Raw genomic sequence first — 70975 nt, 5'->3', positions numbered from 1 at the left:
CTAGCACGCGTGAGGCCTGGGTTCTAGTACTGAAAAAGGAAATGCAATGTGAGGAGAGAGGGAGAGGTAGGAAGGGAGGGAGGGAGGGAGGGAGAGAGAGGAAGGAGGAAAGGAAGGAAGGAGAGAGGGAGAGAAGGAGGCAGGGAGGGAGAGAGGGAGAGAGGGAAGGAGGAAAGGAAGGAAGGAGGGAGAGAGGGAGAGAGGGAAAGGGAGAGAGTGAAAGAGGGAAGGAGAGAGGAAAGGAGGGAGGTAGCGAGGGAGGGAGGGAGATCAGCTACTGCAGGATGAAATCTGCCAATTGGCTAACCACACTCCTTTCAGAATGTGTACCCATGGAGGATCCATGACTGTCTTTGTGTTTCTTGGCCGTGGACTCCCTTCCAAAATGATCTGGCCTGGCAGATACAAGGTCTGCCGAGAGGGTGAGCGTGTCAGAAGGCCAGCCAGGGGAGGAGGGTCTAGTACCTCTGCCCTCAGCTGTGCCTTTGTGAGTTCTACTGCTGGCTGGGACCTGCCAGGCAGCCTGTCTCTCTGGTCACCAACACCTCAGCCTGTCAGGAGGAGGTTCACCTCCCTCTGCTCAGTGCAGACACTGTAGCCCCAGGAGTGAGGGAACACAAAGGCCATATCTAGCCCCGGTCTACTGCTGTGTGGCTGTGTCTACAGTCTGGGCTCAGATGACAGAGACAGAATTGAGCTCTGGATGACAGCTGGACTCTGAGCTGTCAGCCTGTCAGCCAGGGAGGGTGGACACACTCCGGCTTGCTGGTTCTGCCTGCAGAGGCCTGACCCTGATGCTGTGCAGAACCTCTATTTATAATTTCCCATGATAACAGGCCCATTCATCCCCTCTGCCAGCCCTAATTGCGCTGGAGCAAGGGATGACAGCTTAATTATGAACCTCACAAAAATTGAACTTGGGCTGTGTCAACAAAGTCCAATTGCTGTCACCCAGGGGTAGCTCTTTGCCCTTCATTGTGGCAAAGGGCAGATGGAAAAAAAAAAAGAGAAAAAGGAAAAACTTGGCCAAGTTCCAGTTCAACAGACTTTATTTTCTGGCTCTAAAGCATCTGAGTTTGGGAGACAGAAGCCCTTTTCTGTTTGCTGGGAGCAGTGGCTGGCTGGTCACTGCCTGGTTGGAGTGGCATGTCGTTTTGGTCCTGGGAGATTTGGGATGTGAGTGTTAAAGGGGCTCTGGGGACTGCTTGTTTGGGATTGAGAACTGGGTGCAATTCAGCCCACAGATGTTTAATTTGGCGAGCAGAGTTTTCTTTTTTAAACTTTAAAAAACTCTGTGGTAAAATCCACATCACACAAAATTAACCATTTTAGAGCCCACAGTTCCCTGCCGTGTCAGCCTGCTGGTGATATTTACAGTCCGGCCACCAGCTGTCTCCCAAGTGTTTTCACCACCTCTGAAGAAACCTCTGGACCCGTTAAGCCCTGATTTCCTGTTCTATCCCCACAAGGCCCTGGCCACGGCACTCTGGATATGTCGCGGATGCAGCCACTGTGGCCCTCAGTGTCTGGCTTGTCCGTCACAATTCTTGTTCCCAAGGCTCTTTCACGCAGTCTCTGTGAGCACTTAATTCCTTTTTTTAATTTTTTTTTCAGCCTGAAAAACAGGAGAGGTTTTGTACTAGCTCCTGGCAGTCTTATTGAGACACAATCTATGGCTGTGTCACGTGGCCCTCTCTGCTTTCTCTTCCTTGTGTACTGCCACCCATTGCATCACCATGACAGAATCAAATGAGTTGTCAACAGTGAGCCCGAAGTTCACACCACACGAGGACGGTGCACCTTTACGAGCTAAGCACCCATGAGTTCCTGCTACCCAACTCTGGGGCATGGGAGTCTGGATGCCCTGGTTAGACAGATGAAGGACTGGAGGCTTCCCAAGCCACTGTGCTTATAAAGGTCACAGACTGACAGTGTCCAGGGAGAACCCACCTCCTCGTTCCCCACCGCGGCTGGCTTTTTCTGCAGGTACTGATAGTAACAATCAGGATTTCTATCTTAAGTGAGGTGTGACCCGTGCTTGTGATAGGTCAGGTCCTGGTGTTTGGTTATCTGTGTTTTAAGGAATCCTTGTGTTTCCCTTGAGAGACACACCAAATTCTTGGATGGTCTTGGTGGGTAGCGTCTGCCCCCTCCTGGGCATGTGCTATATTCTCACAAGCTGAGGATCTGCTGTGTTGCATAGGCACCTAGACCAGGCCCGAGGGACTCCTGTGGAAGAGCCTGCCTGGACTTCCAAGTAGGGAAGGAGAGATTTGAGCACTTTGATGTGGCTGTGCCTGAAATCCTGATGGGTTTCGCTTGCTGCTGGAGATGGCAGCCAAGGCCTGCACTGAGGAGTGGGGTTTACTGAGCTACACACCCAATCCCAGATCTTTCTGTTTTCTAACTCAATATGGCAGTACATTATGATGGGAATGTGTTCTGAGACATGCAGTTAGGCAATTTCATCACCGTGGAAACATGCACTTACACAAACCTAGGTTGTCTAGGTCAGGAAAGGAACATGACCTCTTGATGCCTCTAGGGAGTGTGCAGTAAATCCAAATGGCTGGACTGCTGGGAGCATGGCGTGGTGTAATGCACTCGAAGCCAACAGCAGAGATGGAGCTGTGACGGCCACTTACCAAGCACTGTGTGCGAGCTACAATTGCAGGTGCTTGTCCTTTGCAAGCCTGGCAGCTGGGCAGGGTTGTTTACACCAGTGCAGCTACAAAGTACAGCCGTGCACCAGCTGTGTCACAACAGACATGGCCACAAAGGGTGGTAGGTTTTTCCCTCCTCTACTATATTCCCATGGGACCACCATCACCCTCCTCTACTATATTCCCATGGGACCACCGTCACATATACGGGGTTCTTTTCTAATTTTATGATAAGACACCATGGACAAGGTGACTTATAGAAGGAAGAATGTATTTTGGGCTTTCAGTTTCAGAGGCTGAATCCATATATACTGTGGTGGGAAACACGGTGGCAGACAGGCATGGTGCTAGAGCTGTAGCTGAGAACTTACAGCTGAGATCTAACCATGCAGTAGAGAAAGCTAACCAGGTCTGGCATGGGCTTTTCAAACCTCCACGCCCATTCTCAGTGACACACCTCCTCCAACAAAGCCATACCTCCTAATCCTTCCCAAACAGTTCCACCAACCAGGAACCAAGTATTCTAATATATAAACCCATGGGAGTTATTGTCATTCAAACCACCATAGGTCTGTCACCTGAAAAACAACCATAAATTTTATCTTTTGTCCCCTTAAACTGCATCAACCCCCTGAAGTCTACAAAACACAACTTGCTGCTATCTTGCCGCTTAAGTGCTATGAGGTAGGTAGTCATAGTAACCACTCATTTATGGAGGAGAAGATGGAGATTAGGGAGGTGACTCACATCTTGAGTAGCTGGCCTTGGTTTTTAACAAACATAGACCCCTGTGCGCCTGTGTTTGGAGTACCCAGGAAAGCTGGAAAAGTTGGAATATGTAGGAAAGTTCTCTGAGAATCCCATCACTCACAGATCACCATCCCTGAAGCTGTGAGAGAGTTTAGGGTCCATTCACTTTCATTTTCTGCATTTCTGTTGCCCCTGGCTGAAGTAGAGGACCATTCTTAGCATCTCCCTGAGTTCAGAGTCGTGGGGAGGCCACAGGCTTCAGGCCACTCTGCTACTACCGGGGGTGAGGGTGGGGGTGGGATGGGAGTGCGGAGGAAGCTTCCCTAGAACCTTGTCATGGCTGCAGCAAAGGAAGGCTGCTGTTGGGCGTCCCTTCCACGACGGCTCCTCTTGTTCATGCCACCACTAGGTGGCGCTGTGGAATAGGGAACAGTTCCTCTGGCTGGGCATGAGAGGGGAAACTACACTGAAGGACCCCAGCTATGAACACGCAGCTTGCTTAAAGTGTGGGTATCACTCAGGACGAGTAAGGAGGGTGAGGGCTCTGCAGAGAGAGGATTGAAAGTCTCAAATCAACGAAGGGGTGGTCACGGAGAGCTGAGAGGAAAGGAGGGTGAGGCAGCGAGATAGATGGTGGGAGTTCTGGAGTTGCCTGGGGAGGGAGATGGAGATGAGGGTGAGAGGGGTGGGGGAGGGGGGGTTGAGCCCATATCACAAAGGTAATATGACGGCAACAAAGCTACCTAGAGGTTGGAACCTGAAGAGGAACTGAATTCCCGTTCACAGCCTAAGCATGGAGTCTCAGAGGCTGAGGCAGGAACAGGTTCTGGGGGTAAGCTCAGGGAGATCACTGAAGCAGAAGCGTGTGTGTGTGTGTGTGTGTGTGTGTGTGTGTGTTTTCTATGTTTCTGTTGAGTCCAGCATGTCCTGAAGGCAGTGGTTCTTTCCTCCTGTGATGAATTCTAATGCACTCTGTGAAGAAGCCCAGATTTATAGGGTACCAACCCTGGTTGCTTTACTGTGGACACACAAATAGGGTAATGAACAGGGACCAGTCAGGAAGAATGGTGAACTCTGGTGAGGGAAGGGACAAGCCATGAGCAATCAAAAGTTGCTAAAATTACGCAGTTAGATCTGCAGGCCTGTTTGCTGTTTCTGTCCATCCTGGATCCGTGCGGCCCCACCAACTACTTCCTTGCTTTACTGGGGGTGGGTGGGGAGAGGGGATTGTTCTTTTATCAGCTCCTGCTGCCTCACAATATAAGCAGTCTGACTTCATGCCCTGAGCTCGCCACTTGTCATACTGGGAGCCCTGAACAGCCCTAGTATCATGTCTGAAGACTGGATGGTCCCTGTCTGTGGCGCTGATGAGGATATTAAGAGGGTCTTCACACTCCCCTGGCTCTCTACCCCCTCCCCACATGGCTCACATACCTGTGGAGATAATACAAGATCCCATGTTGTAAGTCTTAGTTGTCCATCAGGGACTGCCATCTTTGCGTCTCTCCCCTCTGCCCAATATATTTTGGGCGGCATTGAGGTGGCCATGTACCTCAGAGCATCATGGGATAGGAACAGGGGCATAGTGGGGTCAAGAGAGAAGGGGAGTCTTGAGCTAGGCCTTCAGAAACAGCCAACCATCACAGGGAAGGCTAGAATCTGAGTACTCTAGACTTTGGGGACAGTCTGAGCAAAGTCTGGGTGGGGATTTCCTGCCTCCTGGTGTAGAGAGGAGAGGCAGAGGAAAGAAGGGCATCAAGGGAGGAGGGGGCGCTTTCCTCAGAAGCCTGGAGAGCTCTGTCAGGGAGGTGCTGGGTGGTCAGGTCAAGCCTGTCTTGGAGCTCAATGTTGGCAGACACCTACCAAGTACAGAGGCTGCCAGGGCAGGCAGTGGACACGGGGGCATCTGCACGGGCAGTAGGTCCAGTTGCCTAGCTCAGAAGGATGCCAGTGTGGGCACCACAGTCTAGAGGCTGCAGTTCCTCTTGCTGTCGAGGTTGCTTAGCTGTCATCGCCTTGGTGTGTCTGAGAGGAGTTTCGAGAGACAACAATGGCTTATTCCATTGATAGATTCAAATTTTGAGAGGTGGAGGAACTGTTGTTGAAGGTGATGCCTGGTGGGAAGACTCAGTCACTGCGTGCAAATGCTTCTAGAGGGCTGTTCCTCGCCCTGGCTCCTTCCTGTTGCTGTCCTACTGCTTCCTGTCCATTATTGGTAAAGGACTCCTTCAATCATGGGCTCTGGTGGCTAAAGCCAACCTTCTCTCCCAGACTTGTTCTTGTCAGATATTCTGCTGTGGTGATGTGCAAGGGGTGAATCCACTCTCTATCTGCCAGGCCCAGCAACTTCAACAGAGAGTATTTGGAAACAAACTGCATCAGCAAGGCGTGTGTGCAACCTTTCCAGCCTTTGTTCCCATCATCCCCTCAACACAGCCTGGCAGCCATCTGCACGGCATCTCAATATCTGATGTGAGTCATCTAGAAGCAGTGTAAAGTGCACAGGAAGTCCTGCAGACGCCTATGCCTACGTCCATTTTATAGAAGGGATGTGAGCATCCCAGGGGTTTGGTAGCTTCAGTTTTCCTGGAATCCATCACACGGATACCAAGACACAACCATGTGTGAATCCAGCCAGGGTTGTCCCCAAACACATGTGCTGAGCATTTCTGTTCTCAGGGAATCTCGCTGCCATGTTGAACAGGAGTCACACTCAGGAAAGACCAGTGCTGTGCTGTCAGGCTGCTGCCATGGTGGACCTGAGGATCTTTCAAGAGCAGTCCCTGGCACTATCCACAATAGCCACATTATAGAAGAAGCCTGCCTAACTAACCATCGATGGGCAGATGAAGAGCAGATTGTAGATACATGGTGGAATTATTTATCCATGAAGAAGAAGGAAATTATATCTTTGTGGGAAAATGGGTAGAACTTGGGGTCATCATGCTAAGCCTATGCCCATGACACAGCCAGACACAGAAGAGCAAGATGGAATGTCTTACCACAAATGTGGAAACAAGAGATTGAAGAAAGATATGTCCTGGATGTAGGAGAGAGAATATTAGGGACCTGCAGGGCCTGGGCCAGGGAACACATGGAGAGGAAGAATGTAGAAAGATGACCAAACATGATTAATGCTCAATGCCTGTATGAAGATGCAAGAGTGCATCCATTAGTTTGCAAAATTAATCTGTATTAATAATTATAACAAAAAGAAATATGATAGGTCAAAGGTCGTAGCATGCGCTCATTCCAGGGTTTCTCAAACTAGCATATCTTGGTTTCAGGATCACTTAAAACTATTGAAGAGCCCAGTGAACTTTGTGTGTGTGTGTGTGTGTGTGTGTGTAAGTATGCTCACAAGTGCATGTATGCATGCTGTGTGTCTTGTGCACATATCTCAAATAGTTACCAGGTTATAAGAGAAGTTAGAATTTCTTTATACATATTGTTACTGATTCATTACATGCTAATTTAATTATAAAAACACACCGATATTAAACATTAGCACAGTATGGCATATGGAGGACGAAGGCTCGTTTGATAATGCACACAACTTGCAAACAGGAGCTGCTGAGATCCATCCCAGCATGCGTGGAAAGAGAAGAGCTGGATGTAGCAGTAAGCCTGTGATCCCATCGATGGGGAGGCAGAGACAGAGGGTCCTGGGGTTCACTGGCAAAGCCAAACTGGCAAGCTCCAGTTTCACTGAGAGACTGAGCAAGACCCTCGACATTGATCTCCTGCCTCCTGATACACACACACACACACACACACACACACACACACACACACACACACAAAGGTATTTAAAGGATTTTTGAAAAAGGAGTTGTCCTTGGTCCAAGTCAGGTGTTTTTGCTGTATCTCTGTGGAGTGCTTTCCCAGGATTCCTGACCCCTTCTGCCCTGCCCTGCTGAGGTGACTGGGCTCAGCCTCTGTCCAGCAGTGGCATAGTTCTGGGCTGCTCAGCTCACTGTCCCACTTGTGTGTGCTGAGGCCATCAAGGCAGTGACTTCAGGAGATGGAGTTTCTGTGAAGATGGTCAAAGCATGGGTGTTCTTAGCTTCTGGACTCTGCCCTGCTTCTGTGCTATGGGTTGGCTGTTCCCTTCAAAACGGATGCTGAAGTAGAATTGCTCCTATACAGTGAAGAAGTGGAGCCTTTGAGAAGTGATGGACTAATAGTGTTTTTGTGGGAGTGGCCCCCTCTGTGCTTCTCACGGGGGTTTTCTCACCACCAGATACCATGCACTAGGTGATGATGTAAGAGGGGAAACTTGAGGCCAGTACCACCTTGGCCTTCCCTGCTCTAGAATTGTGAAAAATAAATCTCATCTTCATAAGTGACTTAGTCTCAGGCGTTCTGTGACAGTAGCAGTGGGACAGAGACAACCAAGTTTTCCTCCCAAGAGGAATCCTAGCAGAGGCTGTCCTGTAGGTGTGTGTGTGTGTGTGTGTGTGTGTGTGTGATATGACTGAGGAGGGACCAATCCCAGCAGACCTCAGTGAAGAGGCACAGTTGAGGGACTGTCAGCTTCCTTACCCTATTCCCAGACTGGCCTCTGACTCTACCTGGCTTTCTTCTATTCTAAGCCTTCCTGAGCTGGCTTCTGTCCTGAATACTGTGAGCTGTACACAGTCCCATCTTTCTGCAGGGCGCAGGCTTGGCCTCCACTCTTGGCACAATGCCTCATGTCCTTACCTCACTGGGACTCCAAGAAAGCCTTCTCCATATCACACGCCTCTCCCAGGTGTCACCATACACCCTACATCCTCAAGACAGCTCTGAGGACTCCCCGCTTTCAGATCTCGTAGGATGGTGCAGGCTGTTCAGTGGCGGCTGCTCTCTGCTCTTTCCTATGTAACCCCAGCCTGACAGTGGGAGCTCCTGGGACCTCTCCCCTGCAAACCAGACACTGTCTGAGAGCCTGTGTCTAAAGAACATAGGGTTAAAGAATCTCAGTCACAGGCTTGGCTAGCTTCAGCAGCGACCTCTCCCAGGTCCCATGGCCTGGATCTCAGGCCCCCTCTTGAGCAGTGGTTCATACTGACTACACACCTTGGGATGGCAGGGAGGGACAGTAGTCCTGTTCGGGCCACCTGGACTGAGAAGAGTTGATGGCAACTGACGTTGTTACTAAAGGCAGATGAAGTGGAAGTAAACTGTCAGATGCTTTCCCACCTCCAGCTGCCCCAACCTGATTTAGTTTCTCCCTTCTCCATTGCCCCACCCACATTTTAAATACCCAAGACCTGTCAACTTTGAGAGGCCTGGTATCTGCTGGAGGCTAATGATAACCATGTCAGAACTAACCTTCATTAATGATTTATTTATTTTTATCTTTTCGGCGTGCGTTGTTATTTTGCCTGCACGTATGTCAGTGTGAGCATGTTAGGTTCCCTGGAAGGGGAGTTATAGACAGTTGTGAGCCACCCTGTTGGTGCTGGGAATTGAACCCAGATCCTTTGGAAGAGCGGCCAGTGCTCGTAACCGCTAACCCATCTCTCCAGCCCACAGAACTAGCATTGAGTTGCATTTTTTGAACTGCAGTCTCCCATGTATTGCCTTTGCTCCTGCAGGAACCTCTGCAGGGAGGTTATTGCAACTCGCCATCAAGGAGAGCCTCAGCTTGAGCTTCCCAGACAGGAGCTTGAGTGCCTTAGCCAGGGTCCTCCTGTGCTCCCTGTGAGTGTTCAGGTGTCCCGTGAGGAGGCCTGGAGGATGCTTCCAAGACAAAGGCAGGGAGAGCAAGGCCAGGGCTTCCCAAAGTCCCAACACTGCTAGTGGCCCACATTTTGTGCCATTCTGCAAGCCTTCTGGAAACAGTGGGAGGGTTTGTCCTGATAGTGTATTTCTGAATTTAAAGTATGTTGTCAATCTTTGGGGAAGATGTGGGGCACTGGGACAGCCCTGCCAGCACCCGAGTTTGCCTGAGATTGCTTCCTGGGACTTTCATGCACTTTGGACTCAACTATTTTCCCACCCTTTCAGTTAGCTTTGTTTCCTTTTGCCCTTTGACCTCTGACCTGGCAGTCCCAGACTCATTCCTGCCTCAATGGTTCTGAGCCCGAGAGAATTCTTGGTGTGGGGTGGCAGCAGCTGGGACAGACCCTTGGGTTCCAGCCTTGGGGCTGGCAGCTGGTGTCTATGTTTCCTGTTGTCTGCCAGTTGCCACAGCAGGATGGATGCAGCACAAACCCTTCTGATCTTTTACCTTTGATGCCTCCTCAAATTTTGTGTATATTGCTCTCCATCATGTTTGGGGACTCATTCCCAGCCCCCAGTGATCGAGGTCTGTGATATGGATTACCCCACTTTGCCGGCACCTCCACCCTGGACGTGGGCCTGGGGCAGTCGCTAGCGGAGAGACTCTTGAGTGGGTGGGTATGTAGTTATGGCATGCTGAGAGAAGACAGACTTCAGGCCTGGGGCGTGGTGTGAGCTTTGATCATGCTCCCTGGTATGTGTGCAACTTAAGACTCAGCAATTGCTTATTTCTGGAACCTTCCACTTAATGTTTCGGGCGGTGGTTGGCTGCAAAGAACTGGAAAATGAGGTGGAAAGCAAAAGGTAAGGGAGGGGGGCCATTGGCAGCCCTCAGGTGGAGCAGAAAGGTAGATCAAGAGGTTGTGGCTGAAAGGAGAAGGAATGGCCAGAGCTTTGCACAGGTACTCTGCGCCAGAACCTTTATTGATCACAGGGTCTCTGTAGCCAGTGATATTTCCAATTGCAAATGGTAAGCTGAGGTTCTCTAAGGGCAATGACCTGCCCAAGCTCCAGAGCTAGTCATAGAGGAGCTGGGTCACCCCTAACTCTATCTCCATACAAGGGCTCCAGTGTTCTTTCCAGCCCAGGCCTCCTGAGTTCGGTTCCAGATCCTCCTATCAGATGCCCCTCCCCCCTGCCTAATCCTGATCATGTGACACAAATGAGGTCAGTGAGAACCTCGGGAGGAAAATCTGTTTTCCCCTGTGAGTGCCAGCAGAAAGGAGGACTGCAGTCAGTCTCCTGGGATGCCACATGACATCCTGGAATGAGGCTGGCACAAAAGGACCTGGAGCCCCACCACAGAAAAGAGGCAACTGAGTCTTCATGGTACTGTCTGAGCCCAGATCCAACTATATCTGAAGCTGGCATTTATGACCTTCTCGGTGGAACAAGCCAGGAGTTTCCCCTTCTTGGCACAAACCAGTTTAGACTGGATGAATGCCACTGGCAACCAAAGTCATTTGATATAATTGCCAGAACTTGTTGTAGTCCCCATTGAGATGATTTTATTAGCTCGTTCCTTTCGGGGTGCCATGTATACACAGGCCTCCCGACTGGCATTGACCCTTAATTTTGTTGTATTATCTCCAGGCTGGTGGGTAGATTTGTTTTGACTTTTGTTTCTTATAACTTTCTAACATATGTATATGCGTTCATATAGACACACATGCACGAAGCTTTTGAGTTCTAGATAATAGTTAGAACCTCCTCATGCCTCTTCTGACCATGTCACGTATGTAGATGGCTTCAGTCTCCCTCCAAACTTTGTAGACTTCCATCTGTTCTTGCACTTGACTTTTGATGCCCTTGAAATACAAGCAAAGGTGAGTGGGCAGAAGCGAGTTTTGGGATTGCTTCCTTTACCTTGGGGTCCCTGTGTAATAGAGCACCGCATGCCAGTGTTGTTAGACAGAGTGTTGTGTCTGGTTTCTGCTCACCTCTGGGAGATGCTCTGAGGTTGCTAAACTGGCTAGCTGCCAAAGACCCAGCCCTTCACCTCTCTCACTCTCCTGTCCCCCACCCCCTTTCTTCCTTTTGGGTTTTGAGACCTGGTTTTACTACATAGCCCAAGGTGATTTCTGGCTCTTGATTCCACTGCTTCAGTTTCATGAGTTCTGGGATTGCCGACCTGTGTGGCTCCAGTACTCTCTGCCCTGTTCTGGGTCCGGGTTAGGTAGCTGGAGACCCCCTCCCCCCCTTCTCTTCCTTAAAGCTAGGTTTGGAAGTCTAGGATTCTACAAAAGGGCTGGCTCGACTTCGGCCTGGGCCTGCAGTGGGATGCCGCACTTGTGTCCTGACCTGCTGTGTGTGGGGTGCAGCACTCGACTCGCTGACCTGTCGAGCTGTGGGATGCTGCACTTGTGTCCTGACCTGCCGTGGGGTGCAGCGCTCACTGTCAGACATGTGACTACTCACATCTTTCATCTTCATTCGCTCTGCGTCAAGCAGCCCTTGCCACCTAATCCCTCCTACTGCTTTGCTCCGTTTATTGCTTGGTTTGTTCTTTTCCAGGGAGGGGGCAATGCGGCAGACTTGTGTCCCCTAGCCAGGCTCAGTGGGATGCATTTCCAACGTGGTTGTGAACAAACTCTCAAGGTGTCGGAAAGGCTCGCTGCAAATTTTTCACTTCAGGAGGTAACAGGACAGGGGCTTTGCTGGAAAGACGACTGCGCATGCGTACGCGGAGCTTGACTCTGGCCCCCAGAGGCTGTGGTGTGGACGTGGTAACTTGGAGTGCCGCTTGGACAGACACAGCTCTCCACCTTCCCAGGGCTAGGTGACCATCCCAGTAAGGGAGAGGGACTTGGGCCCGCCCTGGAGCCTAGATCCAGAGACTGTGTATGAGGCTGTCTCTTGCTCTCTAACTGTGACCCGGGTTGGGCCCTTCTTCCAGAGCAGCTGTGTCTGGATCCTTATCTGGGGAGAGCTTAGATTTGTGTGGGTGTGGTCTCTAGCTTGTGCCTTAACCTGGCCAGTCAGTATTTCATAGCCTCAAGACTCCAACGTGGCGCCTGTGTCTCAGACAAGACCAATGAAGCCTTTGGGAGGTTTGCAAACAGCGATCTGAATGTTGATCATCTCGTGAAGACTTCTGCTCTGGGGTACATCTGTCTATCTGCAGCACTGTTGTCCTGAGGTGACAGGGCCCCGCGGTGAGAGGTAGCTACAACGATCTGCATCTCTATCAGCTGCTCAGCCCCTGGGACCTCTCTCTCCTCTCTGCCTTGTGAGGGTGCAGCAGGTGGAAAGTAGCTCTGGGAACATACCCTAAGTGACAACTTCTGAGCACCTTGTGGATTCCTTGCCTCTTCTTTTATCCTGCTGCCTGGGATGTAGATGTGATAGTTGGAGCCAGAGCAGCATTATTGCTACCTTAGGCAGTGATGGGAGAAGAAGAGATGGAGCCAGCTGCCTCTGAGAGTCCGTGGGGCTGCCTGATGTTGCCAGACTTCTACCCAAGATAGAAATACGTTTCTGTTTTGATGAAGGGATTTTGGTTTGGGGTTTAGTTCTAGAGACATAAATTAGGAGGAATGACATCATACCTTGCACCTGCCTATATCAGTCCTTGCAGACAATGAATGCTGCAGCAGCCTGGCTGGACCCCTGACCTCCAGGTGCTGCTGGCACAGCGGCTGTTCCTCGCCGCTGTTTTCCTCTTGTAGACCTCTGGGCTTCGGCTCTCTGCTCCTCCCTGCTGCATGGGATGAGCTGCTGCTGCTTCTTCTTTTTTTCAGTTTCATCATAATTTTAAAATTTTTATTTAATAATTGTTTATATTTTCTGAGATTATGATTAAAAATTTCCCCACTTCCCTCTCTTCCCCTCAGACCTTTATATATACTCTGTCAACTCTGGCTCTTTTTCAAATTCATAGCCTTTTTCTTTAATTGTTGATATGTATATGTATGTGCATATATGTATCCACATGTTCATATGTACATATATGAATATACAGGTATATATAATTCTACATGTATACATATAATCTTCTCAATCCATATAGTGTTACTTGTATGTATATGTTTTTAGGGCTGACTATTTGGTATTGGATAACCAACAGGGGCATTTTTCCCTGGGGAAGACTATTCCTCCCACGCTGGGCACTCCTTAGTGCCTGGAGTTCTCTGTCTAAGGCTGAGGTCTCGTGCGCTTACCCCTTTCACCTGGGCATGTCTGTTGACACGGTCCTTGTTCAGATCATGCTTAGGCAGCCACGATGGTGAGACTTCATGAGTGTCGTTTCTGATACTTCCAGGAGTTACATTGTAAATGGATCAACTGTGACTGAGCTTCCAGAACTGCATTTTGATTGGCTGTGTTTTTTTGTACCAGTCTCTGACTGCTACAAAGAGAAGTTCCTTGGAGAGGGTAAAATGCTGCAGTGATATGTTATTATAAGGATAAATATTTAGAGTGTTGTTAGGGGTTATGATGATTTAGGAAAGTGGTGGTTGTGGGTCCTCCTCCAAGACTCTTGACTTCACCAGCCCTGGATAATTGCCTAGGTTTCCAGGACCAGGCAAGACTTCCCTCTTGTTGAGCTGGTCTTAAGTTCAGTGAGAGAATTGTTGGTTACAGCCAAGATACTGTTGCCACTGCTCTACCTTTCCAGTTATCATGCCATGCTGGTTGTTGCCCTGTTTCACAAGTGTCACAGCTGGGTAGGACTATGTGCAGGTCTCTTCCCTCCTTTGGAAGTTTGCCTGATGCCTTCTGGTGCTTGGCTTGGGGGAGCCATGAAAGTTATCCTTCAGGAAGGGCCTTCAGGTCAGCTTCAGCTCAGGGGCCTCTGGGCCTTGTTTCTGAAGTGTATGGCATCTTTAGCAACAGGGAGTTAACTTCAACCTCTTGGGGGTGGCAACCTAAGACAACAGTAATCAATAGCCTACTATGTCTCATGGACAGTACTAACCAACAACTCAAGAGAGGGCGTCTCATGCCTGGTGTTGGGGGTATTTGTTAAGTCGTCTATGACTCTTGCAGGGAGCATTGTCTACCTAGATGGTGATGTGTGCTTTTATATAGCAATTTACATGTGTTGCAAGTTGGTTTTTTTTTTTTTTTTTTTTGGTAGATAGTAGTATGGTTCCTTATGACTTTATCAGACATTTTTATTATTTTCTCCTCTCCCCACTTAGATCCCCCTTTTCCCGATTTCCCCCTTCAGATCACTTGTCTCTTGCTATTTCCCCCTCTATTCCTTCTCCCTCTTCCACTCTGAATTTACCCCCTCTGAAGATTTGGAGTTAGGAACCCCAGATGAGAGAGAACATTCAACATCTGTCCTTCTGGGTCCGGGCTATCTCACTCAATATGATCTTTTCAGGTCCCATCACCTGCAAACTGCATGATGCCATTTTCCTTTACAGCTGAATAGCATTCCATAGTTCATATGCACCACGTCTTTATTATGCGTTCATTGGTCGAAGGTCGTTTATGCTTCCATTTCCCAGCTGCTGTGAATAGAGCACACATGAACATGGCTGAGCCATTGTCTGGGGAGTAGGATGTCCTTTGACCATGTTTAGAGAAGTCATACAGTTGGGTCGTGTGGTAGATTTACTTTTGGCTATTTGAGAATTCTCCACACTGATCTCCTGAGTGCTTGAACCACCGAGTGAGGAGTCTCTTTCCCTGAATCCCCGCCAGCCTGTGCTGTAGGTCGTTTTGCTGATCTTTGCCATTCTGACTGGCATAAGATGAAATCTCAAAGTTGTTTCGATTTGCATTTTTCTAATTGCTCAGGACAATGAACATTTTTGAGATATTTCTTGCCCATATTTATTTTTGGTTCTGAGAACTCACTGTTCAGATCCCTGGCCAATTTTTTTGAATGCGTCATTTTTATTTTATTTATTTTTGCTAGTTTTGAGTTCTTTATATAGTCTAGATATTAATCCTCTGACAGATTTAGCTGGCAGAGATTCTCTTCCAGTCTGTGGACTTCCTCTTCACTGGACTGATAGCTTTTTTTTCAGTGGTGTAGAAGCTTTTTAGCTTTATGAAGTCCCAGTTGTTAATTGTTGGCCTTAATTCTTGAGCAAATGAAGTCCTATTCAGAGAGTCTTTTCCTATCCCTATATTGTGCTGGCTAGTTTATGTCAATTTGACACAAGCTAGAGTCCCTGGAGAAATGAGCATCAGTTGAGAAAATTCCTAAGTAGGATTGGTCTATAGTCAAGCCAGTAGGGTATTTGATTAACTAGTGATTGACTCGGGAGGACCCAGCCCATGGTGGGTAGTACCACCCCTGAGCAGGTAATCCTGGGTTCTATAAGAAAGCAGGCTGAACAAGCTATGAGGAGCGAGCCAGAGAGCAGCACCCCTCCATGGCCTCTGCATCAGCTCCTGCCTCCAGGTGCGTGCTGTGCTTGAGGTCCTGTTCTGACGTCCTTCAGTGATGAGTAGAAATAGAGAAATGTAAGCTGAACAAACTCTTCTCTTGCTTTGGTCATGGTGTGTCATCAGAGCAATGGTCTGAAGACATCCTTCCTGTAGGTACTGCGATGTTTCCTCCTAGCAGCTGTAGGGTTTCGTGTTTAGAACTTTGATCCATTTGCAGTTAGGCTTTGTGCAAAGTAACAGACATGGGTTAGTATCACCATACCACTGTCCACACCCAAACTAAGTGCAGACTGCAGGAAGTATGTCAGAGCATGTGGCATATGTGCCTGTGTGTGTTCATATGTATGCTCTGGGTCTAGGGTTCATGCATGTTCAGAGGTCAGAGAGTGTCTTCCTCTATTGCTTCCACCTTATTTTCAGAGACAGGATCTCTCATGGAGACTGCCTTCATCCTCCCCCAGTGCTAAGATTAGGGGTGCCATGCTGCTGTGTCTGGCTTTTTACATGGGTGCTGGGGAATGAACTCAGGTCTTATGCTTGCTGGGCAGGCACTTTAATCACTGAGATCTCTCTCTCTCTCTCTCTCTCTCTCTCTCTCTCTCTCTCTCTCTCTCTGTCTGTCTCTGTCTCTCTGTCTCCCTCCCCCCACTCCCACCCTATACTCTCCTTTGGAATAGAACTTTTGGCTTGGAGACAGGGTCTTACTGTGTGGCCACGGATGTCCTGGGACTCACTGTATAGACAAGAATGTCCTGGAACTTACTGAGATCCCCCTGCCTCTGCCTCCAGGATTGTGCCACCACACCTGGAGACCCTTTGCATTTAATACTGTACCATCTATGGTTTGTATAGTTTTCTTTTCTTCAGAGCTTTACAGGAGAACTAGTTATACTCAGACATACCAATTTAAGATTAGGACATAAGACATCAAGGTCATTGCAGAAGGTTCCCTTGCATTCTTGCCCCTCAGAGATAACTACTCTTTTGACTTCTCTTTCCATAGTTGAGTAGCTGGGTGTTTCCTGTTTCTGAATGTGACATGACTGAACTGTTCTACCTTACATCCCTTCCTCTTACATCCCTTCCTCTTGGCATCTCACACTCACGAGACTCTGAGCTGCCTGCTCCTGTGTCTATCGGTTGTTTGTTCTTTTTCATTGCTGAGTAGTACTCCTTGGGCAGCATACCACAACCAGAGTCTCCATTCATAGATATTTCAGCTGGTTATGGTTTTCATAAAGGTACTGTCTTTGTGAACACTCTCTGTCAGTGTTTTTGTGCAGGCGTGTTACTCTGAGGGGAGTGGGGTGGGGTTGGAGGGCCATGGGATGCATGTGTTTAATTCTGTAGGGAACAGTTTGGAATTTTCAGTGTAGTTGTACCTGGGTGTCACCACAGTGTAGACTTCTAGGAGCCCCTGGGTTGTAGGCATTCGGGATTGTCATTCTTGACTTTCTGTGTCCTGTAAGCTGGGCAGTAGCTATCACAGTGGCCTCTGTTTGCCTTTCCCTGGTGACTATGGGTTTCAGGTCTCCTTATGTATTCATTGGCCATTGGCCATCTTTTGTGAAATGTAAAAGTCTTTTGCTTATTTTGTTTTTTATTTCCGCAAGTTTTCTCTTTAAAACAAATCGTTTTCAATTATTATTTTTTGTTTGACGTGTATGAGTGTTTTGCATGTATGTATGGTGTACATCTACATACGTATACACGGGCATCATGTGTGTGTGGTGCCCACAGAAGAGGGCGTCAGATTCCCTAGGACCGGAGTTCTAGACAGATGTGAGCCACTGTTGGGTACGAGGAACTGAACTAGGGTCCTGTGCAAGAATATCAAGAGCTTTTTAAACATTGATCCATCTTTCCAGTCCCTTCATTAGTTTTCTAGAACTATTTTGATCCTAACTGTCCTATACCCAAACCCCATGGCAGAACTAAAATGGTCACTTGTCATCTCCTCATGTCTCTGGTTCCCCAAGGGGCTGCCTGGATCCTTCTCTCTCTGTCCCGGCTACCATTCTCCTTCCCGGATCCTGACATCTTTCTCTTCAGTTTACTCCTCACTCAGGTTGGAACCTGATCCCAGGGGCTTCCTGTGAAGCGTCTGTGAGAGTCTGCATGGTTGAGAAGCACCTTGATGAACCCTGCCTGACTGGGGAAAGAGGAGCCAGGGGACAGGGAAGGGGGATCAGGCGGGGTCTAAATTGCCTTTCACTTATGATGTGGGAAGGTGTGGTGGTTTGAATATGCTCGGCCCAGGAAGTGGCACTATTAGTAGGTGTGGCCTTGTTGGAGAAAGTGTGTCACTGTGGGTGTGGGCTTTAAGACTGTCGTCTTACCTCTCTGGAAGCCAGTATACTCCTACCGGCATTCAGATAAAGATGTAGAACTCTCAGCTCCTCCCACACCATGACTGCCTGGATGCTGCTATGTTCCCACCTTGATGACAATGGTCTGAACCTCTGAACCTATAAGCCAGCCCCAGTTAAATGTTGTCCTTAAAAGACTTGGTTATGGTGTCTGTTCACAGCAGTAAAACCCTAACTAAACCAGAAGTCTTGGTCCTTTGCCTTCTGGCTTCTAAAGTTTCCATTGAAAATCGGATGCCACACTGGCATCTGTCCCACTGTCCACGTGTATGATGTTCTTTACCCGTTAGAAGCATTCAGGTTTCACTCAGGAGTTTTAGAATTTCCCAAGGGTGGGGATTTTCCATGGCCTGGCCTAGCCCTCCTCCAGGCCTATTCTCCAGTTCAGTGCAATTTCCTAAATAACTTTCTCCCAACCTGCTACAGTCTGTCCCCACCACGTCCCCCACTGGAGAGACCATGGAGAGGCCTGTAGTGTGGCAGTACTGGGAAATGCTAGGGACGGTGGAGGAAGGTCACTGAAGCAATACGCTTGAAGGGTATTGTCGGATCCTGGCTTTTCCTCTTTTGTTGGCCACATGCCACCACCATATCCCATCCACCATTGCCATGAAGCTCCCAGCAAAGGCCTAGAAGCTTCTAAAACTGTGGCCCACACTTGATAACTTTCCTATGCATGAGTTGATTATCAGATTATTTTTTATTCTCTTTGATATGTGTGTGTTGTATGTGCCAGTGTGTGTGTGTGTGTGTATGTGTGTGCGCGTGTGTGTGTTGTGTGTGTGTGTGTGTGCTCGCATGGAGACCAGTGGTTCATGTTGAGTATCTTTTTTCAATTGTTCTCCATTATACAGATTGAGTCAGGCTCTCTCGTTTAACCCAGAGCTAGCCCAGGAAGCAAGTTTGCTCAGGGGCTCTCCTGTCTCCTCTTCCTGAGGACTGTGATCACAGGTGGGCCACACCTTCCCAGTATCTACACGGCTGCTGGTCCTCATTCTTGCCTGTCATTGCTCTTGCTCTGTACCCTCTGAGCCGTAGCTCTCACTCGGTATCTACGAGCGTCTAGTGATGTCTCTCATGTTTACTCCTCCTGGCTGAATCACTGGGAGCCTTGGTTAGGTTTCTAAAAGATTCCATTACATCAATTAAGAAATGAGATTGCCGTGAATGACTTGGATGTACCCATTGTTGTAGATAGCAGACCGCAGAGGCTGGGTTGGTGGGACATGCAGCGTGTGACAGAGATCACAGGGGACTGGGGTGAGCTAGGAGGTGGGCTGGATGTTTTTATTTTTGAAGTAGGAAATCTAGATTTTAAAGGCTTGTACACATCAACAATCAATCTGTTTTTTTTTTCTTTTTTCTTTTTAAATCAACTTGTAAACTGGGAATGGTGCCTTGTGCTTGTAATCTTAGCCCTTGAGAAGGTGTGGCAGAAGAATTGCAATGAGTCTGAGGTTAGTCTGGACTACATAGTGGTCCAGGCCTGTGTGGTAGTGCAGCCTTCTAATTCTGTCATCTGGGATGCAGTGGTTTGAAGGAGAAAGGCCCTCGTGGGCTCTTCTGTTTGAATGTTTGGTTCCCAGTTAGTGGAACTCTTTGAGATGGATTAGAAGGTGTGGCCTTGTTGGAGGAGGTGTGTCACTGGGGATGGGCTTTGAGATCTCAAAAGCCCTCACCAGGTTCAGTGTCTTGCTCTCTCTGCCTCTAACTTGAGGATAAGATGTAAGCTCTCAGTTCCTGCTCCAGAGCCATGCCTGCCTGTGAAGTGGAAACTTAAGAGTTAGATGTTTTGTGTTTTTTTTTTTTCTGGGGCAAGCACGTAAAGGAGTGTTTTGTTAAAGTGGACACAAGTGTAAAGGCTAAGGTAGATTCGTAAAAAAAGTTTTGTTAAAGCAGACACGGGAGAGAAGATGTTCTGCTAAAGCAAACACATGAAGGGACACATGATGAAGGATTCTTTGTTAACAACATGCATGTATTGGTCCACCTTATGTTACATAGTTTAGCTACATTTGTTGGGACTCCATAGAAAGAAACACACCAAAAACCTTTCTGTGGTGTACTGCAATTTCTTGCCACTTCCACAGACTCAGGCTGATTGGATGTAGGTGCTGAGGCAAGGCACATGGAAGACACGTGATGTTTGGAGGGTATAAATAGGACACCAAGGAGTGACAGAGAGGGAGCTTGGCTTCTCGAGTCTTCACTGATCTTTGCCTCCCTAAGAAAGACACAGCTGAAAACTTCTCTTGGTGTTCCTGTTGGTCCCTCCTGTTGACCTGAGCAGAGGCTGAGGCCTGGCTGTCTCTGCTAGGACATGTCACTGCTGTTGCTAACCCGGTTCCACAGAACTAGACTGCTGGTGTATCTATAAAGTGTTTGCCAGTGGATCGAGTTGCTGCAGACTTGCTAACCTGTGAACTAAACTGTCAGTTTCCAGACAACACAGATGGGAGTTGCTCCAAAGTGCCTTTTTAAACAGGTCCACTTCACAACCTCCATTCCCCCATACCCTTTCCTTTCCACTACCTCTGGTGAGTGGTTGGCTACAAGGGAAGTTAATGCATTTAAAAACCATCATTAAAAATAAAGTTAAAAAAATTAACGTTGCACGCTGCTACCATATTCCCTGTCATGATGATCATGGGCTAACTCTCTGAGCCTTAAGCAAGGCCTCAATTAAATGTTTCCTTTATATGTTGCCTTGGTCAGGGTGTCTCTGCACAGCAATAGGATGGAAACTAAGATACTAGAATGTATAGGGAAACATTGTCTCAAAAACTAAAAGAAAAAAAAATCAGGTAAGGCTAAGTGTAGGGCTCTGTGGAAATATTTTTGTGATGCAAGTGTTGACTACTAGGTAGCTATGGGTGCAAGAGGTTCAGATGCTCACAATGGAAGGATGGACGTGAGCTGACAAGTCCCCAGCTGTCCCATCTTTGGGTTCTACTATGTTTTATATGTGGCTTTCCCCTAAAGAGTCTGGAAGTTTGATCCCTCGAGTGGCTACATTAACATGTGGTGGCACCTTTAAGGATGGGAGTGAATGGGAGGCTGGTATTGTTCTATCCTTTTGCATCTGCCTTAACCTGTGACTCTTTACCTGCCATGTGCTCCCAAGGGATGCTACCCACTATGAAGTGGTGCAGTCAGGCCTCTCCCATCCATTGAGGCTTCTAGCCTCCATAACTTGAGCTAACTGAACATCTTTTCTTCACAGGCATTTACACAGGCAAATACACAGGCATTTCATTTTAACAGTGGGGAATGGTGCTTTAGCTGACCACGCTCCCAGGCAGAGGTAGTTCCTCTGATGGGCAGCCCTGCTCCGGAGCTTCCCTTCCTAATGGCTGGGATTTGAGAACTGTGCTGTGGTCCTGAGTGTCCTCTCTTCCTTCTCAGTTTCTCTTTGCAAGTGTCAGGTGACCCCATGCTTGAGGCCCTGCTTATGTACATCTGTTCTCCAGGAGACCCTTCCCAGACTTCCCCCAAGAAATCCCATACATGCTCATTCTCTGTTTTCCTGGGTTAATCTTCAATTCCACTCAGCTGGAATGACCTAGGAGAAAGAGACACACTTCCGGGTGTGCCTATGAAGTCATTTCTAGAGCAGTTTAACGGAAGAGGGAAGACTCACCCTGTACTTTCCTTTGGCTGGGATCCTAGACAGAATAAAGAGTGTAAAGGAGAAAACACTGGCCCAGTTACTCTCTGTCTTTGCTTCATTACTATGGAGGCAATGGGACGAGCCATCTCCTGCTCTTGCGGCCATGACTCTCCATCATCATGGACCAATACCTCTCCCAATATGAACCTAAACCAACCCTTCCTTCCTTATGTTGATTTCCTTATGTTTTTGGTGCAGGAATGGGAACAGCGAGTATTACACGGGGCGGGGGGGCTCTAACCTGGGGCGTGAGGCTCTAACCTTCCAGCTTTGAAGGCCTCTGGCCTGGGAGTAGAAGTATGGAGTCAGTCCTGCCTCTCTCTAAGGATGTCTGTGAAGAGCAGTGGCTGATACAGGAGCTTAGGACATTCAAGACTGTCAGGAAGGGGCCTCAAGGGTGGCCAGCCCCATTCTTTCTTCATAGCTGTGGCCATCATGAGGCAAAGCTTCTGCTGGGTCCTGATAACTAGGAAGGAGTCACAGGTATGACAATGTCACAGGGTTACCTCTATTTTGTCATTAATTAAAAAAAACCCCAGAAACAAAAACAAACAAAAGAGAGATGTGGTCATCAAAATGGCGTCCCTCTTTTGGCACTTGGATGACTTGAAATCTAGAGGCCAAGAGTTTCCTACAGATTCCTGCTTTCTGTCAGCCTGTACGGAACACAGTAGGCAGCTTCGCCCCACCCTGTGGGAGAAGGGGCTGGGTTTAATGGCTGCTCTGTTCCCCTCCTCTCTGCACTGTGTTCTGCACAGGTGAGTTTCCACGGGGCTCCACTCTGGTGGAGGCAGGGATCTAGCAGGACTCTAGTGCTGACCAACTAGATAAGGGGGTGCTGAGATGTTCAGCCTGTGCCTTCCCTACTTTCTCTTCTTCGTTGCTACTCAAGGTCACCTGACTTTGCTTCTTGGAAGGGGACAGATCTGTCCATTTCCTCCCAGCTCAATGGATCTATCACTGTCCTTGTCCTGTGGGGAGAGTGTGGGTCACTTTCTGTTCCTTGTAGTAGTTGCTGGGGACGTGATCATTTTCACATTGTGCAGTGTGGCCTGTGGCCTGGTGGCACTCAGAAATTCTCCATCGGGCATCTGCCATCGGAGGAGAGGCAGGGCTGAGGAGACTTCCGGAGGCTGGGGACCTGCCCAGCCCAGAAGGCTGTCTTGATTTCCTGGTGTTGTTCTTGGTCTAGAAACCTGAGTAGGTTCTCGGGCTTTTTGGAAATTCACCTGATTTCTCTGAGGAAGTATTTGGTCCACGTCTTGGGTTGCATTTCATACCATTGCACCTTCATGAGCTTGCTTTAAAAAAATTACATTTCTCTCTGTTTCAGCTGAGTCACTGTCCTCCTCCTCCTCCTCTTCCTCCTCCTCCTCCTGACACTTCCGGGAGCCAGAAGGAGTCCTGCCCCAAATCCTTGGCTCCTCCAGGCCAGATCTTTTCCAAATGTCAAACTCTTAGGAAACTTGGCTCAGGGTAGAGTGGGTCCTAACCCTAATCTCTTTCCTCCAGTCTTTGCTGGTCTCAGCTTTCCGGTCTTATAGAGATGGCCTGTGGGCTGGACCCTGCCTTGAGGTTTTCAGGGAGGGCCTGGCAGGAAGGCGTCACTCCTAGTAAGGGCTCATGCTCCCTATTGAGCTGCCAAAAATCTCCTTAGTGGCTTGTGAAGTCCCAGCATGGTGGAGCTGCTCTTGACCTGCTTGCTGTCTTAGAGTGGGCCTGAGACTAGCTTAGGGCCCACACTTGTAAGTCCTCAACCTTCACACCCACTTTCAGTGAATTCCCACTGTCTGAACTGCCCCTTCCCTTTGTCCCTTTGGCTACATTGTAGCCAACCTTTGAGAACAGACAGTAGAACAGAAAGCAGACAGTAGGACAGCACGGAAAGGAGGGCCAGCTCATCCAACAGGTGTTCTGAGCTTTAGGCCTCAGTCTTCCAAGATGGCCTCGAGAAATAAGGGCCTCATTTGTTCAAGTTCTGACTTGTTTTTCTGTTTGTTCAGAGGCTTAGCAGGTACAGGGTGAGTGGGGGGCTGGACTGGTCCCCTTGCCCATGACTCTAAAACTAGGTTTCCTAGTAACTTAATGTATCTGATTAGTTACATATTTGTTTATCTATTGTGCATGAGTGTGCATGTATGAATACATGTGGCAGTCTTAGGACAACTTACAAGAGTTAGTTCTCTCCTTCCACTGTGTGAGTCCCAGGGATTGAACTCATGTCATTTGGCTTGGCATTGGGTGCCTTCCCCCACTGGACTATGCCTTCATCCTTTCTATCACATTTGAAAAATTCTAACCCGGCAAGTCAGACCATCACAAAGTCAGTTACTGTGGAAGATGAAAATTTCCCAGAGGCAGCCATGTTCTGAGGGACCTTGGAGGATGAGGTGCCAGGGAAGGGAAGGGAAGGGATGGGAACATGGAGCCACCATCTTGTAGAGGATGCTAGAATCTTAGGACTGAAGCCTCCAGTCTCTCATTGCCCAGGAAATACCAAGGGAAGAGTCTAATCACCCAGGTGAGCTCTTTCCCAGTGTCTGGTTCACATCATGATACACCAGTTAGACTAGCTGTCTTACTGCTAAGGTGGGAGGAACAATTTTAGAGACTTCCTCTGTCATCACAAAACCCCCTGCACCCTGCAGACACTGCTAACCGGGAGCCAAGCAGGTGGTCCCAGTGTTCTTCAGCATAGTTGTTCCTTTTGCATGCCCTCCCCCCCCCACTTAATTTCAGAATCATTAACAATTGATGGACCCTGTGTGTTGGGTAACAGGACCTACTGACGATTCCACTTAGCACCTGTTGAGAAGCTGCCACCCCCCCACCCTGAGTTTCTTGGAGGAACTTTGTTTGTTTTCCCAAGTTGCTGCTCACCCGGTTGCATCTGATGTTCAGTAGTGACTATGTCTAGACCCAAAGGAGCCATGAAGTCTGGGTTCTGTCAAGTGACAGAGTACACGGTGTTGGCATCCATTTCAGGCATGGATTCAAGTTGGCTCTGTGACTTTTCTTCTCTTTGGGAAGTTTCTTCTTCTTCTTCTTCTTCTTCTTCTTCTTCTTCTTCTTTTTGAAGAGTGATAAAACCAAACTGCTTATGCGAGCAGCAACATGGGACTCCAGTCCAAAGCTGCTTCCTCCTCTTCTTCGCTTACAAAAAATAATTTCCATAAAAACTGTTCTCTGGCCAAGCCTTGTCCCCTCCTCAGCAGGGGACGTTCTTTCTTTCTTTCTTTCTTTCTTTCTTTCTTTCTTTCTTTCTCTCTCTCTCTCTCTCTCTCTCTTTCTTTCTTTCTTTCTTTCTTTCTTTCTCTTTTTTTTGTTGACTTCAGCACAAATTCAAATTTCTCTCTCCAGATTTTGGGCTGTGTCTCCATGTCCCTTGGGAAACTTTGTTAAGACCCAGCATATTTGAGGCCTCTCTGCTTTCTTTCTCCCCAAGCCTAATAATCCAGCCATGAGAGTTTGGGGAGGCAGATGCCTGTCTGAATTGATTTGTGTGCATTAAACTCATGCGTTCACACCTGGATGAGAGAGGTGTCAGATGGAGTCACAGGGCAGCTCCAGGTCACCTCAGGAGCTAAGTAGCCTTGTCATTGAGTCTGGGCATAAGTAAGATGTGTTTGTGCTTCCGTTTCTTTATCTGTCAACTGAGGTTTGGAAATGATATTGCTAAGCACCAGGAGAAGCAGGGGCACATAACTGGCCCTGGCATGTTGAGAGCGGCTGTGTTAAGTGGGTAAGTAAGGGAAGTCTGGGTCCTCAGACAGGGCTGGCCGCGGGGTGAATTTGATGAAAGAAATACTCATATTGTGTTCACACCAGCCAGCTGCTCTCCAGGTGCTTTCCTCAATAGCCTGAGAGGGGGGAACACTTATAAAGTCATCCACATACAGGAAAGTGAAGTGGCTACCCCATCTCCCTCATGTCTGACTGTGCCAACCAACCCTTCGGTTCTGCAGGAGTCCAGGTGAGAGCATTCATTTTCTTTTCTGCTCTGTAGCAGAATTCCTCCAAGGCTAGGTACTATAAATACAAGAGTATATTTATTCTTTCCCCAGGCCTTGTGCAAAATAGGAAGCTTATTTATTCATTTGTTCATTCATTCATTTATATTTACAATTATCTAGGTTTGTATGCACCCGTGGAAGCACCCTCCTGCCCCATGTCACAGTGCACACGTGGAGGTCAGAGGGTGGAGGTCAGAGGATAGCTTTCAGGAGTTGGTTCTCTCCTTCCGTGAGGAAGGTCATCAGGTTTGACAGCAAGAGCCTTTTCACTTGCTAAGACAATTCGCTGGCCCAGCTGGGCTTCTCTGGCCTGTCAAGTGGGAACAGGAATGTGGAGTGTGGGCTCAGGTGGGATAATGCTTGCTTGGTGTCCACCAGGGATAGTGTGCACACTGTGGCCACACTGGGGTGAAGGACAGCTCAAGTGTTGCTTTGCAGCGGTAGCCAAGGGCAGGGGAAAGAGCTGGTGAGCGACCCGGCAGGTTGTAAGCCATTGAGTGATTGAGCTGATGGCTGGGGCTGAAGGAAGGTGTGTCCTTGGAAGGTGACAGAAAGTGAACTTTGAGAGCTGTCTGGGCTGAGGACAGCAGAGAATTCCCTTTCCTCTTGGTGGCTCCTGTGGGGCCTTGGCCAGAGTCCCTGGGATGAGGAAGTGCTGAGAGGTGGGTGGGGCTTCATTACCTGGCTTCCCTCCCACAGGCATGCAGTGTGAGCATTGTCAACAGCCCTCCCTTACCTCCCTTCACACCTTACATCCAAGCTGTTCAGGAAGAGCACTGCTCAGGAACGTGTCATTTATCTAAAACCTTTATTAATGCTCGAAGGAAAACAAGGCCACGTGACAGTGTCCGGCCCTGCGGCGGCCTAACTACGTAAAAGAAGCAGACACTGACTTAGCATCCCACGTGGTACTATTCTTCCATAGGAAGTGGATGCCAGCAACATTGCCTCCATGTTGTTTCAGAGATGCCACTGGCTGGGTTCAGAGATCCAGCGTGTGTGTATGTGTGTGAGGACATCTGGGCTGCTGTTTCCTATTCATTCGCCTTTGGGCTGTCAAGGATTTGCTGTCTTTGGCTCTCTCATTTTAGAATAACAGGGCTATTTATTGATACAAAGGAGAGGTGTTCAGATCATCTCGTTAAGATTCGAGGCTCAAAATAAACATTGGATCTTTATTTGGAAACCTGCATCCTTCCTCACAGGAAGGCTCCCGAGTGAATGTGTGTGAAGCCGAGACTCAAGGAGGAGCTGTTTCTAACAGCTGCCCTGCTTATGTTTTAGTCTGTGCAAATGATGCCATCAGGCACACAAGACTTTGAACAGTTTTGAGCAAAAGGGCCTGAGAGATAAATATATTCATTCCACATTTCTAATCACACAAGGAACCATGAAATTATACACACACACACATATATATACTTCTTGCGGGTGACAGACAGGAGGGGGGGAAGGGATGACAGAGGCGTGGAAAATACACATCAGAAATCAGTCAGTGGGTTCAAATGAACAGAGGAAGTGATTTTATGCCTTTGGGGGAAACACTGAGATAATAAATATGAACGATGAATATTTACAGTAGGAACAACAAATAGAACATCAGTAAGTGGACACAAGACACTGACGAACCCAGTCTAGACTTTCGGACAAGCGAGCAGCTGAGTCAGAAACGAAGGAGAATGTTTGTGAGTGATGTAAGAGAAAGAGTCCAGGGGGCACGCAGGCGCGTGGCATGAGAGGGCTACAGTCTACATTTGTTTCCCGTGGTGAAGCCTGACATTCTGGGCCTCCTTCCTTCCGGGCAGAACTGATTAAATGCACACTCTTTCTTCTCTGCCTCCTCACACCTTTCTGGGGGGTTTCCTAGCATATCATCAGCCCACCCCTCCACAAATAACATTTTTTCCCAAAGCATAGCCTATGAGATATTGCGATCCTTCACACAGAGACACCAGCTGAGTTTGGGGAAGTACTTAGAGAAACATGGCTGACTCTGGCCTCAGGGACCTGCCAGGGAGAACTAGGGGAGTTCGGTAAGGAAGAATGCATGCTTTTCACCCTGCTCCCTAGAACAGGGAGCATGCTGTGTACAGTCTGAGGCGTGCTCAGCTGGATGCCTGCTGAAGAGAACCTTAGTGGAACAGAGCCAAACCTTTCCATTTATTTCGTGCTGTGCAAAGCTGGCTAGCGGCAACAGAAACCATGCAGCCTGCCGAACTGAAACTCCCTAATTACTATTTGGCCCTTCGTAGAAAAAGTTGGCTGAGCCTTGCTCTGGAGACCTGGCCCAGGATTCCCTCCACTTCTGCAACTCTGGCTGCCAGAGGAATAACTTCGTCAACTGAAGAGGAAGGGGATCCTGATGTGGAACCTGAACAGTCCCTTCTCTCCCCTTTGACCTCTCTTTTGTCCGACTGCACTTCTCTCCTCGTTGCTAAATTTCCACTTTGGCCATGGAAAGCCCTGTCTCTTAGAGAATAAGCTATTTTGTCCAAGCATGCTGGGAGTGACATTCCCCACAGGCAACGGTTCCCTTAGCCATCTGGATGCCTTCCTCTCTTCTCCCTCTTTATGGCATGCAGAAGCTGAACTCCAACTTGGCTACACCGATTCGACGTACACGTTCATGGACCTTGGCTGAGGGCAAGCTGAGATAGCAAAACTCTAGGGAAAGGCTGTCTGTGGAAAGGAGTCCTTGTCTGTGCATCTCCCTATCGGTATCCGTCTGTTCCGGGGCGGGGAGGGGGACGAGACGCCCACGTGGACAGTGCTGCTTGGACTCTTAAAAAAAAAAAACCCTCACAAAAATTTACCCTCCAGAGATGGGCTGGGGTTGGTCTTCTTCCTCGTCTAAGCTGGTTTTTGTGACCCAGTTGTTTGGTTTGAAAGCCATTTATTTAGATGACAGACACGTAGATGTAGATGTCAATTGATTAAAAAAAAAAAGTAAAATGGAGATCTGAAACAGTGGTCAAAATAAACAAACAGAGGCCACTCCTCAGTGTCCCCCAGACAGAACAATGGCTCAGAAACGACACACAGAAAATGTACCATCCATGTCCCCTCCAGCAGCTCTGAAATGCAAGATCCCATGCGCGACACTAAACTTCCGGTTTGGTATTGCATGGAGCTAAGCCCCTTCATCCTCTCTGCTCTCTCTGCCTTGTCAGCTGCACTTCCCACTCAGCCCTACCCAGGAACCCAGCCGCCTACTCACTGCAGACAGCACTGGGAACTGTGGGGGAGAGCCTGCCACCCACTTGTGGCCCCTCCCATCCTAGGCTGACCTCCCCCCAACAGTACTTTAGCCACCCTCTAGCTCCACAGACCAAAGAGCCAAGATAACAAGGCCTACTCAAGGCAACACTCCCTCCAACGAGCTTACGAAGGTGCCAACCCACCAGGCACCCGAGACCTTGCTGCCCTGGAATCTTCACCTCACCTGTTCACACACCTGCACGAAGTCCACAATTTGCACACATCCTGCGTGTGACATCCCCCCTCTTTAATGTAAATGTTTTGGAATGTCCATAGGTAAGAAAATGGACGGCCTGGAGGAAAGCTTTCACGGCCGGATTTTCACTTCACCTCCGGATGTCGGAATACTCAGACTGTTCGTCTTCCCACTCACTGCTCCCAGAGGGTCCCTGGGCGCTTTGGCCACCCATTCCACCTCGAGCATGGGCATTCGGGTGGCTTTTGCTCCCTCGCTCACCCTTGGCACCTCTGTTGGCTGTCAGGTGGAGGTCTGTGTCCCGGTGGTGAGGCCTGGAGAGCTGGGCCCTGTCTGCCAGGGGCTGGTGCTCAGGGGCTGCAGTGGGAGGTCTCTGTATGTTGGAGGTGCAGAAACTCAGGATAGAACACAGACCTCCCCAGCTCTGTTCACACTGAACCTGGACGCTGCGGGTGACCGCCTCCTTCACGTCGTCCCCACAGGTCAGCAGCAGGTTCACAAGGTCCACATAGGGCCTAGAGATGAGAGCCGAGGCAGAAAGTCAGGATGGAGTATGCCCTAAAGGAGCCCTGGGAAGTTGTGACTAGGTTAAGAGGGAGGCGGTGCCTAACTTGGGCTCAGTGGGTGATCTTTGTAGACTGGGTTCCATAGTAGGCAATGCAGGATATTAAGGCATTCTTGCTTTCCAGATGGGTGTAGAGCCCCAGGAAAAAGGGCCACTGACAATGTGGATACACAAGAGGAAACCTGAGGGCTAGAACATTAATTCAAGGTACGCATCGCAGTCAGAGGAGCTGTGTGAACAGAGAACGCAGGGGTGCCTTGGGCACATCCAGGTTGCAGGAGCTTTGTGAGCTTTGAGTGGAGTGGAGACAATCTTAGCAAATGGTGGAGGGCCTTCACTATCACATTCGTGTGTGTGTGTTTTGATGGACTAAGGAGCACTTGAGCCGCCTTCAGAAGGCTCCACAGGTACCTTGCCTTTCATAGTGAGGGTCTCCCAAGGCCACATTCCTTGTCTGTGTGCTCCTGACTTATGCTTACAATGGAGGGCTTTTGGTTTTTATACAGGGTAAGCCTGTTTAGGAAAATCCGCGAAGGACCCAGATGCACTGCAGAGGGGACTTCCCTGTGGCGTCATCTCCCTTTGCAGGTAGCAGGGAGTTGGGATGCTATCCATAGCCCTCACAGTCAGCCAGGACTTCCTTTACACTGGCACGTGGGCTGGCTGTCAGGGTGCCCCTGGCCAGAATGAGAACAGCTCTCTGGTAGACAAATACGGTCTGTAGGGGCCTCAGAGCTGTGATCGCCACCTGCACTGACCCCAGCCACAGCCTGAGTTGTTCTTTAGCCAAACAGGTGGAGGACTTCATTGTAGGGGGCAGAGGAAGTGTGCCCACTCTTTGTATTTATGGGCTTCCTTGGTAAAGCATGTCTGCATCAGCGAGTTCTCAGGGCCTATCCACTGAGCTTTTCTTAACTCTCACTGGCCTCTTCGGATTCCAAAAAGAATGTGAGATGCTTCATGTGACTGTGTGGCTAACTAGAATCAAGCCGTCTCTAAAAAGCCTGGACATATCTGCCCATGGCATACAACCCTGCCCTGCCCTTATTCCCCCCCCCCCCCCCCGTAGGGAAATCACCATGGGATGTGCAGTCATTTATAAGGAACAAGGATTTCCTCCTTCCTGGGATTTGACCTGAGTCTCTGATGTCTACCCTCGGGTGCTTGTAATCTTCCCCTGCAAGGTAGCAACTGTTGCTCTGCAGAAAAAGTAGCATCTCTTAAAAGACATGTGCTATATTCACTGCCTTTTTCTAGCTACTCAAGTTGGAATGGAGTGAGCTATCCTTACTTAAAAGGATGTAAGAACCAGGAAGAGTACAGAAGGAAAGCCCCACCCCCACCCCGCCCTCCAGGGAACACCAGGGTGAGGAAGGCCTGGGGAACAGCCCAAAGGAATGTTCTGGAGCTTCTGGTTTAGAGGCCTATATTTATTCCTTAGGCTTCCCGGTTTGTGCCCGGCTGGTGGGCAGGGTCCTGAGGGGCTCTCCAGCAGGCCTCTGGCGGTGGTAAGGATAGTTTTATACTGTCTCGTTGAACACTTTGAGGAGGAAGGTACCTGGGAAGGGATGCTGAAGCCGCTCATATCCTTCTACCTTTTGGAGACAAACACTATCTTAAGAAGCTCAAGTCTAACGAGTCTATCTGCAAAATGGAAGCAAGATAGATATTCGGTCACTTGCTGGCTCTATCAGGGTAACTGATTCTCCCCTTTCAGCTTCTTTCCTTTAGTGAACCTCTCCCGGGAGTTCTGTTGTTTCTGGGGCCTTCCCCATCATGTATGTCTACCACCGAACCCAGGACCTGAAAGGCAGACACTGGCCTTCCAAGGCAGGACTAGTCCCCTTCTCTTTGGCTTGCTCTGTCTTCTCTCTCAGGGAGGAAGCTGAGCCCTGTGGGGAGGGTGTGTGTGGCCAAGTAAGTTAATCTAAACCGTGCTTTGGGTTGGCAAGGTGCCTTCTCAGGCTGCAGGCTGAGCCTGTCTGATGACAAAATCCAGCACTTAACTGAGTGTCAGCAAGGCTGAAGGAGGGGGATGTGCCTGAGGCTCCAAACCCTTGGTGGCTGCCAGTACCTGGTGACAGGGTGTGCAGAAGCCCAGGGAGACTGGCTACAGCTAGGGGGAGGCAGACGATAAGGAGAAAGTGGGGTAGCGCTGACAGGGGCAGCTTGCAGACTGGACATTGCTGCTGTTCCTGCTCCCAGCATGAGCCTAGAAGAGGAATGGACTGGTTTGGATTCTGCAGCGACTGCCTTTCTCCTCTTTAGCATGAAAAAGCAAAGTTGGCTCGCATTCTAGTGTTTGTGACTCTTGCCACACACTCAGAGATGACTTTCTTGGTATTTCAGGGCTGACAAGGCCCTTTAATCAGTTAAGCTGGTTGAAAATTGGGCAAAGTTCAGGCAATTCCGCTCGAAGTCGAGGCATTGCATTGCTGCATTGCAACACGGAATGAGGGTTTCAAGGGAATGTAGCTGGAATTTGGTACAATCTGCTGTCCAGAAGAACTGGCTTAGAAGGGGAAGGAGGCCCTGCACGTGGCCTCCTGGCAGTGTTCTCAAGACACCCACGCCTCTGCTCAGGGTGGGCCACCTGCTTCTCCAGAGCAGGCCAGAGTTGGCTACCACTGCTTATTCTAAATGGTGTGTGGGGATCCTTTGAAACAAGAGTCCCTGGCTGGGTATCTGTGGAAGAGACACTAGAACACCAATGTGCTTTAACCCTTTCTAAATTCTAGGGTGGGGTGTGTGTTCCCCAAACCTGAAAATCCTGAGTTCTCCCAAAGACCCCCTTTTAAAGAGGATAGCAGCACATCACACACTCCAGGAATCTAGTATAAATGTTTACCAGGGGCCCAACCTCCCACTCACAAGGCCAAGAAACCATCTTAGATACAGAGCCTTGGGAGGTTCCTTGACTGTAAACATGTGCTTCTTTCAAGAGCACCTTGAAAGAAAAGACCCTAACCCTGTGGTTATGATGAGGGAGTAATGAAGTAAAAGAAGAAGCCCTGGTCATATATGAAGACCCATGAAGCCTTAGCAGGTCTAGCAAGAACAGGCTAGGGGGGAACGCGGCAGAAGGCATCCTGACAGCTGGCTTACTCCTCAGATGCAGTTTCAGTCATATGGTTAGCTCTGTGCTTGTGGACTCAACTAGCCAACCACAGATCACTGTTTCAGAGACCGCTTGGCTCTGTGCTGATGCAGGTTTATTTTCTTGACACTGTTTCCTAAGCACTGTAGACTAACACCTTACACAGCAATCGTGTTGTCTTTAGGTATTACAACTCATCCAGAGTAGATGGGTGGATGCTAAATCGTATGCAAATACTTCATCGATATATCTAGACTTTCTCATTCATGGATGTTGGTATGTCAGGGAGGTCCCTGTGGACAGCCAGAGGAGACTGATTTTTTATTCCCCAGGCTGCAAAGGAGGAATCAAATCTCACCGGTAAGAAACTTAAACTCTTAGCTTCACTAGCCTTCTCTATGGAATGGAGATGCTATTTTCAGTCTTGTAGTTAGTTTGGAAAGACAAGCACAGCAATCCATGGATATCCCATAGCAAAGGCCCTGCCTGGCACACCAAAGACAAAATCCAACTGCCGCTGCTATTGTTCCTTTGTAAATATTCGAGAGGACAAAAATATGTTGTAAAGCATTAGTTGAGTTAAAAAACAATGCAATTTTTTTTCTTTGCTTTTGGAAAGAGCAGCTTGCAGAATTTCACCACAAATAATTCAGTATTGTACCAAGCAAGGTGTTGCAAGCTACTAAAGGCTGTGTAAAGTGGGTAGCGACAGGAGATGGCTGCCGCCAGAATCTAGGCATTAAGTGTGGTGAAGGCAGGGAATATGTTTGGTGACATAACCAGGAGGTTGTCCCTAAAGTTGTGCTGATTTGGCCCAATGAGTCACTTTGGAAAGACGGACATTGCTACAGAGGGGGCAGTGACCGGCACTGGACTCAACTGACCCTTTTGCTCCGTATCTGTCTCTGGGGCCTATGGACCAGATCTTATGTTAGAAACAATGATGTAGTCTGTTTTAACGCTCTGCAAAATCCAGGATCCTGCAGGTGTGGTGAGTTTCAAGGATTGAGAGTTTTTGGCCTTATCACTGAACTGTGACTCTTTAAATCCAATTTAGCTTGCATGTCTAGCTGACTAAAGTTTCTGATGTGTGTTTTGTGCTTTCTGCAGAGATAGAGACGGGGAAGGGGAGTCTCTGAAAGATGAAAAGGCTGCAGATGAGATTAGAATATTTAAGAGCAACTGTTGTAACCACACTGCCTGGACCCCAGAGCCTAGCTTTGCTTTTCCCTGTGTGTCCTTCACCTCAGCAGGCTCAGTTTTCTCATCTGTGAACTGGGGATATAAAGAGGTGTTGTGAGGACTGGGTAGCACACTTGGCATAGTACTTAGCATGCAAAACCAGGTGAGTGTCAGTATGTACCAGCTGTCTATACTGACACCCGTGAGCCACTTGAACCACACAGTAATCAGTAGTGGTACTTGGGTAGGGGCAGGATGGAAACTGTTTCTGACTGTAGATATTTTGTGCTTAGTGAAAATGATCCAGTTCTGTTTGTGGGAATTTCAAATCTGATGACTTTCTGGGGGGCTTTTGAGCTTTTTGGGGGCACCCCACAACTGTATCCACCTGAAGGTAGTTCACCTCCAAAAATAGCATCCTCATACACACTTCGAGCCCTCGGAACCCCGTGCTTGCCAGGTACCCCTTCCTCCCGTTCTCCTGGGGGCGGGATGGTACTCACTCATGCAGCAGGAGATCCTTGAAGTGAATCATCTCCACGATCACGCCGACGTTCTCCTGCGCTGCTGAGCACAGGTCGTGCTTGACATAGCATTCTTTCTGCAGCTGGAAGACCATCTCCCTAATTGCTGGACACTTCCTGCTGATGCAGCCAAACTTGTGCCGCAGGGCGTGGGCCTTGCACCTCAGGGCGTCCTTGATGAACGACTTGCCCTAGAAACGGAGGGCACAGAAGGGAGAGGCCAAAGGAGATTGTGCCACCTGCCAGGATGACACGTGCCAGTCTCAGGCTTGCTCAGGAGTCTTTAATCTCAGAGACCCAAGGTTCTATTCGGATGGATGTTCTTTCAGGTGACATGACCCTATTCCCCACCCCACCTCTGCATCAGGCCAGAGTACACAAGCTGATCTACCTCTGTCTCTCCACCCCAGTTACTCTTCTAGTTTCCTGAAACTGGGGCTTCCTCCAGGCAGCTGGGTGGGGACTGCCTGGTAGCAAATTCTCTGGAACCCCAGGGGACTGGGCCATAACTCCTTGGCCAGTATCAGCAAGATTACACTTCTCTTTTTCTCTCTACCTATGGGAGGCCGTGCACTTGGAGTGTTGCATTTCCTTTCTAGGGCTCTAGCTCATGGTCTTGTCTGCTCCTCTTGTGCTGCCACAAGGAACATCCTTTGCTTTTAAACTGCTGGGATTCCAGTTTCTAAAAGGCCCACCTGGCACCTAGCGTGGCCGCTTGCAAGTGGGACAGGGAACATCCTTCCAGCTCTACCTCAGAGAGATGAGGCAGCTGGGCACACATGTGACCCGCAGCACTCTCTTCTGGGAGCCCCAGCACATCACGCCAAGGCCAGAAAGGAGACAGCTTCCAGGATATGGTGGCAAGCTCCTGCCTCCACTCCTACCAACCTGGCCTAGAGACATTGCTGGGTGTCTAGCCGTGAAATCTCCCTTCAGTTACTATGACAATAAGCCATCGGAAGAGGCAACCCCAGATTTTTGTTTTTGTTTGTTTTAGAAGCAGGTCTGGAAATCACTGAGTTGAGAAAGCGAACCCGGTTAGGTTGGAAGTGGGAAGCCAGCCAGCATATTTATTTTGGTTTTCTCTTTAGATACGTCTACAGACAGTGGAAACCCACGTGGCACACACGCCCTTCCTGTGGCCCGTTTCTTTTATTTGGCTGGAGCCAAATGGGATGGAGGGCAGGGCTTGGCACTTTCCTAAGTAGCTGTGTGCTGAGAATTGACTTGGAAGGCTCGCCTCTACCTTGAGAACATACTCCTATTGGTTGAGAAAACAAGGAGGGATGGATCTCTGTGAGGGCTGCGGCAAGCTGGTGTTTATATTCTTCTCTGACATCCGGTGGGAAGGCCCTGGACACACTCCTCTCTTCCGGATTTCCTATGGTGTGTGTCCTTGCTCCAGTCAGTTCTGATGGGGGTTGGGGGTCACCTTTTTTAAGGAGACTCAAGGAGTTCAAAGTTTTCTCCCTTTCCTCCTGGTCTCTGTTTCCCCTTCCGCTACCTCACATCCTCCGAATTTTAGGCTGCTGGGCCGTCACATCCCTTTCTGGTGGACAGGCCTTGCTTTGTCAGGCTGTCTACAGAGTGTCAGCAGACGGTGACTGGTCTTTTATAAAATCACATCTCAACTGTTGACCTCTTAGCCACCACACTCCAGTGGAATAGGAGAGGAAGTGTGGGAGATAAAATGGTGTTTCAACAGAGATGAGAGCCGGGCACAAAGTGAAGGCAATCCTACTGCCACACGCCGTCTAAACACGCATCTGGGCCCTCTGTGACAGACCACCAGCTTGCTTACTGGTTTTCTGCCCTGGGCAGCAACTCAGGTCTATCTTGGGATATCTGAGGTGGATTCAGCTTTGAGTGTAAGACAAGGGAGGTTCAGTCAGGGTTTTGACTTTTCAGATTGGGAGAGGAGACTGCTCCCTGCTGTTTGGAGGCTGTGAATTGTCTAGGCTGCCTGTATGCACACACACATACACATACATATTATATTGGATGAGCCTTTGCTATTTATACCTAGGGTCCTGCCACGTCAGCCCTTTCTTCCTAATGTGATGGGTTTTGGGACTGGGTTCTAGTTTTCCAGACTGTTTATCACTGGCTGTGATTTCAGTGTCCAGTCTGCTCTGCCTGGGTGGTTTTAGCATAAGAATGTAGAAGGATTTGGCGCTCCAGAAAAAAGAGCAATGGGGGAACACAGAAACTCCGGAGCCCTGCTGCACACCTGCAAACACCAGACTCTCAAATAACTCAAGTCCAGGAAATCTGCTAACAAGTCTTTCCAGCCAATATTTCAACTCCTCTAGGACAACCCAGAGTATCTTTCATGCTCTATGTTCTTTTTACCTGGGCATCGAATTTTCCAGCGTTGTGTAGAAACGTCATGCAAATCCCATGTAAGCCCTGGATCTCACAAGAGTTGTTCTCGAAACATTCAAACACACCACATCCCACGTCCCCGGCGTTGACCAAACAATGCTGGATCTCAGCTAAAACAAAAAATTGCATACAAAGCTTTCTGTCATGTTAAGAGTTAATAAGGGCTAGAGGGAAAAAAAACTGAGAGAAAAGTCGTACCAATTTCAAAATCTAAGGAGTGGAAAGAAAAATGTCATTATTTACTACTGCATATGGAAAGAATGGGTATTTATAAAATTAACCAAAATAAACAAATATCACAGTAGTCTGAGCCTTTTCTTCCTTTGTATCTTTTCCACTTAATGAAGGTATTTGTGGACTACTGTTCAAGAGCAGGAAAGACTTCAGCTTTTAAAACCCACAGAGAAAATAAGATTTAAAAGAGACCACATTTCATGAATTAAATGTCGTTCTCTACGTGGGGCTGCAGAAGCCACTGCCGTTAAGATCCGGCCATTTCCTTCCTGACCCCAGACGAAAGCGTCCAAGCAACTTCAATTCAGCTTTATGATTCAACACCTAAAAATCAAAACAAGATTCCTATTAAAGCCGTGCCTCCAAACCACCCGCATTAAAAATGTCAGGCCACGGAGGCTGCAGCTGGCAACAGCCTCAGAACTGAGGAGGCAGGTGGGGGCTGGCCTTTCCACTCGCCACCATTCGCTTTGGAAGTTCCTTTTAATTAGGGATCCGGTGTGAGATATCACTTAATCCCCTCGAATCCCTGAGGCCCCAGAGCCTGCTCCCTCTTCCAAGATGTCCTAATTCGTTAGCCTGTAAGGACAGACCGGGAGCTGTCAGGCTGCGGCAGTGCAGTCTCATGCCTCGCTCGCTCACTCAGTTCTACGATTTAAAACAACCGCAAAATTACATGAGGAACGTGTATTTTGGAAGAAGGGCGGGGCTCGAGTCGAGAAATCTGTATCAGATGAAATCTAACAAGAGGGGCGTGTGTTTGTGAAGGGGTGCCTAAACCAGAGAGGGGGCAGGGCGGACAAGAGACCCTGGACTGTGCGCCTGGGAGAGAGGCTGAACTGACTCCACGGGTGACCGCGGGCAGGGCAGTGATCACTCACTTGGAGGACCCTGATCGGCACTTGTGCATTCCGGCTCAGGCAAGGAGCGCACGCACGCCGCGGCCGCGTCTTTCACGCGGTCCCCCGAGGAATAGCGGGGGTGGGGGCGTGAGCTAGAAGTCGGGCGGCAGACACGTTTCTTTCTCTCCCGGGAGCTGGGAAGAAGGCCAGCCCCGTGTGCCACACGCCAGGCTCTGCGCTGCAGCTTGCTGGTGAGCAGGGCCGCGCACGACTCGGGTCGTGTCAACATTTCTTCCCTTGCTGACCTGGGTAGGAACACGGCCGCAGCATCAGAGGTACGCTTCGAGAACCCCCTCCCCCAAAGGAAAAGTTCTCGATGCCATTTAATTGGCCAGGAAAGTTCTGGGATGTCCGGCATCTTTGGAGGAAAGGGAGACAGTCCCTGCCAGGCTGGCCGGCCTGGAAACGAAGTTCTGGGTGCAGGGCGAGCCCAGCTCCGGGGACCCTTGGTACCTCGCATGAGCCAGGCGGGACGAAGTGCGCCCTGCTCCGGACCCCGGACTCTGGCTAGAGCTGGCAGCTGCGTCAAGCGCAACCTCGTTCCCCCCTTAGTCCCAGGGGAGGCTAGCAACAAGTCCTGCCTCAGCCATTTCATCACCCTGCTAGCACGTGCCGATTCCGGACTCTCGCAGCCAGGGCCAGACCTCGCTTCGCCTTGCTCTTCCCTCTGCACGTCCCGAGCCACCAAGAGTTTGTGCCGCCCGGGGTGAGGTCGGGTCGCCGGCTTGGGGCGAAAGGCACCCGGCGCGCTGCGAGCATGCACCCTGTTCTACCCCCGGCAGCTCCAGGCTGCAGGGCGCACGCGTTTACCTGTGTTCTGCAGGGACAGACGGCCTTTCTGCTGCGAGCCCCTGTCCTGGGGACCTTCCGGAGGGTTCGTGGAGTCCGTCCCCCGCGCCGGGTCCAAGGTGGCAAACACCAAAGCCAGGGTCACGAACTGGCCCAGCCGCTCTGCACACATGGTTCTGGGTATCACCCTCCCGCCTGGAGACCTGGATTCTTTGTGCGCCCCTCCTCCTCCTCTTCCTCCTCTGCCGCTTCCCCCCTCCTCCACTCTTCCTCCTCGCTGGCCCCTTCCCTCCTCCTCGCCGCGGCTGGGATAGAGGTTACCCAGCACCCTCCCGTAGCTCTCCGGAGAGCATGTGACCAGGCCGTTAGCCGCGCCGCGAGTGCCCGGCGATAGCAGGGATGGTGCCTCAAATATCCCTGGAAGCTCTGGTGTCACTTGAATGAAGGAGTCGAGCAGGTGTTGTCCCGGAGGCTGGACCAATCGGAGACCCCAGCCCGTTTGACAACACAGCGGGAGGCGGGGCCTGCGCCAACTACTACGGGAGGAAGCCGAGCGCCGCCGCGAGCGCCCCACAAAGTTGCAGACCTGGCGGCGGCCACGCGTTTGCGTGAGTGTGTGTGAGCGCGGCCCAAGACCCGCGTGTGCGGGTGCTCCGAGGCAATGGCCGAACGGACTGAGGGGGGAATAATTAAAGCGGATGCCAGCTCTACTTGCAACTAAAAACTAAAAAAAAAGGGGGGGGGGGGGGGGGGGGAGCGGGAGAAGTCGGTCTTCACTAGGATAGAGTCCCCAGGGTTCGCATCCGGCTGGGAAAGTTTCCTCTTTGGAACACAGTGACATTTTCAGCCCCAAGGCCTGAACAGATTGGAACAGATACCTGGGCACAGAGATGGTGCGAGCAAATTGAGCTCTGGTGGGAATTCCTAAGCGTCGTGACGCTTGATATAATAAAAAAAGGCACTTGGAGACAGGCGCTGAAGCCCTGAAGCGCTTGACCCGATTGACTGCCCACTTCCCACTTTCTTTCTACCTGGATTTGATGGATCCAACAACACCTGGGGCGTCTCGTCTCGCCCCTCCTCCAATCCAGACGGATTCCTGTCTGGGCTTCAGGGATCCAGGTGACAATCCAGACTTGCATCATTTCCTGGCTGGTGGCTTGGAGGCCCAGGCAGCCTTGGGTCAGGAGGCCCGCGGAGCATCGCATGCCCCAGAGGCCCGAGCTTGACAGGCAACTTTAGGCGTCTCCAAACACACTCTTTATTTTTTTTTTTTCCCCAAATGCCACTAAGCCCAGCTACGGGTTTTCTTTACCCCACAGTCCTCTAATGTAAAATTAAAGCACCCCCGCCCCAAATCTGGGGACGTTCTCTGCATCTTTTCTCCTCTCCCTGAAGCCCCCTCCTTAAGCACCCTGGAATCATCGCCTTCAGCAGCAATCTCCGCTGCGGGAGGAAACATGGAGAAAGTTGGGCGCTGCCGGGAGCGTCTCTCCTCCCTGCTGTGTGTGTACGTGTGCACGCTCACGTCTCCCTCGCTCTGGGCCCGGGACAGGAACTGCTGCTCTTGGCCTCGTTAACCCGAAGGAGTAATTCGGGGGGCCAGCTTGGTTGGGGGAGGGTGGAGAGGCGAGCGCTGCCACCTAGCGCCACCTGGCCCTCGTCCGGTATTGGCACTCCTTACCCCTCCCCCGCACTCCCTACCCTAGTCTTGGAGAACAGGTGAGCCTGGGTACCAACTCTCAACCCCTGTCCTTGCCCGACTTCCCGCTCGCCCTCGCATTCTGCAGTAATGCGCCTGGGAGGTTTCATCACCCACCGCCCGCGGCGACTGCAACCCTGGGCCTCCGAAGCGAGGCGCGCTCTCAGCCTCTTCTGCGCCTACGTGTGTGACACGCCTGGGGGAGGGGTATAGAAATGGGCGCGCAGGTTGTCTTTCCGCAGCTGCTCTGCTTTCCCTGGGTGCCAGCTGCTCTCCAGCGAGGGAAATGAGGAAGCTGGGGGTCAGGGTGATTTCTGCTTCATACTGGAGGAAGGAGGTGGGAAGGTGCCCTGGAAATGGACTTTTCAGGGGCAGGACTTCTTGGAGCTTCTGTCCATAGTACCCTCCAGCCCAGGAAACGGTCACTTTGAGTCTCTTAGTCTTCGGTGGGAAGAAACTGGCCATTCGTGACCATAATAGCAGTGACTTTCTCATTTGTCTTTTGAGGAAGGTGGGTGGATGTTAGGGATAATGGTGGACCATCTTTGCTTGTTTGAATAGTCAATTTAGCTCCCTTTATTAGTTTGAAGGGGCACCCTCCTGTACATCTTTCAAAACAAAACAAAAAAGCAATTTGATCTGCTCCCACCCTTTAAGGCCAAAAATTTCCTGGGAGAGTCAAATGGTTCCCAGCCTTACTTAACTTTTAGAGCTAGATAGACCTCTCTTGTGGCCTCTTTCATGAACAAAAGTGGTATCAGAGAAACAGAATCTGGAGATTCAGGCAGCAGAGGGAAACCACTCTCTTTGTTCCGTTGTAGAGAGGCCCTGCACCTGTCCTCAGAGGGTCTGCATGGTTTGAAAAAAAAAGTCATCTAAGACTTTAACTTCAAGTTTCAAAGGAATTTCATCTGAACTTGCTGGTGCTTTGGAAAGAGCGCACAGTAGCTAGATGCATGGTGCTGTAAGCGCACATGGTATCCTTTCTTGAAGTTTCATCTCTGGCCAATGCCAAAGCATTCAGACAAAGATGCTCTCCCAGTCCGTCTCACCAGGGCTGCAGACCAACTGGGAGGTTTCCTTGGTAATCCTCTAGGACAAAGGGCCAGAGCAAAATGAGGTGGGGCATGGCTCACACTACTGTCTTTGTGGTGATTTCCCTCTTCTCTGCAGATTCCTCTATCTCCCTGGGGCTGAGTTTGGCAGTTGAGTGGAATGGGCTGGGGACAGTATATGACACTTACAAAGCATGAATTAAGCACAGACACTGCACACATCGAAAGGTTGAAACTTTGGTTTCTCTCTAACCCTAACATCCACGCTAAGACTTGGAGGAGCAAAGACTGGTCAGCCAGTGCTGCCCTTGTGGTTCCAGTGTCTGTGGACATGCCCACCTCAGTTTGAGACATATAACTGCTGAGACAGGTCTGGTTTGTCTGTGACAGCCAGACTTTGGGAGCGGGGAGGGCTGTTTCTGATGTGTTTATAAAAAGATAAAGAGATTAAGAGAATATGTTCTGTGGAGGTGTGTGGTGAGGTATAGGGGAAGGGGATGTCTCAGCGGGCCCATGCAGTGGCATCCCTTCTCCCAGAGGGAGCAGCCACATGATGGTATATTATAGAATAGAGTTTATTCAGGGTATGGGAAGGGGAGTTAAGAGGGGTAGTAGAGACAGAGAGAGAGAGAGAGAGAGAGGAAGAAGAAGGAGGAGGAGGAGGAGGAGGAGGAAGAGGAGGAGGAGGAGGAGGAGGAGGAGGAGGAGGAGGAAGAGAAAGAGGAGGAAGAGGAGGAGGAGAAGAGAAGCAAAGGCTGGCCATGACCACATGGAGAGAGAAGGGAAGGGGGAAGGAGCTAGGGGACAGGGATCAAGGGATCAAGAGATCAAGAGCAAGAGATCAAGAGAGAGAAAGAGGTGAGGTGGGGGTGGGGCAAGCAGCCCCTTTTATAGTGGGCCAGGCCTACCTGGTTGCCAGGTAACTGTGGGGGTGGAGTTTAGACAGAATGCTAACAGTTTCCATGGAGGCAAAACACAAGGATAGGGGAGGGACACTGAGCTTTGTGTTGGGGATGAGGCTGTCCAGTTTGATGCTAAAGAGGGAGACCAAGCTAGCCATGTGGTCAGACTGGGCCATGCTGCCAAATCTGCACTCTCTGTGGAAGGTCTATCATCTTGGTAGGCATCTAAAGATATGACAAAGGATGCTCTCTGATTGATTTCTCTTTAGTACTCAGAGAAAGCTCTGGGATGGGTGGGTACATTTTGGAGCAAGGCAAATCCAGTGGAAAGGAATAGGTTGAAGTCTGGGTTTATGGTATCCAGAAGGACAGAAGGCATCTTTGCTCCGATGTGAGCTGGGGGGCCCTAGCACATAGGCTCATTCTAACTTGCTGAAGCAGCGATTATAAGTTGTCCAGGCTTCTGAGAGGTTCCAGAGCCTGAGAGGGGAACATGGCTTACACTGGGGAGCTCCACCCACTGAATACCCCATCCTATTGGGGCAAACTGGCTGAGCTTATGGCACCACCTTATGGCCAGAAAGAGTACTGTCTGACCGAGTAGTGGACGCACTTCTAGGACCTGTTAACACTAACTGGGCTTCCCACGGTCTGCTCAATTTCTGCACACCAGCTCACCCAGGTCCAGCCAGTTCTCACAGGGCTATGATTTAACTTCATGGCCACAAGGAAGGACATCTCTGTTTTTTAATTTTTTTTTTTATTTTCCATCTTCCCTCCATCTTCCACAGCTGCCTTCTGTACACTCTGCTTTTTCATGCTTGTAGGAAGGAAAACAGGAAAAAAGGGGGTGGAGGTTAGAGGTAAAACTGGACAAAATGTCAAACTGCTGCATCAGGCTCCCCAAATTCTCATAAGCAGAAGTCTCCCCTAAAAAATCCCGGTCCTACCCCTTGTCCTCATTCATTGGTTGCCTTATTGACAAGGCTTCAGGATTAAAGTAGACGAAGTCTTTCCCATTTGGTTTTGTTTATTAATACATCTCCAAAATGTTTTCTGTTCTTTTTCCCTGTCAAACCTCAGCTTGCCAACATCCGATTGAAGAAGGCTTTTGGATCTGGCCTGGAAACCAACCACTTACAATTTTTTTTTTTTTAAAAAAAAGCTGGGCACAGTGCTGCATGTCTTTATTCTCAGCTACTTGGGTGACAGAGACAGGGGGATGGCTTGAGCCCAAGATTTTGTGGCTAGTCTTACGGTGGCTAGCAATACTGTGAGGAGAGTATATTCTGAGTTCTCTAACTAGCTTTCAAAGTGCTGAAACACATCACTTGAGAGCTGGGCATTTTCTCTGTCTTATCAATTAGTAGTCAAGCCATTCATGGATTGGCCAGAAATACAAATGATACAAAGGAAAAATTTAAAGTCTTGGAGAATAAGGACACTATATCCCTCACAGTAGATTTGTTTCCTGGGATAGCATGAGAAGACAGTGACCATCAAGTGTCTGCTGTGGACCGAGCCATGTTAGGGTCTCATCCCAAAGCCTCAACAGGACCCGGCAACTGTCACTGTTTTCCTTGGAATGTAGCTTTTTCTTTCTTCTCATGTGTTGAGACAAACTTCAGGAAAAAAAATATCCCAAGCAAGGGGCTGTCTAGCTTCCCAGCTGAGGCCAGAGGGACGCTTGTTCTGGGAAAAGGTGGTGTTCCTTCTTGCTGGTTTTGAAACTTTGGCTGAGAAACGCTGGATTTTGGGTGGATGAAGGATTTTTTTTGGGTGGGGCTTGTTTTCCAAATGAACCTGACTTTGAAAATCTTTGGTAAATGATGAAATTGGTTAATGGGACTTAACCCTTGTTGTGCCATCAGAAGCCTTTGAGATGTTTATTCTTCTCCTTCCCCTTACTCCTCTTCCTCCTCTCTCTCTCTCTCTCTCTCTTTCCCTCTCTCTCTCTCTCTCTCTCTCCCTCTCTCTGTCTCCCTCTCTCTCTCTTTCTCTCTCTCTCTTTCTCCCCTCCCCACAGTTCTATTCACAAGGACTGCTACTTTATGACTTTTGTCAATTTTTATGTTTTCTGAAGACAACATTAGAAGAAAAATACAGTGAAATCCATTCTATCTTAAAATTATTTGGTATGATCTTTGGCAAGTCTATGGGTCTATGCATAAATCACAGAATCTTGATTTAATTTTTTTATATCTTTGACATTTTATCATCCTACAGATTATTTAATCATTATTCACCAATAACTGTCAATTATGCTAATGATCTCTGAAGTGGGACGCCACAGAGGGATGATGAAATGATCTGGAAGGATGACACAGGGAGGAAGAAACTGCTGGAGCGTCATACAGAGTGCCCCCTCTGCTCTCAGGATGGTATGACAGGCAGATGACACCATCTTTGCAGTCTTCCTCTAATGGTCACTGCTTATTTTTTTCCTTGGACATGCATCTATCTACCTATCTATCTATCTATCTATCTATCTATCTATCTATCTATCTATCTTATACCTAAATGGTTCTGTTTATGGGGCATACTTCTTTTGTTTCCCATGAGTATAGACATTCTAATTCTATGTACAGAATGGCTGAGAGGAAAACTGACAGCAGGAGATGTACAGTTGTCAGGCAAATGAGATCAATGTAAAAATGGCAGACCTGCACACTGGGAATGGCGATGGCACAGTGAGCTTTGTAACCAAGTTCCAGGCTATGAGCCAGCCAGATGCCAGCCTAGATGATGCTATGCACCTTACGGTTCTGTGAATAGACAGAGATGAGGAGCAAACAGCATACTTCCAGTTAGCCATTCCATGGGAACAATTTTATCATAAAATATTTTGCAACACGAACTTGGAACTCCCATCTTCCTAACAGAATGGTGGCAGGTGTTCTTTATACCTTCTGTGATGTTTTCTTACCAAAATCTACTTGACACAGTTTAAAACAGACAATAGAGGAGTCCAGTCAAAGTTAATTGCAAAGGAACAGATAAAATGGAGAGATAGGGGCACGTCCTGATGAATCACCCTTATGGGTGTTTACTGTGAACTGTACTTCACTGCCATGGAGCAAAGGGTACAATCAGTCTCTCCCAAACAAAACTGCAGGCTGTCACAGACTTTGGGAAGAGTGTAGACGAGCAAGAACTCACTGTCTTGGGATCTGAGATGGCCGAGATGAGTCTTCCCCAGGTTCGCACATGCCACCTGCCGAGCAATTAGATCTGATCAAATGGACAGTGCTCATGTTAGGTTAATATCTTCTCAAAACTTGGAAATTATGCTGTGAAAATTTTAAATGATTAAGTTTTACAATAAAGTTTTACTTCCATAGGTTAGAAATAAGCAAGCAAGCAAACAAACAAACAAATAGGACTCTTCTGGCAGCAGCGTCCAGGATGAGACCAATTACTTCTTGCATGCAACATACCCCAAAATGGATGCTCTGTGGACACTGGAGTCCCCATGTCAGTGGCCATCTTTGTCACTCATTCATGACCCACACTCACCCCTGACACTGTCCACTTCCAGCTGTCTCTGGTCCATCAGGCAGCTGGCTGTCGGAGCAGGAGGCTGAGAGGGAGATATTGCACACTGACTTCTCGAAGAAGCGTTATCCATCCATAGAGGGTACTTCCGTTCAATTTCATGACCCCATCTCTCTTTCAACAGACTTACGGAATAGTGGGTTTCCATACAGCTTTTCATATAGCCCTAGTTTTGATTACAGTGCCTTCTTCCTTCTCCCTTTCATATCCTATCACTCCCTCCCTGCTTAAGCCATCCCAGTCCCAGGATTCTCCCCCTCCTCATTCATGTCCCTTGCGTTCTACTATCTCCCTCTCTTGTAGCCTCTTTCCCCTCTCTTCAGCCACTGGATTCCTTCTGTTGTTTCAGGTGTACCAGCACTCAGTGTTCCAAGTAAAAGTCTTAAACAATGAGGGGTGAGCGTGCTTCCCTTTCAGGAAGTCTGTGTAGGACTCAGGACACAGCAGGTGGAGATGTTAGAGATACCAATGCTCCTTGAGTGGTCAGGTGGCGAGTGGGAGATGCAGGAGTGGCTTCTGCACAGGAGGCAAGTGCGTGGTCCAGACAGAAGCCAAAGCTTCACTTTGACCAGATGTTGCCCTCTCGCCTCCCTCACGTGGTGTTCCCATCCCCCTCCTGTCTCAGAATGTTGTCTCTGTGTTTGTACCGGCAGAACCGAGAGTGTCATCTTCAGTAGTACCCTGTCTTCTGTGTCTCTGTAGGAAGCTCAACCCTGTGTCTCATTTCTGATTCCAGCATGGCTGCACAGCCCATTCTCTTCCTAATTCCTGCTGTCTGAGCCTCAGAGCTACAGAGGTAACCTACATGCCTCCATTTTGGCTGCTCTCTGTAGAAAGAATATCTTGTGTATTGTATGGATGCATCACCTGTCAATGAAAAAGCCTATGACCTATGGCTTAGGCCAGAATTAGACATCTGGGAGAAGAAAGAATTCTGGGATACAGCCAGGCGGGAGATCTGCCGGGGAAGACGTGAGGAGACTGCCACATGGCACCTGAGCACAGGTAACCAGCCACATGGCAGAATATAGATGAAAATAAATGGGGTATTTTAAGTTATGATTCTAGTCAGAGAAGAGCCTAGCTATATGGCCAAGGTATTTGTAAATATATTTTGAGTCTGAGTCTTTTTCGGAGCCTGGGGCTGGGAGGAAGAACTGAGACACAACTTCTACAACTCTCTCCCTCTCTGGTTGTCCCTTCCCTTTTCCCATTGTGTATAAATCCAATGGGTTTAATCCGAGTCACACTGTCAGCTGGATTACAGTAGCCAGGTTACTTACCTAAGCACAGTACTTTGACTTTGTGGGGATGTTGAGTTCTGTGAGATAATGTGTGAGAATCTCTTCATGTTTGAAGCAGCAGGCTATGAATTACCATGTTTCCTCTTCGATCAGAGCAGGTGCAGTGGTTGTGTCCATTCTCTAATGGGTAACTAAGCTGCCCTGGGTACTGTGCCACACTCTCAGAAGAGGGGAGCAGAGTCAGCGGGTTGCTGTCTTTCCATACTGTGGGTCTGGAAGTTCTAGCTACATGGGGGAGGTTGAGTGGGTTTCCCTGGATCAGGAACTGATATGGACCACAGTGATTGTGTGTGTGTTCATATCTGCAGGTCCTTATGTGCTGTAAGCTTGCCCACATTCATTTCTTTAAAATACCTCCGTGGGCTGCTGTAGTAGAAGGAGAAATCCTTCATTTGTACGTCTGTGTTGTCCAAATGGTATTTTTAAAGATTTATTTTTGTGTGTTCATAATGTTCTTGAATAATGTTTCCATAAGGGCAGTGCACAAAATCTGCCCGTGTATATTTTCGAGTGTGATTGTCTTCAGCAGCCTGGGAGTCGCTTGCCAAGCTCTTCCTTGCCTTATGTTTCCTGGGGTAGTGACTTCCTGACTGGGAAAGGGCAGTTCCCTTTCTGGTGTCGCTTCCTATTCTCTTGGCTCTTTAGCTACACTCATAGGAGTTTGGACCTCTATCTCCATCACTACTAACCCAACAGATATCTGATAGGTTCCTTTGATGCACCACCAGGTGTTGTGCTGGCTACTGGCTACCACAGTGGAGGAATCACGGTGGAGGATGGGTGGGTGGCTGGGCTCTTACAGTAATCAAGTGACTAAGGTCTAGGCCTAGGTAGAGTAGTCAGAGTAGGCCTCCTTGAACCAAAGTTATTTCTATGGAAGCCCTGATGGCCCAAAGCAGCCAGTCACGCAGAAGCAGCACCCTTGACGACTACACCTGTGTCTCTTCTTTTTGCAGGAAGTGAACATGTCTCAGCCTTGAGCTCTCCCTGTGACATCTACCCCACTGATCAACCAAAGCTTCCGAAGGTAGGCACAAGGAAGCCTTTCCTTCATTAGCATTGTTTAGTTAGGTGTTCTGTGGCAGTGAGAGAAAACTACAACAGCAGGGGATTGCCCCCCAGCTCTAGAACGAATCTCTCCTCTGTATGTGGTTGATGAACACCTCCACTGCATGGAGAGGAGCCCTCCACTGTATGGAGAGGAGCCCTCCACTGTATGGAGAGGAGCCCTCCACTGTATGGAGAGGAGCCCTCCACTGTATGGAGAGGAGCCCTCCACTGCATGGAGAGGAGCTCTCCACTGTATGGAGGTGTGAGCCCTCCTCTGTATGGAGAAGAGCCCTCCACTGTATGGAGAGGAGCCCTCCACTGTATGGAGATGGTCCCCTCCAGCATATGGAGCCGAGCCCCTGCTGAACTGGACTCACAGATTTAGCTCAAGTTCTTGATGGTTAGTTCTTCCTTCAGAGGGAGGCTCTGATGGCTTAGATCTGGCCAAGGGCAGGGCCCTGTGGGGACATCATTTCCCTAAAACAAATGCTATAGTGCACCCAAAGGTTCTGTGGTGTTCACTTGCAAGTTCTGGAGCAAAATGAGGCAGTTTTGTGTGCTGGGCTCTGTTTTTGCCCAGGGTCCCCAGGAGTAGGGTTGACAGTCAGCCTCTAAGGAGAAGGCAGCCTCTGCCAATGGAGAAAGGGCCAGGAGTGCAGTGGGCACAGGAAGGCAGGGAGGATGGAGCTGCCTAGAAAGTGATCCCAGGCCAATGTGGGCCAATCAGCAAGGACTTTGTTGATTCCTGGCCCCAGCTGTGTGCTCCCAAGGATGCTAGGTTGGTATGCAGGACATGGCTTACTAATCTGTCCCTCTTAAGGATCCTACACCTGTAGAAGTTCAGTCCCTTGATGGTTCTTTCTGCCATAAGAAGGTCCCCGGAATCTGAAGACCCTTCTCTGGATGCAGGGAACCAGGACAGAGCCCAAGGCCTGTTTGAGGATGCATCCCGTCCATCCAAGGCACACGCCTACCCTCTGTCCTACAGCTTTGCCCGCACACATCCTTTGCTCCATCTCTGCTGGTCTCCCTGAGAACGGAAGACTCCCAAGCTCCCTTTTGTGTGATTTTTTACAGTCCTGGCCTCTGCAGGCTCTCGACTAATAGGCATCTATTGGATCTAATAAGTTCAGGGATTTAATCTGGTCTCAATGAACAGGTGACAGAGTTGGGCCTCCAGAATGGTTCTGTCCCGGAGGCCAGCCGTTAGTCACACATTACCACCTTTGTAGTCTGAGCACGCTCACTCTCGGCAGCTACTTCTTACTTTCCCTTAAATTGGCTCCAGTTTTTCACTTAGAAAGTATATTCTAGCAGGAAACCTTATACTGTGACCGCACATGGAATCTAGCATCTCTTTCCATAAATAGAAGGTGATCGTGAAATTAAACCCCGTACTCTTAAATAGAAAGCATGTGTCATTGCTCCCTGAATCATCCTTGGGGCTCCAATAAAATGTATCCCACACTCAGGGCACTGGATTCCTACCCTGTGAGAATGTGTTTAGGAGGGCAGCCATCTCTGACACACTGCTGCGTCTTGGACAACTTTCCTTACTGCCACTCACTTCGGGCTGCACGGAGGGAATAGTGAAAGTGACTGACCAGAGGGTGGAAGAGAGTCTAGGGTCTGGTCCTTGAGCCCTACGTGTGTGCTCTGGTCCCTCCTCTAAGCCCTTTCCACAAGCTGCTCATCACAAGAGTGTCTGCAGAGGGGAGGTAGAGAGAAGGGCTTGGGAGAGGCCAGGCCTGAGGACCAGAGGCAGTTAAGAGACATGTATGGGATGAGGAGCAAGTTGTGGAAGCAGCCTTGAGACTGGACAGACACACAGATACACGTACAGTGAAGATCAGATAGGGTTCTGCTAAGGTCATTGCTACAACCTGGAACCTCAGCGTATTTGTTAGGTCCAGCACAGGGAGAGGGGTCTGTGGGTGAGTGGTCTCATGCTGTGGGCATGAGGAAGAAGCTGTAGCTGGCAGTCTCTGCACACGCCCACCAGCACTCATACTTGGACTCCCAAGGAAAGCGTTGAGGTTCTCTCACACCGGGGCCACATCAGTAACAGCTTTGCCAAACCGTCGTCTGGGTCAGTTGGATCTGGAGGCCTTGACATACCTAGTCTAAATACACATTTATTCAGGACTCACCCAGGGCTTCCTCTGCACCCTTGTGTGGGGAAGGGTTCTATGTAGGCTGCTTAGTGTGTGTGTGGGTGCTTATCCAGCGGCAAATCCTGTGAAATTACAGTAAACAATTGATTTGGTGTGGCAAGATACATGCCCATGGTTCAATAGTAGTGCAAACACTATGGAGGCAACCACCTGCCTTCTGATCGGATTCAAGGCCCGTTCCATAGATAGTGTAAATATAGCCGAGAACTCTTGCTTGGGACGTTCACAAGTCCCAGCCATGAACCTACTACCACAATTTTGGTAAATGGACAGTGTCAAACTGGCCCTTACATTTGGATCTCCAAATCCACAGATTAGCACAGCTCTCAGACCTCATCAGAGAAAGTTCTTTGTGCAGTGGATGGTGGTGCCGAGTCCCACAACTGCTCAAAGTTCAGAGACTAGGTCTTAGTGGAATGTCCAGTCACAAATGGGGCGTATACATCATCCTCTTACACCAAGGCTCAGGGACCATCTTCAAGAGCAGATGAAGAACGTAAGCGTGGAGGCCAGGAGGACTGGGACGGAACGGTGGCTTCTGGACATGACATGAAGCTGCACTCATGGGCTGCAGAGCTGTGGCCGCCTGTGTGAGATCAACTTAGCCAACACTGTAGCATGGAGGCAGGAGGAGCTTGCAAGGCCCTACCCCTGAGTGGTTTCTGGGAGGAGAGTCAGTTTGCTTTAAGGATGTGGCCACTGGTATGTTGATCACATTCTAGTGCCTGATACCCATGAGTATATGGGCCGCACATATGGAGTCGGTGGGTTATTTAAAAAGTCACAAAGTTGGGTGCGTGGATTTGGGGAAGTAGGGGGTTTGGGGATGGATCTGAGAGGAGTTAGAGGAAGAAGTGGGAGGTGGATATGATCAAAATACATCGAATGATATTCCCCAAGGATTAAGAATATCATATTTTAAAAAGAGAGAAAACAAATGACACAATGTATCATCAATCAACCTTAAATCTCACAGTCTGATGTGCCCAGTGAGCATTTTCTAGCAAGCAGTGGCCTTGCTGTGAAGCACTGCTTTAGTTTACTTACTGTAATAAAATACTGAAGGCAGAGTATTTTATAAGGAAACAAAGTTTATTTGGCTCAAAGTAGTTCTAGAGATTCAGAAGCATGGTGCTGGCATCTGCTTGGCTCTGGCAAGAACTAGCCTGACTGCGTTACAATAAGGAGGCTGGTATTATAGAGGGAAGGAGGTGGGGAGGGGCAGGGACAGGAAAGAGGGAGAGGAAAGGAAGAAAAGTGGAGAGAGGAGAGAGAGGAGGGAGAGCTGTCACATGGTAAGACCGGAAGAAGCCTTTTACACCATCCCCATGCCCTCTCCTGTGTGGGAACTAGCCAGGGCTCATGGAAACTACATCAGTTGCCTTTCCTCCCGAGGGTGGTACATCAGGCTCCACTTCTCAGGTACCATCCAGCAAACCTGCTGAACCAACCATTTGAACCTGCTGGAGCATCCTCTCATCTGCAAATCCGGTGGATTCTAGATGTTTCTGGTAGCTCTGCCTGATGCTCCCTCAAGTTGTAACCTTGTCTTCTGCACCTCTGGCCTTGTCCACAAAGTTGTCCTGACCAGGGACCAGTCTCTGCGGTGAGCTGTACCTGATGGAGGACACGGAGCAGGTGTAAGAGAGAGAGCCTGGTACTCATCCTTCGATGCCTTCCATCCATGTTGTCTATCGAGATGGGGGTCCATCCGTTTATGGGTGGACACTGTTCTCTGTGTAACTGTGCTCCATTTTCTTTAATGGTTCATTCATGGTCAGTGGATTCTTCTGTCAACAGTGTGGTACCAGGTATGGGTACCACACTAATCATTTGCATGATAACCGTTGCCGTGGATGGCTACCCCAAAGCCTTTCTTCATTAGCCCCACAAAGTAACACTGTTCAGCCTGCTAACCTCCCACTCCGTGGTCCTGTCCTTACCCTCCTCCTGACCCCTGTGATCTTCATCTCCAGCAGTAACTCTGCAGCTTGTGGTCACATTCATGTTTGATGTCCCCATTTTGCTGGGTGTTAGGGACTTCCACATACATTGGCTTCACGTCGACCCCTCATCTCTGGATACCTCTGCCTCTGGCCCTCCTCTTGACCTCATCTCCTGAGGTCCCTGACTGTCTGCTCAGGTTTTATTGAACCTGGGAGCAGTCTTTAGGAGTGGCTCCTTTTTATCCCCGGGGTCCTTCCCAGACCTGTGGTTACTTCTTGGTTTTGGTCCTTCCGTCTCTCTGGAAGGTGTCAGCCGGCCTCAGTGGCTTTCCCAAGTTATCTACCTTGTCCCTCATCCGTCCTGAGCCTTCTGTGGGTCCCGGTGGTTTTAGCAGTCTCCCTGTCCTGCTCTCAAGCTGGCTCTTCCTTCTGCTTGTTCTGCTGTTTCTGCACAGAGCTGGCTCGTCCCCTCCCCAGCTGTGTCCCTCTCCTCTCCTTTCCCTGCCCTCTGGGCTCTGGTCTTTCCCTCAGTTCCTGCAGTTGCTTCCTCCCACGGGCTGTTTCTTCCAAGCTATCCTGAGTAGAGGACCGTGGCACTGCCTATCTGATGGGAAATGATTAACAATGACACAGGGGCAACCAGGCCACAAACTCTTGGGATGGAGCCCAGAGTCCTCCTGCAAGCCTGCTCCCCCACGCCTGCTTCCACACAGGCCTTCCTCTGTATGGCTGCTTCTACTTCGTCTTCAACACTCCCATGGCATTTGATTCTCCTGGACAGCCCATGTCACTGTTGGACACCTATGGCAGTCAGGTTTATGTATTAAGTGGCCAGGTTGTTTGCTCAGCTCTCTGTCACACACGTATCTAGATGTTGCTGTGAAGGTATTTTACAGCTGTAGCTAACATCTGTGACCAACTGACTTTAAGCAAAAACTGTGACTCTCAGCGATGGATGGGGGAGGCCCCACTGGGCCAACGGCAGGCCTTATGCACAAAGCTGAGGTCTCTGGGGATGGGGGGGTGGGGGTGGGGAGAAATCCCGTTTCAAGATAGCAGTGTTGACCTTTACTGGAAGACTCAGTTATTGGCCTAACTTCCAGAGTGTTGGTCTAAGAGCCTCACAAGTGTTTTGAACTGGTTTCTTATAAGACTCTCAGTGTCTCTCTCCTTTGTGTTCTCTGGAAAATCAAACACATTCCTCAGGTGCTTGTCACACATGCACACATAAATAAATAAATATAATAACAAATACACTAGGGAAGAGGTCACAGCTTTTTTTGCCCCTTCTGTCATGGGAAAACAGTGGCTCCTCCATTTGCCTCTCACCTCGGTGACACAGAGGTCCTGGATCTGAGGAATATTTCTGTTCTTTATCCATCAGCTATTTAGTCTCGGGCATTTTGTTACATCTTCAGGAACAGACCAAGTCAAGCAGGTGCTCCTGAGCTTCCTGAGGCCCATTTGATGGCAGTTGCTGGACTCTCGCCTCGCCTAGAACTTCATCTTGCTCTGCTTGCCTGTCATTGTTCTGGGACTTGCTTCTAGAGTGGCCAGCCCATGGGTGTGTCCAATTATTTCAAGTGGAAAACCAAGCAGGCAAGCCCATAAAAATCCATCCCGCTTGGTAGACAGTGCAGCGCAGTGGCAACCAGAGGTCTGTGCAGCCAACTCCCTAAGTCTCGGTGCAGTCTGTTGACCACAGTGCAAATTCACTTCCGAAGTCTCTGCCTTGTGCTGGAAACCTTCTCATTTGTAAGAAAAGCCAAGGCCTTCCTGGAATTTTCTTCTAAAGTCTGGGCACCTAACCTCTGCTGGATGTTCTAGAATTGACAATTTTCGTGCTTTCTCCTTTCAGTGATGGGACGCCACCCTTTCCATCCGACTGGCAATTAATGGATACAAGGTGGGACTAACAGACACAAGGACAGCTTTGCAAAGGTCATTGAAATAGCATGAGCATTCCTTTCATTTTATCTTTTATTTTTATGGAAAGTTCAAATAATTGACAAAATGTTCTCAACAAGTGGTCATACTTAGGGTCTGCAAAAAAAAAAAAAGCACACTTTGTCAATAAAATACGAGCTGTCTGAAAGATCTGTGAGTTCTGTGAGTCTAAAATCCCACATAACCAGTCAGAATTAGGAGCAGCAGGAAGCCACTGTGATATTTTTAAAACAAGTATTTATAAAAGTAATTGGGCACCCTCGATGTGGAATCAGGAGGGGACCTGGTAAGGAGGCATGTCGGGTCTACAGAAGAGTGATGGAGGAGTTTGGAGCGGAAGGAAGGATACCTGTTGGCATGGATGGCATTCTGTCATTCAGAATACAATACCTACAATACCTGTAGGCCTCTCACACTGCATAGGGTTAAAGCCAAAGCTGTGGGCTGTGGGAATGCACAGCTTCTGTAGACTGCAGGCACTACCCAGGTACCATTGCTGATCACTAAACCCCCAGTTTAAACTCTGACCCCCATCTCCAACCGATTACATGCAAACAGGACAGAAAACACATGTTTCTGAGAACATTTTGGTTAAAATTAAAAATGCGGCCGTGACTGTGCCAATGACTTACTTGAGAATATCCGAACCAGATGCTGCTAGCCCATAATTCTGAGTAATTTGCCAAAATTATGTATTTACTTTAATCCTAGAGTTGAAGTTAAAATATGCGTGGTTTTTGTTATTTGTGATAAAAAAAAATATCTATGGGATCCGAGCTGATGCTAGACAGACAGCAGGAGCTTTGAGGATGATTGACTGTCACTCCAATGCACACAGCCATCAATAACCAAGGCTGGGAACCCTTAGAAACGCAAGTTGTCTGGTGGGCTAAGCAAGCAGCTCTGGGTAGGACATAATTTGAGAAACGACAACCGAGGCCTGAGACAGCGTGTCTACTGTGACGGTTTTAATTCCCGAGTGGCTCCTACTCACGGGCACATTATCTTGTTTACATGATGTCAAACATCATGTAACAAATACAAATAGGATGCAAATAGAAGAGGAATCCAGTCAGCTGTCTGGACCTCTCCCTCTGCAGAGAGAGAGAGGATCCAATAGTGGGGCGAGCTGGTCAGCAGATAATCTCTTCTGTTGTGTTTAGATGTTCAGCGTCTGACTAGACGGAGACGCTCACTGCTGTTCAGAGCGAGTGGCCGAAGTCAGACTGGCTGCTGCAGTGCCTGATTCTGCATGGGCTGGCTGTGCTCAGCTCTCTGTAAAATGGCTGTTATAATGAGACCAACCGTGTACCACGAGTGCTTAGCACAGTAAATGTCACTCTTCCTGGTTCTCCGTGGGGTTTGGAACCAAGGGAGGGTTCTCCTATTTATGCCCCGAATTCAGCCTTTCGGCAAATGAGAATGTTGTTTGGTGAAGAAAGGCTTTATCATTTATTTATTTATTTATTTATTTATTTATTTATTTATTTATGAGACATAAAATTCACCACTTTAACCACCTCTGAGGTATGCGGTTTGATGGCAGTCAATTCGCATCACCACCACCGTCTGCATGAAAGAGAACTCAAGCCTGAATATGAACATATTCTGCCAACTCTGATGAGTTGGGCTAGCCCCATCCTACACAGGACCCCTCCAAGCCAAAACTTGGCCTCACTAGCTCAGCACTCCTGGCTTTCAAAATTTCTTTATTTGGCACCTAGACTTTAGGAAGTGCTTGGGGCTACCGATGTGCTTGGCTGAAGGGCGGAGGTCTGGAACTCACGCCTGTTTTATTGGTGAGAAGATCTGCCACTCCAGCCTGCCGTGCCAGGCCACTTAGAGGGATGCCTTTACTGTACACAGTTCGAGGAGCACCAGGCTCTGGAATGTCTTCCCTGTTTCAAACTCTTGCTTAGGGTGGGCCCTGTATGAGAGATGGCATCACCCATGGAGGGAGCTGCTTGGGAGAGGCCCGAGTTCTAATTCTTCCTCTGCCCCTGGTTTGTAGTGGGACTGGTTCCCCTAGGACTCCATTCTTCACCTCTGCAATGGAAAGGCGGAGATACACGTATTTCTGCATGGTGGGTGCGGCCTAGGAGGCTGAGGACAAGACTTTCCTCAGAAGCCATGTGGGAGACGATCAGAGGGAGGCGGAATCCACTGCTGTAGCTGCTCTCGTCTCTGTTTACCTTGAGAAAATGTGTAGCCTAGTGCCCGGTCCAGAGCAAGATTCCAGTGATGTGTCTGTGAAGAAATGGTGTCAGTCCTCAGTGACATTTGAGTGTGACAGCCTCTTCTTAGCTTCAGTAGCCAACCCTGGTGGCCATTCCTGGTCTATCTCAGGTGTGGTGGGAATACTTTACAGACAATATAAACACTTTTGTGACTGCCTGTTTCTTGTAATTGCCTTAGAAATGACCCCAGGGCTTCATTGGTTTCACAAAATGACAAAGATCTCCCTGGGGGTGGGGGTGGGGGTGCAGTGTCTGTGCAGCCACACACCCTGTTGAGAGGTTGCTTTGTGTTCATCTCTTTAGACTTCCAGGGTGGTTTAACTCTCACAGAGGTAGTGCCTCTCAGAGCTGCCCTAGAAAGCATGTAATTGTTGCCCTGAAATTTAAAAACATTATTATTAAATTTATTTATTCACTTTACAACCCATATCAGCCCTTCCTCTCCTCTCAGTACCCTCTCATGCAAACCCTCCCCCCACCCCCCTCAGAATGGAAAGCCCCCTCTGGGTATCAACCCCTCCACGCTCACTACTTCCATTACCCCTACCCCACACATCAAGTTGCTGCAGGACTAGGCACATCCTCTCCCACTGAGGCCAGACAAGACTTTGCATTTAGGGGTGCAAGACCCACAGGCAAGTGGACAAGCAGGCAGGCAACAGGCTCAGGGACAGTCCCTGCTCCAGTTGTTTGGGGGACTGAGTTTTTTTTTTTTGTTGTTTGTTTGTGTGTGTTAGCAATGTCTCTGAGGTTAGGAGGGTTGGACAAGGATGATCCCCACTTGCTAAGGAGTTTTGATGAAGTTCACTTTTGGGCACTTTGTTTTCAAATAAACTTCTTACAGAGCAAGCTTCCCAGAAGGTTACAAATGGAACCACTTTAAGGACTGACTTGAGGTTTGGCATCATCATAGCAGGGAAAGGCCAGCCCAAGAATATGCGGGTTTTCTTGTTGTATGTACCTGGCTTATTTCATTCAACCTGGCGTCCTCCGGGATGCTCATCTGGGTTGTCAGAAATGACAAAGTGATGCCATATGGCTGAGTAAAATTCCACCATCTCTCTCTTCCTCTTCCATCCATCTGTTAACAAAGACACGTCTTGGGACCTTTAAACAGTTACTGTGAACATGCGAGTAAAGACATTGTTCTGCTCATAGTAGAAGCCAGAAGGTTGACTTCAGAAGTCAAGAGTGGTTTACAGAGGCTGGAAAGGCTAAGAGGGGAAGAAAGACTGAGAGAGGCAACCCAGCATGGTGGGGGGGAGTATTAGAGTTAACAACTCAGTGCATACTTAAGCCTTGACTATTTCCAGCACAAAGACACAAGGTGTTTGAGGAGACAGATGGCAATGACCCCTGACTGAATGTCACACTTTACAGGAATCAAAATATCACATGGTACATCATAAATACCTGAGGTTATGTCGGTATCCTTCTCTCCTTTCCTTTGTGTTGGGCATAGAATCCAGGGCTCCACACATGCTAGGCAAGTGCATCCCAGCCCTATATGTCAGTCGTGTGAAGAAAGGGGCATGCAAGTGGGTTAAATTGGTAGGAGGAGAAATGGGGTGGTGGTGTCTCTCGGTGCCAGCATAGCAGGCCGCTGCTGTGCTGCCTTTGCTACTGGCCTCACAACCTGAGCATTTGCAGAGTGGGAATAAACAAGCTCTCTTCTCCTTTTTAAGTCTCCAAGGAATGTGTGAAAGGTGAGTTGTCTGCCCGGCAGAGAGTGGCCACTAACTGTGCCTCTGGGCGATCACAGGAGCCACAGCCCGGCTTGCTGTCAGTTGGTCAACAAGTTGGACTGAGCCCTTCTGTCTGTGGGGCCCTGTGGGTGCGCAGGGAGACGGAGGAGGGGACATTTGCTCCCTGGAGGCTGTTTATTTCCGATGAGGAATTCTGTTGGCAACATAGTTGCGTTGCCAATGGGAAAACACAAGAGTGTTTGGGGACGGTTGGGAAGGTCAGGTTTCTTAAGGGCGGGGCTGTATACCATTCTCAAACTCCCATGCTCACTCCTGTCCTGGAATGCACACACACATATACACATGTGAATGCACTCACAGGTTCGTGCAATCGTGCACAAACACATGCGCACATATGTGCTTCATATTTCTTCAGTCGGGCACCTGTGAACACTAGCATCGCAGTCAGAGAGACAGTGACTCTCCTGCTCCCCTCTTCCGCTGCTCCTTCACTCCAGACCTGTCACCTCCCCCAGCTCTGCTTGGCATTTGGCTTTGAGAAGAGAAGTCCAGTGTCTTCCTTTTGCTTTGACGACGAAAACTGCTTTTCCTCTTATGCCACCACTGGCCTGAGGCTCTTGAATGGATCTCTCGGGCTATTGGTTCTTGAAGTCGTTGGAGACGAGCTGTCTGGGCTCATAAGCCAAGTCAGACAAGCAGTGAGATCTGCAGCAAGTCACCTCTTTATTTTATTTTATATTTGGGGGTGTTTGCCTTCATGTATGTACACATGCTACATGAGTGTCTGGTGCCCAGGGAAGTCAGAAGAAAGTTACAGATGGTTATAAGACGTCATGTGTGTCCTGGAAATTGAATGTGGGTTTCATGGAAGAGCAGCCTGGGCTTGCAGCTACAGGGCCATCTCTCTGGATCTGAGTCACTATCTCTTTCAGGCTCAATTCCTTTGTAAAAGGTGGATGATGGATCATTGTCCTTTTGCTGTGCTGCGTCATGGAGCTGGGCTTGGGACCTAGTATCACGTAAATATGGACATCTATTGATTTCCTGCTGGCCTCCACCAGAGTCTCTGAAGACTCTTGGCTACCTTGGGCCCAGGGACGAATCTTCCCTTTGTCTGCAGGGGTAGAAGGAGGCAGCATCACCAATCACTGTCCATGTAGTGCTCCTCCCAGCTGCAGCCTTGGTCTGCCTGGAAACCAGGCTGCCTTCTACCTTGTAAGCTGGAATTGGGAGGATTCTGAACTCACAGCACACGGTTCCTTAGCAACCACCGAGAACATAGCTTAGGCACAGAAATACCTTTGGTTGGAATCGAGAACATCTTAATTTCTTATGGACTAGTGTTCTTTTAAAAATTACCCTTATTTCCTGTGCTTATTCCAAACATCATGTAAATGCACTGAGGATCCTTGGGGAGGAGGAAAGCTACCCTGGCAGACTTGGGTGTGTTTATTTCCAGCTTTAGGAATGAGTCCACACGTACGTTAGCATAGAATGGATGCTGCCCTATACATCCTTTTTGTATATGGTCCCCCAGCCTCACTCAGTTCCCAACACCCATTTGTCCAGGATGTTTAAAAATGATTCGTGTGTGTGTGTGTGTGTGTGTGTGTGTGTGTGTGTGTGTGTGATGTTTAAAAATGATTCGTGTGTGTGTGTGTGTGGGCACACGCATGCCCGAGTGTACACACACACATATACACACACAGGTGGAGGCTAGAGGTGTCTTTCTTCTCTTTCTTTTTTAAAAAGATTTTATTTATGTATATGAGTACACTGTAGCTGTCCTCAGACACACCAGAAGAAGGCATCGGATCCCATTACAAATGGTTGTGAGCCACCATGTGGTTGTTGGGAATTGAACTCAGTACCTCTGGAAGAGCAGTCAGTGCTCTTAACCACTGAACAATCTCTCCAGCCCCCAAGGTGTCTTTATCACCCTCTGCCTTATTTCTTTTGAGAGGGTCTCTGAATATGGAGCTCCCTGATTGAGCAAACCTAGCTGGCCGGTGAACTGCAGGGCTGCTCCCGCCTCTGCTTTCCCAATGGAAGGGCTGCAGGTGCATACCTGGCTTTTTTGTGTGGGCGCTGGAGACCTAAACCCAGGTTCTTATGTTTCCAAGGCAAGCAAGTCACTGAGCCATTTCCACAGCTCTTGAAATAATGTTTAAAGGAGAAAATATGACTTCTCCATGAAAAACATGATACCAGCTCAAGGGATGTGCTTTCTTATTGGTGAGAGCATGGATGTATTTGACGGCTGAGAGGTGGGGTGACCTACAGCATAGGGGAGCCCTATTACTCATTCCCTGAAGTCTGGGTATATATGGGGTATCTGACTGGAGTATATGGTGGGAGATGCTGCCAAAATATTGGTGAAAAAGCTGCTTCCCAGGCTGGGTTTCCTCTTACAAGCAGAGGTAGGTTCAGGCACTGAGCAAAGGCAAGGGGATGGACGGACAGCTTACTGTCATTGGCCTTTCTGGACACTTGCATAGTCAAGAGAGTATGAAGCCCTGAAGGCCTGCCCATGAGGTGAGAGGACACCGAGCCTCTGTAGGGAGGTAGGCCAGGGCTGAACATACAGACACCACAGCCAAGCTAGCTGGGTGAGGTCTTTGCTTATGCTTGCAACTTTGCTGCTGTCAAATTCCGAGTATGTCTGTTCTGTGTTAGTTAGCTTTCTCTTCCTGTGACAAAACACTTGGGGCTGTCAACTTACAGATAGAAGGATTTTTCTTTGCTTTGTTTGTTTGTTTCTAGGGGGAAGTTTCATTTTATTCACTGGCTTGGAGAGAGAGAGAAAGAGAGAGAGAGAGAGAGAGAGAGAGAGAGAGAGAGAGAGAGAGAGGGAGGGAGAGAGTCCCATATGCAATCAAAGATCACAAGACGCCTATCCCACATAGGCTGTACCTGTAACCTTTCCACACACAAGTGCTACCTAAGTTCGGGCCAGTTGGGGGGGATTAAGTCAGATGAAGTCATAGGGTGTCACCCCCACGATGGCATTAGTGGTTTCACGAGAAAAGGAGGGAATGCGCATCCTCTGTCTTGCTGTGCCAGAGGGACTCATGGCCGTTTGCCGCATGCCCATGCCCTGAATACACTGCACTTTGTAGCCTCCAGGAGCACAGGGAATGCATTTTCCTCATCAACTACCTAGTCGGTCTCAAGCACTCTTTTGTCACAACACCAAACAAAGGCCATGAGGTTGTCTAAGTGACTTGCTCTTTCTTGTGCCTTGGTTTCCTTCATTATAAAATGGAAATTGTAACTTTGTCTCTCTCTCATAATATATTTACACGGATTAAATTAATATGCATGTTCAAGATAGGTAGAACTGTCTGTATGAAGTACAGCACCACAGTAGAATCCTAGGGAGGAGACCATCAAATGTCACTGGTGCCTCAGCATGTCCCACGAAAGGGCATCAGGACAGCTGCCCTCAGTGGCTCCAGACAGAAAGGCTTTTAGGGTTCAAAAGCTCCCTGGAAAGAGTCTAATGTGCACCCAGGTTGAGAGCCACAGAGGAGCCTGTTTCTCCAGCCTAGGCTTTGATTGGCAGCAGAACTTTGCTCGCTCATGAGCAATGGGACAGTCACCTGTGTGACACTGCTGTGGAGACTTGAAGCTTTGCCTGCAGTTCAGTGCAGCGTCCATTGTCATCCCAGGAGCTCAGAGAAGCGACAGACGCTGGCATTTCATATCTGGAGTTTTTTTTTTTAAAGTGTATGGATATTTTGATTGCATATCTGTGCACCGTGTACATGCCTGGTGCCTGTGGAGGTCACAGAGGGTGCTATATCCCCTGACACTGGAGTTACAGATAGTTGTGAGCCTCCATGTGGGTGCTGGGAATTGAACTGGGTCCTCTGCAAGAGCACCCAGTGCTCTTAAGCACTGAGTCATCTCTCCAGCCCTGATACCCGGAGACTTTATTTAGGGGTTTGGCTGTGGACCTCAGGAATCTAGATTTTTACTTTTCTGTCTTATATTTACAAAGCTGGAACTGAACCATATATGTACTGGTCAAACATTCTGGTACCTTGCTATATCCCTAGCCCCTGCTTTTAAAGTTTTTGAAAAACCATTTAACGGACATTTAACTGTATATGTGCACGGACACAGCACGTTATACATTTGTGATGTCCACTGGCCCTCAGACCACCGCAGCTGGCACATACAGCACCTTAAACATTTACCATGTCAACACGAAGATGTTGAGGATACTGGCAGGCTATCTAGTAGCTATTTTGAAAGTAGCTATTGTTGACAAGTCTGGTTAGTCCACTGTGAGAGCTAACAGTAGAAGTCATTTCTCCTCTCTGCTTGCACCCTGTGTGCCTTAACCACCCTCTCTACCCTCATTCCATACCCTTCCCAGGCTATGCTAACCACAATTCTATTCTTCTACTATGACATCAGCTTTGTCTTAACTTCCACACACGAGTGAGATCATGCGGTATCAGCCTTTCTGGGCCTGACTTTCTTCACTTAGCATAATGTCCTCCTGTTCCAGCTGTATGGCCGCAAATGACAGGATGTTAGAAATCTAGAATTTTCAAAAGTTCCCAGGACAGCAAATAGAGCAGCCACTGCCGGTTCCAATTTCTTTCGCCTCTCAGAGCCTCAGTTTCCTTAGCTGCAAGATGGGAATATGGTGGTATAGGCCTGTAACCCCAGCACTTGACAGGCTGAGGCAGTAGGCTTGCCAGAAGTTCAAGGTTAGCCTAGGCTACATAGTAAGACTTTGTCTCTCCCCCCCCTCAAATCAAACAACATCACCACCAACAAAAACACAACCAAGTTGGGGTGGTGATGGACCATAATGGTAAATCTTGCTGTTGTGGGACTTGGCAGATGATGGCGAAGCCTTTGCCTTATTCAGACCTGCTGGGGTCCCAGAGCCAGCAAGGTGGATGGGGGGACAGCACGTATGGTCTCAGGCTGGCAGCATGTCTAGGTCACATGGGAGTCTGGGGTCCCCTTGGCCATGACTGGACCAGTCATCTTCAGTTCCCAGCAGGAGTGGGCAAACTTGGCTGAGTGGCCTGGGCTCCTCAGGGATTGCTTCTCTGGCGTATGAATTTTGTCTTCTGCTGCAGTGGAGAGGATGAAGTTTTAGAACAGCTATGAACATCTCACAGCCATGCAGGTTAGAGGCCCGGCATGAGTTTGCCTGGGCTAAAGTCAATGTGCTGGAGGCTGAAGTCATTTTGGTGTCTCTGAAGATGCTCTGGGGGAGGGACTTTTCCTTTTCTACTTTTAAGACCTTGTGGATGCTCTCGGGCCCATGGGGTGACTGACTCACAGCTCTCCCTATTTGGAACTGCTGCTTCGAAGCCTAAAGCTCCACCCACACCTGAGGGCACATGTCCACAGGAGTCAAAAATGAAAAATGCAGGCATATTAGGGCACCAAATAATTCTGTAGAACTTTCACTGTTCTGAACCTCAGCTAAGTGCTGAGAGCCTAGCTCCCTACACAGATAGCAAGACTGAAATTGTGTCTTATTCTCACAGGAATCACTCATGGCTCAGACTTTGTCCTTGTCTCATGATTCTCCTGGATCTAGGGGAGACTTTTCCAGGGTGTCTGTGGGTAAAGAACAGGGTCTAATGTTTCTCAGACAAGCACCTGCTGCTGAGCTCCACCCCGCTTTGTTCTTATGTCTTTGCTAACTCTTGTCTGCCTGGGAGGCACCTTGTGTTGAGGCTGCCTCTCTTTCTCCTGACATTCTTTCCAGATGATTCTCTCTCAACAAAGGAGTCCCAGCTGTCCTTCTCTGAAACACCCAACCGTGGCATTCAAAATCCCAGTTTTCTTGAAACCTCCTGGTATGTTCTTGTCCCAACTAAGATGTGTATTCTCGGTAAATTGTTTATGTTAGGCATTGTGGTACAAGCCTGTAATCCCATCACATGGGAGGCTGAGGCAGGAGGATCACAAATTTGAAGCCAGCCAAGGCTTCCTACCAAGGCCTTGTCTTAAAAATAATTGTCTGAGGTTTGTGGTTTGCCTGTGTTGCCCTGATAAAATGCATACAGATAATAGTTGTGATCATGTCTTGATTCTGGGGAAATACTTCAATTCTCAGAACCCAGTGGTATAGGAGATAAAAAGCAAATTAAACCTTAATTTTTATGTAGTTTTTCTTACAAAGCATTATGATGCTAAGAATTGTATGTCAGGCTAGAGAGACAGCCCAATGGTTAAGAACATGCTCAGCTGTAGTAGAGCATAGAGTTTGGGTCTCAGCACCTAGCCGGGCAGCTCACACCCACCCACAGCTCCAGCTTCAGGAGATCTGACACCCTTTTTGGGTCACCTGTGTTTACGTATACAAGACTCCCACCCACGTACACATAATTTAAAATGAGAAAGACAAATCTTAAGAATAAAGAATTGTGATTGTAAGAAGTCTCCTAACATGGACTTGTATTAGGATGAATTAATTTGGTTTTAGTAAGAAAAAAGTAAAGATGGCAATTTCTCTGACTCATGAAGAAGTTTGTTCATGTATTTCTTAAAAAGAAAAACCGCTGATGGTGGATAGGAAATTGTCATGCTATTAGATTCTATTCAAGAAATTGAGGGAAGCAATATGAGTTTTATTTAATATAATAAATAACATTAAAGAATAAAATATATAAATACAATATATTACTTATCATTAAATAACAAAACATCAATATTTACAGTACAGTGGCACTAGTATCCTTTGAGCAGTTTCAGTGTTGTAAAATGGTAACCAAAAATGGCCAGGGCCCACAGAACCGATCAGAAATTGCTTAGGGGTGATGTCAGCTTAAACTGTGCACAGTGGTTATCTTGCATATAGTAGGTGCTCAAAGTTGCTTGCAAAACATTCTGTGGAAACAAACTGCAGAGGCCATGGAAAGCTCCCAGGTAAGTTCACTGGGAGTCTCTAGAACAGCGGCTCTCAGCCTTCTTAAATCCGACGCGCTAATACAGTCCCTCGTGTTGTGAAGCTGTATTATTTTGTTGCTTCTTCATAACTGTAATTTGGCTACTGTTGTGAATCTTAATGTAAATATCCAACATGTGCGATATCTGATATATGACACCTAAAGGGGTTTGTGACCCACAGGTTGAGATCTGTGCCTGCTCCTGAGCCTCTTGGGGCCTCTGGGATTCTAAAGCATCATTTACCCAGTTCCTTAGCATAGAAAGTTGGGGGTTGGTGAAAGGCAACAAATATGACCACATGGTCTTTGTCAACTCTCTGAAGACTAGAACCTCAGGAAGAGGACAGAGATTTTAGTTGTCTGTCTATTCATGTATCCATCCAACTATTCATCTACACAGAGTGCTAGGGCCTTCGCTAGGTGCTTGTAGTAGAGGCCCCAGGAGTTGCAGTCTACAGTGAGCTGTCGACCTCTCTGCCCTTTCCGGTTTCACCTGGAGACCCCATGTGCTTTCCTCATTAGTTTTAGCATCGCATCTGATTGATGGAATGTGCGTCAGATAGAGGGGATTTTGCTGCCCATGACAGTCACAATGTGGCACGAGATCCCTGGTGTGGCAGCTGCTACATTCTTTTCCATCCCCTCTGGCCCCTCCCACACCATCCTTCACCTGCGCTCCCAGCTGCCGATTCCACATTCAAAGAAGGGAGTCTATTTTTAGGACTGAAGAGTAGATGGGAAAAATGTTGCCAACCCCTCATGACAGATGTTAGCAAAGCTTTGCGTTTGACTTTTTTTTCAGTACTTAGGAGTGAATAGAGGGTCTTATAGATGCTAGGTGAACACTCTACCTCTGACATATATCCCAAGCCCACCAAAGCTTAATGAAGACCATTTTCAGTTCAGCAACATTGTAAATGATGCAGGAAGATGGCGGATCCTAGCATAAGGATACAGAGTCTGGGCAGGGTTGAGATATCAGCATTGTCAGTGTGCAAAGTTCCATACCTTAGAGCAGTGGTTCTTAATCTTCTTGTTCTTCTACTGCTTTGAATCATAATGTAAATATTTTTGTAGATAGAGGTTTGCCAAAGGGGTCATGACCCACAGGATGAGAACTGTTACCTTAGAAGATGCAAAAAAAATGGACAAGCTATATTTCTACCCTCTGAGGCTTATAATTAAAACTGTAAAATTCTCTGTGTGACAAGAAGTAAGACATAGAATTGTGTTTATATTCCTGTCTCTCTCCCCACCTCCTGATAGACAGGGGTCAAAGGGAGGTCCTACGAAAGATGAAGGCTCTGCCCTCAGTCTCCCGGGCTTGCCTGTGTGTCTCTGCAGAGGGACAAGTGTGGTCCTTTGGTCCTGTGGGCAGATGTTGTCATCACTGGGAAGAAGATGGTGGACAGTGCTTTGAGGGCCAAAAACCACTGAGGAGAAACACAGAACAGATCTGAGAAGCAGCTATGGGCATATAGAGTGGAGAACTTTACTCTAGGAGCTGGGGAGTCTTTTTCTGGGGAGTTACCCAAGGCTGCACATGAGGAGATGCTACAGACAGAAGGACCTGTGAGTGGAGAGGGAGGTGGGGGAGGAGAGCAGTGGGGAAGGGGATGACACATTGTTGCTGTGGGCGGAGAATTAGACTCTGTCAGTACTCCAGGATGGGGTCTGGTGAAGATGCCCTCTCCCTGTCTCGTTTCCTAAGATGTCATGCTCAGGTTGTGGTAAGAAAGCAGCATAGCCCAACTGCTTGGGCCACAGGAGTCTGAGACTTTCTAACTCTGGATGTAGAATAGTTTGCTTCTAGGGGCTGGCTTCTTCTCTTGGCTTCTAGATGACTAATCGTCTTCCTGCCTGGGTAGCATCCTCACTGTACCAGGGTGTTGTAGTTTGGATTTGGAATGCCCCTCGGATCAGGTGCTTGGTCCCTTGCTTGTCATTGTTAGAAGGTGATGGGAGCTTTAATAGGTGGGACCTAGAGGGAAGCTGCTTGTCACTGGATGCATGCCCTTGCAGCGATCTGTGGAACCTTGGTCTCTTCTATCTGTTTTGCAGTGGCTATGAACTGAACAGACTTCCTTCCCGGTACAATCCTGCAGTGATCTGCTGTTTGGCCACAGGCCCAAAGCATCAGGGCTAGTCAGTCATGGGCTGAAATTGTTAAACCTTTCTCTTCTGTAAGTTGATGATCACATGCTCTCTGTCACAGTGGTTGAAAGCTAATACATGTTTAAGTCCACATTTCTTTACACACACAGATTGGATTAGGGACTTACCTCTGAAATGACCTCATGTTAACCTAAATAATGACATCGGCAACAACCAAATCTCAAAAAAAAAAAAAAAAAAAAACAAACCCCAACCCTCCCCCCCAAATGTGCTGGAGTTAGGACGTAACATATGAACTTTTGAGGGGACTGTAATTCAACCCACAATATGAATAGATACTGGATTACCAGTATCTGCTCTGGCTTGTATTTGTGTTTCATGTATTTCTATCAAGTTTATGTAAATAATAAAAATCTGTGCATGCATTCTCTATGGCTAGAGTCACAGCAATTTATAATTTACAGCGAGGCTTGCTGTGTCTTCTGCCAAATCTCCAGGATGAATTGCAAATCTAATTAGAGTATTTTCTTATTTTTGTGACATAGTCTTGCTGTGTAGCTCAGGCTGACCTTAAACTTATAAGCCTCCTGCCTCAGTCTCGGGAGCCCTGGAATTATAGGTATATACCACACCTGGCTCAATCTAGCTACATTTATCCTTGAACTTGAAGTAAGATTTCAGCTTTTTCCTGTGGCTTCTGAGGCCTCGGAAAGAAGCATCTGTATGATCCCCAACGCGTCTCAGCCTCTCTCATTCATTCTGCTTGGCTGTCCTGGCTTTTCTCCATTTGTGCCAAGCTATTAACTCAGCTCAGATGGTGCACAGACTGTGTCCTTGGTCAGCAATGCTCTGTCTCCTTTTTCTCCCTAACCACAGTTCTCTCCTCCTCTGCATGATGTGCGTCTCCTCTGCCTTCAAAATGCAGCGTAACTCTCACCACATGGAGCCACGCCCCATGTAAAATGTGTTGCTGCACTATGATGGTAAATAGGAGGGACTCCAGGTAGTCTAATTCATAGATTACATCAAGGATATTGAAATGAACTAGCTCTGCATTATCTGGATTCCTAAGGGCAATGCCACAAGTCATTAGCAGAGGAAAACAATGTTCAGGGAAGGTGAGATGGTCACATGAAGGTGGAAGCAGAGATTGAAGCAATGTACTCACAAGCCAAGGCATGCTTGGAGACATTGGAAGCAGGAAGAGATTTCCCCTTATACTTCTGGAGGAAGATGGGCCTGCTGACACCTTGGTCTGGGACTCCTGCCCTTCAGAATGTGAGAATAGCACATTTCTGTTGTTTGAAGCAATGCCGATCACCAATGTAGGTCAATTTGTTAGAGCAGCCACAGTGTGCTGATAAAGACAGAATCCAGTTTTTTCCCTTATGCTGCTCACTACCTACCAAGGCCTGTCCCAGCTCTTGATGGTTAGAAGCCACCCTTTCTGTTCCTGTTTATATCAGCAGATATGGAACAAGTATTTGTTGAGTGAAAAAAACCAGCAGTACATCTCCTTCCTTAGAGCTCAGAGAGGATCATTCAGGGGAGCCTTGCGTAGAGGGTTTGCAGAGGGTGAAAGTGAGCTTCTCAAGAGGTAGACATCACTCAAAAACCTTTGAAATGGTTTCAGTCCCTCTGATGTTGAGCTGACACTTTTAATTTTCTTTGTTGATCTTTATTTGTGGAAAGGGAGACATTTGTGATTCTAGGTTCTATGGAGTAAACAGTTTTGTCTAAGAGGAACCTTCATCTTGGAGGGGAACTCATTAAAATTCAGTATGTTCTTAAAGGCAGCAAAACATTTCATCCTGCAGGGAAGCTCTTTTAAATTCGGGAGGCAAATAAAACAATAGCTTCAGGAAGTCCCTGAAACTGAGCAGATTCACTAAGCCCTTTCCCTTTCCAAACTTACACAATTAGTAAGGACTTCTGACAGACACTTTCTGACCATGCTAGATGCCTTGAAGAGCCTTAGACCAACTAAGCTGCTTGGTAAAGACATTCTTCATCCTGTTTAGTGACGTTTGGGTTATGCCATGATGGGCTGCAAGGTCTCAGCTTTTGTAAGCATAGCCATGCTGGGGTATGCCTTTAGTGATGCAGCTGTCTTTGAGTCATTTCTGTTCCTGTAAGTAACCCTTTACTCGTATTCTAACTAACCCCAAGAAAACTCACTTGTTCACAAATTAGACTTTGGTGGTATCCGTGCTTTGGTTTGTTGTTGGTTCTCTGTCTGAGGTGACGAGATGATTGATCATGTTCTCTCTAGAGAAGTGCCACACCACAGGTCCTTATAGAAACAGCCCAGATGCTGACCAGCAGCCTCACCAGGGCTGTAGATGTATATTGCAGGATGCCCAGGCAGGCTGGGGTTCAGTGGGTTCAAAGCCAGAGAAAAAACATTCTTAGAAAAGAAGGGTGATTGCTCAAGGCTTTGCCTGATGCTAAGGCAAAGGGGATGGGCCATTTGAATTGGCTTAGCAGTCATGATAATATATGGTTCAGGGCTCAATAACAGGGTATGATTCTATTGAGGGATTCCACTGAGCTCATAGACCGCGGGAGTGTGGCTCGTCAGCAGAATGCGGGGGTTAGGTTACCACACAGCATGTCAGTAAGGACCACTGTGGATTGCTCCTGAGAAAGAAGTTACATAGGGCTCTTCGGACCTGACCTGTGTATCAGGGAACTAGTGCTCGAAGAGTGGTGTTAAATTTAGCTGGTGAATGAGTGTATGTCTGTAGTCCCAAAGTAGACCAAGGGCCACACTTAGGCAGTTCTATTGTGTTGTATTTAATAAAGAAATCTATGCACAAACCATCACAGAGCTGCCATTAAGAAGAAAGCAAATGTTCATAGAATACAGGACAACTCAGCCTTTGCTGTTATCCAGGAGTCATCACAGTAAGAACGAGAGGTGGCATGGTGTAAGATAACAGGGAACAGTGAATACTGTGGCCAGTTGAATATACTTATCACACTCAGACTCTGAGTCAGAACATGCTGCAGTCAGTATACAGACTATTTGATGAGGCTAAAGATTCACAAACAAAGCCCTTGGGTAAAATGTTGTCAGCCTCCTATTTTCATTTGGGTTTATTGGAACCCACCCACACTCATTTATTGGAGTAGTGTTTATGATCCCTTTTGAATTACAATGACTGATGTGTTAGTCAGGTTTCCACCACTATAACAAAATGCTTCAGAAGATCAACTTACAAAGAGAAAAAAGGTTACTTTGTCGCACTGTTTTGAGGTTCCATTCCCTGGTCAGTTGGTCTATTCTTTTTGGGCCTGTGGGTGAGAGAGTGTATCATGGCTGAAGATAAGAGTGGTGAGAGCAAAGCTGTTCACTTTATGGCCAAAGAACAAAAGAGAAAAAGATGGAAGGGGGCTAGTGATCACCTTCACTTGATCAATGACCTAAAGACTTCCTATTAGGCCCCACCTCTTAAAGACTTTACCCCTTCTCATTGGCATCAAGCTGGGACCAAGTCTTCAGGATGTGATCCTCTGTGCACATGTGCGTGTGTGAGTGAATTGTTCTGATCCAGTTGGCAGCAGCACAATTGAGCCATCATGGAGAGAGCAAATTGCCATCAGAGCTGAACATGTTATCTGCCTGAGAATTTG

At 48.4% G+C, this 70975-nt stretch overlaps 1 protein-coding gene across 1 annotated transcript; it reads right to left on the bottom strand.

The window, feature by feature from the left end:
- Positions 1-26740: 26740 nt before the first annotated feature.
- On the bottom strand, positions 26741-39082 carry Stc2 (stanniocalcin 2). The gene is made up of 4 exons (XM_028756491.1): positions 38739-39082; positions 36760-36902; positions 34387-34598; positions 26741-29554 (listed from the first exon to the last, which is right to left on the bottom strand). The coding sequence occupies exons 1-4, from the start codon at positions 38887-38889 to the stop codon at positions 29170-29172; spliced, it is 891 nt and encodes a 296-aa protein (XP_028612324.1). The 5' UTR covers positions 38890-39082; the 3' UTR covers positions 26741-29169.
- Between the last annotated feature and the right edge of the window lie 31893 nt (positions 39083-70975).

This window comes from Grammomys surdaster, unplaced genomic scaffold (assembly GCF_004785775.1).
Source record: "Grammomys surdaster isolate TR1022 unplaced genomic scaffold, NIH_TR_1.0 126121, whole genome shotgun sequence".
NCBI lineage: Eukaryota > Metazoa > Chordata > Mammalia > Rodentia > Muridae > Grammomys > Grammomys surdaster.
The sequence above is the reverse complement of the archived record's forward strand: the minus strand, read 5'-3'. Positions and strand labels throughout refer to the sequence as shown.

What these genes read in the sequence shown, in the direction of transcription:
- Stc2 (XM_028756491.1), bottom strand. Translation starts at nt 38,889, where the DNA reads ATGTGTGCAGAGCGGCTGGGCCAGTTCGTGACCCTGGCTTTGGTGTTT. An exon ending in TCTGTCCCTGCAGAACACAG is followed by an intron (nt 36,903 to 38,738) that starts GTAAACGCGTGC and finishes TTTTTGTTTTAG; the next exon opens with CTGAGATCCAGCATTGTTTG. An exon ending in AAGGATCTCCTGCTGCATGA is followed by an intron (nt 29,555 to 34,386) that starts GTGAGTACCATC and finishes TCTCATCTCTAG; the next exon opens with GCCCTATGTGGACCTTGTGA.